Source organism: Spinacia oleracea, chromosome 1 (assembly GCF_020520425.1).
Source record: "Spinacia oleracea cultivar Varoflay chromosome 1, BTI_SOV_V1, whole genome shotgun sequence".
Taxonomy (NCBI): Eukaryota; Viridiplantae; Streptophyta; class Magnoliopsida; order Caryophyllales; family Amaranthaceae; genus Spinacia; species Spinacia oleracea.
In genome coordinates, this window is record NC_079487.1 from 12,456,119 (window position 1) to 12,528,207 (window position 72,089).

General features: G+C 36.7%; 4 protein-coding genes and 2 long non-coding RNA genes across 9 annotated transcripts; 4 read left to right on the forward strand and 2 right to left on the reverse strand.

Moving 5' to 3' along the window:
• Positions 1-9,419: 9,419 nt before the first annotated feature.
• Positions 9,420-10,853, forward strand: LOC110776249 (probable xyloglucan galactosyltransferase GT11). Its single transcript, XM_021980798.2, has one exon. It carries the CDS (start codon positions 9,420-9,422, stop codon positions 10,851-10,853), a length of 1,434 nt encoding a protein of 477 aa, XP_021836490.2.
• Positions 10,854-11,479: 626 nt separating this feature from the next.
• LOC110776250 (probable xyloglucan galactosyltransferase GT11) lies at positions 11,480-13,466 on the reverse strand. The gene has a single exon (XM_056834589.1). The coding sequence runs from the start codon at positions 13,131-13,133 to the stop codon at positions 11,724-11,726; it is 1,410 nt and encodes a 469-aa protein (XP_056690567.1). The 5' UTR covers positions 13,134-13,466; the 3' UTR covers positions 11,480-11,723.
• A 4,308-nt stretch (positions 13,467-17,774) lies between these two features.
• LOC130465733 (uncharacterized) lies at positions 17,775-21,523 on the forward strand. Of its 4 annotated transcripts, none has more exons than XR_008925744.1 (5): positions 17,775-18,344; positions 19,384-19,558; positions 20,068-20,414; positions 20,494-20,601; positions 21,270-21,523. It is a non-coding gene; the product is annotated as an uncharacterized lncRNA (long non-coding RNA). The 4 variants fall into 4 exon arrangements; XR_008925743.1 differs by having other exon boundaries at positions 17,776-19,217; XR_008925745.1 differs by having other exon boundaries at positions 17,776-19,558; positions 21,172-21,523.
• An 8,100-nt stretch (positions 21,524-29,623) lies between these two features.
• Positions 29,624-34,130, reverse strand: LOC130466268 (uncharacterized). The gene is made up of 3 exons (XR_008926305.1): positions 34,007-34,130; positions 33,048-33,916; positions 29,624-29,839 (listed from the first exon to the last, which is right to left on the reverse strand). It is a non-coding gene; the product is annotated as an uncharacterized lncRNA (long non-coding RNA).
• Positions 34,131-46,215: 12,085 nt separating this feature from the next.
• On the forward strand, positions 46,216-59,285 carry LOC130462806 (uncharacterized). Its single transcript, XM_056831730.1, has 10 exons — positions 46,216-46,240; positions 47,730-47,837; positions 51,670-51,771; positions 55,994-56,312; positions 56,411-56,641; positions 56,767-57,062; positions 57,140-57,580; positions 57,698-57,973; positions 58,061-58,183; positions 58,950-59,285. Exons 7-10 carry the CDS (start codon positions 57,257-57,259, stop codon positions 59,283-59,285), a joined length of 1,059 nt encoding a protein of 352 aa, XP_056687708.1. The 5' UTR covers positions 46,216-46,240; positions 47,730-47,837; positions 51,670-51,771; positions 55,994-56,312; positions 56,411-56,641; positions 56,767-57,062; positions 57,140-57,256.
• A 390-nt stretch (positions 59,286-59,675) lies between these two features.
• Positions 59,676-60,520, forward strand: LOC110788801 (uncharacterized). The gene is made up of 4 exons (XM_056835035.1): positions 59,676-59,777; positions 59,869-59,950; positions 60,036-60,137; positions 60,273-60,520. The coding sequence occupies exons 1-4, from the start codon at positions 59,692-59,694 to the stop codon at positions 60,372-60,374; spliced, it is 372 nt and encodes a 123-aa protein (XP_056691013.1). The 5' UTR covers positions 59,676-59,691; the 3' UTR covers positions 60,375-60,520.
• Positions 60,521-72,089: the final 11,569 nt, after the last annotated feature.

The following is a 72,089-nucleotide window of genomic DNA, read 5'->3' on the forward strand; positions in this document are numbered from 1 at the left end:
TAACAAACCCTAAGCTCCCACTGAGTTTAGCAACTCTTTAGATATATATTATTGAAAAGATATTCTGAAATTATTTTTCAATAGCTTTGACGAATTTGGTTTAGTTTGGTGGTAGTTGAGCATTTTGTTTTTACTCAAAGTTTTTATGATTGATCATTGATCGAATCAAGTACTAATTGACTTCGATCATTCCAACTTAGATATGCCATATATTATGGAGCTAGATCGTGAAAGTACAAACAATCATTGATGATCATTTTTGGTCTCAAGTAATCATTAACATGATCTATCCTAGATCTTTATGATTTCTTACCAAGTGGACGTTTTTATACTTTTCTATGAATCTTTGAACTAGCCAAACAGATTCAAATTTATATCACTTTGAGTAAATAAATCCATATTAACTCAAAACCATGTGAAATAATAAAGTCATAAAATCTTTTTTTAGCTTTGAACTCTATTGTCTAGGTGTTCTAACAATAGTTCATATCTTTTGTTACTTTCAACAAGTAAGACTTAGATTGTCTTGAATGATCTAGAAATCAATCAACTTTCAAAAGTCCATCAAAATAGAGCTTTAGAATGTTAACTTGTTGATATGGTCTAAGCAACAATACCAAAGATTAGTGGAACTCAAATCAAGGGGTTGATTTGAACCTAGTAAAGTTCTTATTGTTAAAGAATTGTTTGTTTTAATCAAGCATACATGACTCATCCCGTAAGTGAACATTTCATTCAAATAAACAAACAAACGTCGTTTTTGTTTTTCTTGAATGTGAGTCTTTCTGTGTTTGAAGCAGAAATTTAGGTATGCTGATTATGGAACAAAATAGCCATTAAGTTACAGCCTTTGAAAGGACTTAAAACAAACTAGATGACCCTACAACTAATGTAGCATTGCCATGCTTCATTTCCCACTTGTAGGTCATTAGTGTATCCTAGCTTCCATTGTTTGAGTTATTACCGAAGTAAGAATCTCAAGTGGTATATGATACCAAGGAAGTTTGATTGCTAGGTCACTTCTATTTAAACATAAACTTATAAAAATGGAATTGTAAATTACTTTCATTTGTTCCTTGTTATCCTATTTCTTGTACCTTTTCTTTTAGTCCTAAGAATTGACTTCTCTAGTGTTGAATTTTATACTTTTTTAGACATGTCCAATGTCACTCCAACAAAGTTCTTACCATTTTATTTATGTTGAATATTTTCTTCAACTAGATGATCTTACCAGAAGCTTCTAAAGTTCTCTAAGCATCGATCTATTCGAATGTCTAGGGACTAGACTCATTCGAGAATTAAATGGAAAAAGATATTAGGTTGTTAACCATTGGTAAAGCTGACCGTTTAAACTCAATGCTTTATGATCTCAAAACTACATTGTATTTTGAATTCACAAGCACCAATCGGTTTGCCATTCGACTTTGATACTCGAAAACAACCATAAAAGTCTCTAAAAGAAACGTACATTTTAAATTGCTCATTTTCTCTCATTTCCGTGAATCGTTCTTGGATTCACTACCAATCGAGGAAATTTACTGCTACTTTTCTAAAAGGATTTACTGCAGTGCAAGATATTTAATTATAAATAATAATTAAAACATACATTGAAGCATGCAAAGTCTAAACATTTATCATGAGTAATAACTTGAAAATTAAAGCAATCATGCAATTTAAACAAGTCATAAGCATTTTATTCGAATTTATTATTCCGGCAGGTGTGAATAAAATGAATCCAAGATCCTTAAATCATTGAAGAATTAAGCACATTATGTATTTAGACTCAATTCTAAAATATTTTAGGTAAGCAAAGCCTTTGCTAATAGTCCAGAAACTACTCTTGGTTGATAGGTACGTCTAAGAACTTATTAGGTAAACCTATCTCATTTGCCACGACATAAAAGGACTCCTTACTTATATCATTGAGTTTCACCAAAACTAACATGTACTCACAATTATTTGTGTACCTTACCCCTTTAGGATCAATAAGTAACACCTCGCTATGGCGGAAAACTATTACTAAGATTGATGTAAAGGTTATCCAAGTAAGTGTTATTTTGGCATGGCACCTTTTAACTCAATTTTTAAAGTTTGGAACTTAAGGCTCTTACTATGTTGGTTAGATTTTAAGTGAACTAAAATCCTTAATCATGCAACATAATCAAGCCACAATCTCATGTATAATTAAGACATATTTAAAGCAATAAATAACTTAAAGCATGCATAAGATATAAATGTGATCTAGAATGGCCCGACTTCATCTTGAAGCTTCAACTTCAAACTCCGTCTTGAAAATGGATTGGAAATCCGTCTTGAATTTCACCATGGGAGGCGCCATTTTCTTCAAATAGGATAAGCTATAATTGAAACTAATTACAACTATTTGATGGTACGCAGACGATATTTATAGCAATAAAAATATTACATTCAAATTAATGGTACGCAGACCATATTTTCTATCCTATTTGGGTCATACTAGTCAATTTCCATAACCTGCAAAACTGTACATTTACAATATACCATTCACCCATTAATTTATCAATGAATGACCCACATAGCTGGTTAGTAGAACATATTAGGCATCACATAAATATTTGTAGCAATTAATCAAGGCTTCCAATAATCTACAAATTATTCAATCCTAATTAATTCTAATCGATTTGTTTTAACCTTAAAGTAATGTAGACCTAATCAAGAGTTTATGACTAAAACGCTCCCACTAAAACCAAGAAATTTACATGCTTTACTAATTTTAAACATAAAATTGTATTTCCTAGTCCAACCGGAAACATACAAATTTAATTAAAATTTAAAGCTCATATAAATTATTATATGAATCCTTTAATTTATTTTCAGTTTATTAAATTAATTAATTTAAATTTAATCCAGGTTTTAATTTTAGTAAAATAATTAGTATAAATAAAATTTATAATAATTAAATTATTCAAAAGTAAAATCCGAGAAAAAATTAAATTACAAATTTTAAATTAAATTAAAATCGTTTTTCCAACTGAAAATCAAAATTAAATTAAAACGAACCAATCGGGTCAAGACGAGGCCATGGGCTCGCGCCCATGCCTCGTCGAGTGCATGTAGCAGCATCGCCCCATGGGCTGCCCACTAGACTGATCGCATAGCAAGGCACGAGAAGCCACGCGTAGACGCAGCAAGCGAGCCAGCAACACATACGCGCAGCAGCAGCTCGCTCGCTGTGGAGAGGCATCCCTCGCTGGGCGAGACAGCGCTCGCTGGTGCGGGGCAACGCTCGCTGCCCGCGCGCGCAGCCTCTGCTTGCTTGGTGCCTTGCTTCTCGCCCCACCCGCCCACTACTCGCAGCACTCGACGCAAGGCAGGGCTGCTGCCTTGCCCTCTCGTGCCACGCCCTTGCTCGCTGCATTGGTACCGCATGGGCGACGAGCTCCCTTGCTCGTCGTCGCATGCCCGCACTATACAACACCCCTTAAGGGTAACACTTAGCGTCCATTGCTTTGTGCGTGCAAGATTCGTGAACGGATTTTATAAAAATCAAAACTTTATTATTTAAATTTATATACGAATTAATAAATCATATTAATTTCATAAATTTAGGGCGAAAAATCGAAAATTTATTATTCAAATTAATTTCCGATCAAGTTTATTTTCATGGATTCAAATCTAGGTAATAAAATTTTAAAATTTTTCAAATTTAACAAATTTTATGGTGGTTTTTAATCATGGGTTCCTAATTAAATTGCTAATTAATTATGAAAATCAAATCAAATTCTAAATTATTCGAATTTCAACAAATTAATTACAATTACAAATTAGGTTTGTATAATTAACAAGCTTAGGCATTAAAATTTTTAAACATATACAGTAGGTCAATCATAGATTCAAGATTTACAAACAAGAATCGCAAATATTTAATATAACATCCTAAAAATTATAAATTTTGCGTTTGAAAAACTAAAACCTCCGAAAAGTCATAGTTAGGTTTCGAATTTGGGAATTCTGGGTTCGGCATGAAATCTTTGATTTTAGTCAAAATTTTAAAACGCCGTTTACATGCGAAATTCAATGTAACATTATACAATTCCAACCATTATTGACTAAACTGCCGAAAATCTTGCGAACATATAATTAAATAATCACACGAATTTGCAATTAATTACAAAAATCGAAATTAATCACCCCTTTAATTCATTGCAAATTTATAAAATTTAACCATGTTAACTATAATTGATTATGGAATTAATTAGAGGCTCGTGATACCACTTTTAGGTTATGACAAATATAAAAACATATATTTCATGCGGAAAAACCATAAAGCCAGGAATCCAAATTAATTTTCACATAACAATTAGCATAATTTAGGATGCACATTTGTAGCGTGCCCTCCCTAGCTGCTCCCGAACCGAACAAGAACAAGTTTAGTACTCCAAGTGTAGTCCCTCCGTAGATAATCCAAAGCACGTTAGGATCCGCCTTAGATTCAATTAACTAGAATTTAGCCTAAGGTATTATTTTATTCGGTTATAATTTTGTGGCAAATTATTAACTTTAGTTTTTAACTTAAAACTATATGAATACTTTTTGATGTGTTATAAATTGAGATTGCCATCACCTATCTATAGGGTAGGATTATCGGAACTAGAAACCTACTAGGATTCAACTTATCTAATCTTATTAGAATTAGATACTAATTAAATCTATTAATTTAGTGTTTAACTAAACAACTAATTCTAGTAGTTTTAGGAAAATAGTATAATCGGATAAATCCTAGAAGCTTAAGGATTCGTAACATGCACGAACACACTAACACGCACGAACAGCCCATGAAGGGCATGCCCGCGCGCAGTGGCCTGGCTCGGCCCAGCAGATGCAACGCAGCCCACAAGGGGCGCACCAACTTGCTGGCCTTGCCACACGCGGGGCCTGGCCTTGCGTGCTGCTTGGCTGGGCCTTGCGTGCCTTGGCGGCCTGCTGGCTCGCCTCGCTGTGCGCGGGCTTCGCTAGGCGCAGGCCTGGCTTCGTGTTGGGCCTTGCGTCTAGCAAGCTTGTCCGTTGTTTATTTCGTACGACGCGCTTCCGATTAATTTTCTGATTCCGGAATTCTTTTCCGATTCGAACATTAAATATTTCCGATTCCGGAATTAATTTCCGTTTCGAACAAATATTTAATATTTCCGATTTCGGAATTGTTTTGCGATTCCGATAATATTTCCGATTCCGACAATATTTCCGTTTCCGGCAATATTTCCGATTCCGGCAATATTTCCATTTCCGATAATATTTTCCGATACGTACCATGTTTCCGTTTCCGGCAACATCTACGACTTGGATAATATTTATATTTCCGATACGATCCATATTTCCGTTTCCGGCAATATCATCGTTTCGGAGTATTCATAATTTGCCTTTTGACGATTTCAGCTCCCACTGGAACCGAGATCCGTCGATTTCGAATATCCATAAATGGAGTATTTAATTCACTTAAATACTTGATCCGTTCACCTACTATTTGTGTGACCCTACGGGTTCAGTCAAGAGTAAGCTGTGGATTAATATTATTAATTCCACTTGAACTGAAGCGGCCTCTAGCTAGGCATACAGTTCACTTGATCTCACTGAATTATTAACTTGTATAATTAATTAATACTGAACCGCATTTATTAGACTTAGCATTGAATGCATACTTGGACCAAGGGCATTATTTCCTTCACAAATGTCATGCACGCTACCAAGTAGGGCATCATTAAGAAGTCACAAATCTTTAAAACCCGTTCCACCTATGCACTTCGGTTCACACATAGAACCCCAACTCTTCCAATGTATCTTCCTCTGCGCTCTTGTTTGTTCCCAAAATAAATCGTGCCATTGCCGAGCTAATATCGTGTATTACCGAGCAAGGAAATTTATAAACACCCATCAAATAGGTCGGAATGGCCTAAGTGAAGGATTTGAGAAGCACTTCTTTCCCAGCTCATGAGAATAATTTCTCCTTCTATCCCTGCAGTTTTTTCCATATTATGTCCATAAGTGCACTAAATACGACTTTCTTACATCTTCCCGCAACAGTAGGAATCCATACGTACTTGCCATGTTTGTCGACTTGTCACATCTTCAGAACTCTTATCAGTACTCATCCCTCTACTAAAAGAAACTTCCGACTTCTCATAGTTAATTTTTTGTCCGGATGCTACTTCATATTTGTTTAGGGTATTAATTGTACCTTTGCACTCCAGTCGGTTCGCTCTAACAAAGAGTAAATTGTCATCTGCAAACAAAAGATAAGTAAAGTTTATGAGTAAAAAGGCAACCCAAGTTCGATTTAAGATTAAAATAATTAAGTTCAACTAATCTTAAACTATTTGAGATAAAATAAATTCAATAAATAAAAGTTTAAATAAGTACTCCGCACAAATTTAAGAAAAATAAATCTATTACATTATAATAAAACAGACACCAGGAACGACACGTGTCACTTCCTGATGTAATTTTTTTTCGCCAAAATATTTTTACTCCTTTTACTTTAAAAAGGAAAATTTGTAAAAAATAAGACAACCTTTGACCGTTCTTCTAAAAACAGTCCCACCTTTGAGTTATTTATGAATAATGCAACGTTTGAGGGTTATCTTCCCAAAATAGGTGGTGACCGGATGGTAACCTGATTGACAAGTAAATATGGCACGTGTCTCACTCTAATTGGTCTGATTTAATTTAATTTCAACTTTAAGTTTTAATTTTTTTTTTTTCAAAAACCTTCTTCTTTTCTTCCTCCCATATCCAGGACTGTCATTAATCTCTCTCCTCCCATCTTCAATGAAGCCTCCATGGCTTCCCCGCCCCCATGTATTTCCCCCTTCCCCAACGCTTTCTCTCTCCTCTGGAATGATACCTTGTCTAACACCCTTCCCGAATCAGTACCAACTTCCTCAAATGACTGCCATTTATTTTGATTTATCTCCTCGACGCTTGGGGTTGGACGGTGATGAATGTGGTGGTTCGAGCGATGAAGATATAAAATAGGGTGGAGAACCAAGGAGAAAGAGCTAGTAAGTGATGGTCCGCTGTGGAGAGAGGGACTGCAGGGTGGAAGAGAGGGAGAGCAAGGGAGGTGAAGTAGGGGAGAGCTTTGGCATATCTGGATTTCGCCTCATCGGCAAAGATAAAGGTAGTTTGGGTGGGAAATGGTAGTGGAGCGACAACAGAGTTGCGACAGAGGAGGGAGGGAGGAAGCAGGGAAGCGCGAGGAAGAGAGGGAAATCAGGGAAGCTTTTAGGAGGTTTGTCGGCACGGTTCTGGGAGGAGAGAAGGTAACGGAGGAGGCAGTGGCCTTAGGCGGGGGTGGTGGTTGGTCGACTCATTTGTGTTAATAGTGGCCGACAATGGTGGTTTTCAATTTTGAGATTTGATTGTTGTGGAAATTGAGAAAATGTAACAATCAATCAAAATTCAACTAAAAAATCGAAACAAGAGAGTAGAAAATGAAATGAAGAAACGTAAAATCGAGAGAATGAAGTAATTAAGGAGAAGCAGGGAGAAGAAGGGAGCATGAGGGCAGAGGCTAGATGAGATAGTGAGGCAGAATAAAGGAGAGACAAGGGGGAAGGAGAGATAAGGGAGAAGAGAGTTTTGTGTAAAAATAATAATTAAATATAAAATAATCTAAACCAATTACAAAGTAACATGTGGTATGCTTAATCTCTTTAAAAAAAAATTGACCAGCTATTAAGGTCGTAGGTAAAAAGGACTGTTTTTGGAAGATAACCCTCAAACGATGGATTATTCATAAATAACTCAAAAGCAGGATTGTTTTTAGAAGAACGGTCAAAGGTTCACAAATTATTAGGTACACCCGGTTGTATGTAGCTCTACATGCAACCAGATCGTTTTGTATTTTCTAATCTCTCAAAAAAAGCACATTTTTCAGTTTAAAAGCACATTTTCAGTTAAAAAGCACATTTTTCAGTTTAAAATCACATTTTTACAATTTTAATGCACATTTGTTTTTCAAATATTATGATATTGCATGCATATCTTCTTCCAATTGGGGAAAAAACCTAAACTTAAAAGGTGAGCAACCAACATCAGTTTACATATCCTCTCAAATTCTTCGCGCTCGTATGTTCTTTTGTACTAACAATGTGTTATTTTGAAATGTATCTGCTTTTAAGCTATAAAAAATGTACTTTAACCTGTAAAAATGTGCTTTAAACTATAAATGTGCTTTTTAAGGGGTTAAAAATCATAACTACCCGGTTGCATGTAGAGCTACATACAACCGGGTGTACCATTTACCAATTGGTCAAAGGTTGGCTTATTTTTTTACAAATTTTCCCTTTAAAAAAATACATTACCTAGCTACTTTAGGAAACTAAGATAAAAATGAAATAAAAACATAATTCCATTACCATAAATTATTACCATAATATATGGAAAAGTGAATCAATATTATTTTTTCCTTTATGATATAATTTTATTTCTGTATTATTATAACTTTTTAATTTGATAACAAATTTAAATAATATTGATGAATGGCCGGACTTCTAACGTTAGTCTACTGTTAATATTAATACATGGTGAGTACGAATGTTAATTAAAATAATAAGATATGGTAAATAGACTAACATTAGAAGTCCATTTATCAAAATTGTACTCAATTTCAACTATGTGGCATTTGACTAACTCAGTTATGCTCGGGTTTTTTCAAAAATTAGTCTTGGGTTAGTCATTCGGGTTTGATTAATTTTATTAGATCGATCTACGTACAAGTACACAAAAATAATCATTAAATTTGTATTGTAATATGCAAATTTAGTTCATTTGAATATTTTTTTCACAACTTTGAATTTATACTTTTTCATATATCATTTTTATTTTCACGTTTTCCTAATATCGCAAGTCTTTTTATTTAAAATAATAAATTATTTTAGTAGTAACCGTGCTTTGCACAGACACTGAACTGGTTTATACAAATTCAAAGAAGTGATTTTTCTTTTTTCGAAAAAATGTTAGTGAAAGTTAAATACAGAGTACGTAATAAAACACATCTTAAATAACAAGTGTATCTCAAAGAAATAATTCCTCAAGAAGATAACAATCCAAGAAAATCCTTGGATATTTTTATTTTAAAAAAAAATATTTTGACTTCTAAGGTAAAGAATCATTTTCCCGAGAGTAACAAATCAATTTTGATGACATTTATACAATAAAATCTTGAATTCTTGATTACTCTCCAAAAATATATGCCATTATTTTATTTTTCTTTTATTTTGTTATTCTTCATATTATTATTCAACATTGCCTAGCCTTTAGAGGGCTCGTTCAATTCATATAGGAGAAATTTGCATAATTTAAATCAAATTATGCTCTCCTTATTAATCCCAAAAAAACCAAGATTAGGCTTAATGCCATTCTTCATGCATTCTCCATTACAAATGGCTATTGCAACATTGTTAATGTTGTGCCTTACACTACCTGCCTTCTTCTACTACTACTCCTCAATCCTTTATGAAAATACAATGTTTGTTACAAATTGCAAAATTGGTTGGCGGTTTCCTGATATGAAGATATCACCAAGAGTTGATCAACTGCAAAAATCTGATTCAAAAGCAGTAGACAGCATTCATGTAAAGAAAGATCCTTGCACGGGCCGTTACATTTACATACATGATCTTCCTCCAAGGTTCAACCAAGACTTGCTTATAAACTGTAAAACTCTTTCAAAATGGATTGATTTCTGCCCTTATGTAAGTAATGACGGTTTAGGGCCTAGGATTATCAAGAAAAGTTGGTATAATACTAACCAGTTTATGTTATCTGTGATATTCCACAGTAGAATGAAGCAGTATGAGTGTTTAACTAAGAATTCTTCCTTAGCCTCAGCAGTTTATCTCCCATTTTACCCTGGTTTAGAGATCAGCCGGTTTCTTTGGAGCCAAGTAAACTGCTCTGTTAGGGATGCAGCAGCCTTGGATTTTGTGACTTGGGTAAGGGAAAAGCATGAGTGGACTCGAATGTCTGGTATGGATCACTTCTTTGTTGCAGGAAGAATCAGTTGGGATTTCAGTAGGATAGGTGGTGGTAATAGTACTGATAGTTGGGGTAGTAATTTACTGAGGTTGTCTGAAGTCATCAACATGACGGTATTAACAATTGAATCAAAAAAACCTTATGAAAACAATGAATTTGCGATCCCATATCCGACCTATTTCCATCCCTCGAGTATTAATGAAGTGCATGAGTGGCAGGAACGAGTGAGGAGATCATCGAAAGAAAGAAGAAGAAGATACCTCTTCTCGTTTGTTGGGGGCCCACGTCCCAATGCTACAAGATACATCAGAGGGGAGTTGATCAGTCAGTGTAAAAATGCGTTGAATCATCGTTGCAAGTTAGTTAACTGTGTGGAAAACAAAGAATTGTGTAAAACTCCAACACATATCATTGAGATGTTCATGAAGTCTGATTTCTGCCTGCAACCTCCTGGAGATTCATACACAAGAAGATCAACTTTTGATTCGATTTTAGCTGGTTGTATCCCTGTATTTTTCCACCCAGGATCAGCTTACATTCAATACTTGTGGCATTTTCCAAAGAATTACACAAAGTATTCTGTTTTCATACCAGAAGATGGGGTTATGAATGGTACTGTCAGAGTTGAAGAATTGCTGTCACAAATTTCAAAGGAAGATGTGTCTTCTATGAGGGAGGAAGTAATAAGAATGATACCAAGAATAATATATGCTCGAAAAAAATTGAACAAAATAGAAGACGCGTTTGATATTACTGTCACAAATGTCCTCGAAAGGATTGAAGATACCAGGAGACTAATTCGAGAAAGTAAAGACCTGAGCAGGACTGCAGGAGAGTAGGAGACTAATTTCTCAGAGAATTTATGCTGGAAGTATTTCGCAGCAGGTAATACTTGAGTGGGTTTCTTTGTTCTTATTAGCTTATACATATACACATAGATCCTTTGAGTGGTTCTTAGACACTTCACACAGTTACTTGAGATTTTGTTTGAAATTTTCGTTACAAAAATTTCAGTTCAAGAAGAATATATCGCTTACTAGAATCTTTGTATGTATCGATTTACTGTTAGTATTGTTACTGATAGACTACACTGTCATAGTTCCTTCTAATCTTTCGCGTTGATGAAATCAGTAAGAACTTATAAACTTGAGAACTACTTTTTACAGTGGCTCGGAAAGGGTTTTAGCTATAATACTCTTTTACAGAAAAAGCAGAGATTTCGTCATGCTTTCACCATAAGATTAATCCACACAGGTAGAACATTTTAGATTCTGAAGAATTTTTTCTTAGACAAAATGTGTAGGTAACAAATGTGAAGCAACATTTTTCTCTTTTAACCAAAAGACAAAGCTGTCAAGCTGAACAACTCGTCAGGTAAGAAACGTAAACAAAAATGGCTTTTTTGTCTCATCACTTTCGATTCATAATAAATGAAGATGATGACAATCATCATAAAATAGTTCAAACCAAAGTTACCTTGAATAAAATCATATTTTCTGATAATCATACAATTGATTCAAGACGAATTGTCTAGCTATAAAATCCTCCCTAAATCTGATGATTAGTTATCAGAATCCAACTCTAAAAAAGCTAAGCACTAAAAAACAATCATGAAGTCAGGAATTAAAATGTACCTAACTAAACCTTCCATTAGTGTTTTTCTCAAAAATTAGTCACCTCTTCTGCAAAATTTCCTGCACTTTTTTGTTTCAGAAGTAGGAATCCCATTCAGGCTTTCCATCTTTTCCATTGAAGTGATGCTTCCAGCTCGACTCCTCATTTCCCTCTTGAATTATCCTAGCATCCTTGATCCTCTCGAGAACTCTTTTAACAGCCACATCAAACGCGTCTTCAGATCTTTCCAGCTTATTTTGCGCGTAAATAACTCTTGGAATCAGACTTATTACCTCTTCTCTCAAAACAGAAACATAACTTTCAGGAATCTTTGACAGTAACTCCCCAACATTAACACTCCCATTTTTAATCCCATCAATTGGTATAAAAACAGAATACTTTGTGTAATTCTTAGGAAAATGCCACAAGTATTGAATATAAGCTGATCCAGGGTGGAAAAACACAGGGATACAACCTGCTAAAATCGAATCAAAAGTTGATCTTCTTGTATATGAATCTCCAGGAGGTTGCAGGCAGAAATCAGACTGCATATATACCTTGATAAGATTCCTTGGACTGTTACATAAATCATCCTTATGATAACAATTAATTAACCTGCAACGATTTCTTGACATGTTTATACACTGATTGATCAACTCTCCTCTGACTGAACCTGTCATATTTGGGCGTGGCGCCCCACCAAACGCAAAGAGGTATGTTCTGTTCCTCGATTTCCTCACTTGATCCTGCCACTCAAACACCTCTCTATCATCAGAGGGATGGAAATAGGTCGGATACGGGATTGCAAAATCATTGCTCCCATAAGGGCTTGATTCAATGGTTAACATTGTCATATTTTTAACTTCAGGCAAGTTTAAGAGTATACTTCCCCATGATCCAAAGTTTGTGTTTCTTGGCCTCCTGAAATCCCAATTGATTCTTCCAGCTACAAAGAAGTGATCTTTACCAAGCATCCGGGCCCATTCGGGCTTCTCCCTCAACCAAGAAGCAAAATCAAGGGCTGCTGCATCCTTCACAGAAGAGTTAAACCCGCCCCAAAGAAACCGGCCTATTTCTAAACCAGGGTAAAATGGGGCATAGATTGCTGATGCTATCAAGGAACTACTTGTTAAACACTCATAATTCTTCATCCTGTTATGAAATATTAGTGATAACATAAACTGGTTAGTAGCATACCAGCTTTTCTCGTTGAGTTCAGGGCCAAAACCTTCGTTTATCACGTACGGGCAGAAATCGAACCATTCACTAAGTTCATGGCATTTTGTTACCAAGTCATGGTTGAATCTTGTAGGAAGATCATGCATGTATATGTAACGCCCTGAACATGGATCTTCTTGTACTACATGGATTCGTGTCTTCTCTGTAGGAATTATTACAGAAGAAAACAGACTGATTGTTTTGTAGGATGATAAGTAATGAAAAGTATGCAGTGAAAGGAAGAATAACAGTAATAATGCACTAATCATACACCGGCAGAAAACCATTGATTCAGAGTACTATTTTTTATTTTTAAGTTTTGTTTTGTTAATATGGCTGTGATGGGGAGTAAAAGATTTTTTTTGTAAGTCTTATTCTAAAGATTTAAAACAATAACAGCTAAATGATTGGTGATTTACTTTTACCAAATCTAGCTTCTTATTCTCATTTCTGTTATGAAAATATATTATTTCCTTCTATATTTTATTTACTCCTACACTTGGGAGGATTTAATTTAATTTGTACCGGTTAGAGCTGAGAGAATTATATTATAATTATGACCCTAGTACATAAAATCATAAGTTTTTTATTTTTTTTTCTATTTGAAAATTATTTTTTGACAGAAGTATTTTACTCGATTTTATGATTTATGTCCAAATGTGAAAAATCATGATACTACATTACTATGACAAGAAAAAAAAAAAAAAAAAGCATGACGAAAAAACACCACATATTATAATCATCAACTAGTGTGTGGTCCGGGCGTTGCCCCGGATTTTGACATTTATTCGGGTTTATGTTTTGTAAATATGTGCCCATATAGATGGTATCTTCATCAAATTAGCGATGATGACACAAGATTAGTGACCGATCAACAACCGTCCTAATCTGAAACCCCACATCAGAAAATCAAAATAAAGCTGAATCCTTTTCTTCGTCATTAGTGGATTAATTACTTAATCTCCGTCAATGTTTCCCCTCTTACTCATTATTACACTCTATTACCCCCGAACTTTTTGTAATGTGAGGCCTAAGTTAGGAAAGTAATAATTTTACATTTATAAATCATTTCATTTTTTTTTCACTCACTTATATTAAATTTAGTATTTATTGTAAAAAAGAATATATATGTTTATATGGAAAAATACAACATAAATTTGTAGTTGGTTAAGATGGTAGAAAGTGTAACTTTTAACAAATGAGGTTTGGTGTTCGATCCTTGCTACATGTTTTTATGGTTGTAAATGACATGTCAATTAGTGGTAACGTGTCGTAATAAGGAGAGGCATACTTAACACGTATTATGTTCTTAAAAACGGCTTTGAATATATGATTATAGATATAATCTATTTCAATAGAATATACTTTTTGTATTTGATCAATATTATACAAACTAACTCTCTTGTACTTGGAATTTCTTTAGAAATTCTCATTATACTTAGAAGCGGAATTACGCTAAATGTTGGTGTCTAAATTTTTTATTTTTTCACCTTTTAGGACTCCAATTTTTTTTTCCACCTTTTGGGACCTCATTTCCATTTTATGGTTGTAAATGACACGTCATAATGTTGATTAATGGTAACGTGGCGTAATAAGGAGAGGCATACTTGACACGTATACGTTCTTAAAAACGCCTTTGAATATATGATTATAGATATAATCTATTTCAATTAAATAGAATATACTTTTTGTATTTAATCAATATTATACAAACTAACTCTCTTGTACTTGGAATTTCTTTAGAAATTCTTATTATACTTACAAGCGGAATTACGCTAAATGTTGGCAGCGCGTCTCCTGTGAGACCGGTCACACCATCAACTTGATGGTGTGACGAGCGCGAAACCAATAGCGACCTTCCCTAAAACTATATAAAAAAAGTAACAGATCTAAACTATAGAAGTAACATACCTAAACTAAAAAAGTACCTCCTCTAAAATTATATAAAAAAAAAACGTAACATGTCTAAACTATAGAAGTAACATACCTAAACTAAAAAAGTACCTCATCTAAAATTATAAAAAAAAAAGTAACATGTCTAAACTATAGAAGTAACATACCTAAACTAAAAAAAAAATACCTCCTCTAAAATTATTAAAAAAAAGTAACATGTCTAAACTATAGAAGTAACATACCTAAACTAAGAAGGTATCTCCCCTAAAACTACTCCGTATAAAAAAAGTAACATGTATATACCATAGAAGTAACATACCTAAACTAAAAAAAGTACTTCCTCTAAAATTATATAAAAAAAAGTAACATGTCTAAACTATAGAAGTAACATGCCTAAACTAAGAAGGTATCTCCCCTAAAACTACTCCGTATAAAAAAAGTAACATGTATAAACTATAGAAGTAACATACCTAAACAACAAAAAGCACCTCCTCTAAAATTATAAAAAAGTAACATGTCTAAACTATAGAAGTAACATACCTAAATTCGCAAGTGTGAAATGGTCTCACCATCAGTTGATGGTGAGGACAGTCTCATATAAGAATTTGGGAAATGTTGGTGTCTAAATTTTTGATTTTTTCACCTTTTAGGACTCCAATTTTTTTTTCACCTTTTGGGACCTCATTTCCATTTTCCGGTCATTTAATCATAGCTTAACTCACCGGTAACCATACCAACATTATATACCAAAAAAAATACAAAAATAAACAAAAAAACTAAATTTGAACACTTGAATAATGAGTTAAGCTAAAGTATGGGTCCAACCTTTTAATTTTTTCACCTTTTAGGACGCGGACTTTTTTTTCATCTTTTGGAGCCCCATTCTCATATTTTCATACCACATTATTTACAAAAAACAATAAAATGCAAAAAAGTAATTTTTAACACTCGAAACAACAACAACAACAACAACAACAACAACAACAACAACAACAACAACAACAACAACAACAACAACAACAACAACAACAACAACAATCCCGTCAAAAAAATAAAAATAATAATAACATGGTCTTAATTCATAGTTCATTTTCTTTAAGAATCCCCGTATAATTAAAACTCTACAAACTTTTATATACGGTGGTCTTACACAAAAGGCTGCATTGGTGTCATGTAAGTTAAGCAATTGAACCAACTAGTTTTTACCCCGCGCGATGCACGAGTTTCTTCATTTAAAAATTCGGGTACATCATTTATGTCATATAAAGTAGGATACGCAAATTTTGAAAAAATAAAATGTGAAACATTTGGCGTTTAATGATATTAAATTTAGAATATGAAATAAATAAAAGTATTTTTGAAATAAAATGAATATCTAAGTAATTAAGGAGGAGAATGGGAAAGGATGAATATAAATGCTGAATTAACAAAAAAATTTAAAAAATAAAAAAGAGATGACACGTGGCATCGTTACATGCAAACATTGTGTTTTAAAATATTAGAATATATTATTTAAGCACTAGAATTAATTATTTAAGTACATGAACTAATTATTTAAGCACTGGAACCAATTAGTTAAGCACTGAAACAAATTATTTAAGCAATCAAAGCGGTCTTTTCGTTAAAGCGGTCATACACAAAAGTTGTCGTTAAAACTCGATAGTAGTCTTTTCAAACTCTATAGATAATATTCTCACGTTTGTAAGACCTTCAATAGTTGAAGCTTAATTTATATAATCCAATAAGAATTGATTTTAGTATGTTGTGGAAATTTTGAAGTTGGGAATTGCTGATGAGTGTTGATCGGGTTATGCATAAATCATTTTGTACTTGATCAATTATTTATTCTCGAAAGACAACCAAGGACCAGAATGATCTATGCTTAACTCATGATAAAAAAAAAACCTATTTCACTTAAAATCAATCCATTTTCATTATTTTCACAAATTTCTAGAGACATTATTAATATTATTCAAACTTGTATAAAAATAGTCTAGTAATAAATGTGGCCGTAAATATGAATTATATATCATATAATTTTAAGCAAATCAAGTTACCTGCACAAAACTAAGGTATCGATAGGATCACTAAATCACTAATGGTCACCACATAATGTGCAAGGGATAAAAGCATAAATAATTTTGAGGATATAATATTACTAAATATATAGAATAAGATTAACATGTAAATAATTATTTACCTCTGTACTCTTTAGATTGTTTAATGCACAAATCAATTTGTTTATGGGCTAAAATTTATGAATTAAATTACATTATTTTTTCAATTTGATCTTATTATGTAAAATAATTATAATATAAATTTTAATAATTGACTTTGAATTACATGGAAACATAATGAGGTCTCAAGGGTGAAAAATAAAGTTCGGGTCCTGAAAGTTGAAAAAACGCAAAAGGGTAATCCTCAAAATTTGGTTTCACTTTAACTTTTTTAACCCAAGGACCTAACCTTTTAAAAGCACTCTAGTTAAGTTAGACCGGAAAAGTGAAATGAGGCCCAAACGGTGAAAAATAAAAATTATAGGTCATAAACGGTAAAAAAATCCAAAAGGTTGGACCCTAGATATTAGCTTAACTCCTTAGAAGCGCATATTATCTTAGTGGGACAATTGGGACGCGGACATGGTCTTTATCAGCCAAACTACTTGGGCATTAGGTCTCATGTGAGTAGGATTGGTTAGCCATGCTTCATAATTGGAAAAACGGGAACCGTGAAAATACATACCAGTTTTTTACTAACGTGTCAAATTTGTTTAAATTAATTTTTAAAAAAATCATCTATCTTTGTATACCGGTCATTTCAAATTAAAAAAATGTACTATATATATATAGAATCGGGATCCGGTGAGAACCACCCCTTAAGATGAGAACTGAGAACTAATCTCAGCCGTCAATCAAACCAATCAAACGGCTGAAGATTTGCCCGAAAAAACGAAAATAGTAAGGGTAAATTAGTAATTACCCGCGATGAATGACCTTCCCCCACTCCCCCAATTTTCAGATTTTTCTCTCTCTCTTCCTCCCTCCTCTCATGTGAACGCGCGCTCTCTCTCCCTCCTCCTCCTTTCTCATATTCCCTTCTTCTAATTTCCACGATATTTGTTCTACCTTCAATTCTGCGTTTTGTTTTTCAATTTCTTTGTAATTTTTATTTTCGAACATGTTAAATTAGGTTTTCTCGTTTGTTGATTTTGTGTTTACTTTTTCTGATTTTATGTTTACTTTTTGTTGATGCTGTGTTTACTTTTGATGATATTGTGTTTACTTTTGCTGATAATATCTTTACATTTTCGATTCCTCTAATTCCTTCACCTTCTTTGCAATTATCCTCTTTCAATTCGCCAGGTACATATTCAAATTTTCAATTTTGTGCCATGTATCGCTATTTTGATTCCTTCGCAATTGTTGAAGTTAGGGTTTCAAGAATTCTTTGTTTTAGCGTTTTAATTTGCGATTTGATTACTGAAATTAGGTATTTTCAAATTGTAGTAATCAAAATTTTGATAGAAAACGAGTATTAGGACCTACTGATCCATTATTCTTCCAGTCATGAGCTAGTGGAGTGGTTGGCTGGTTTTGTGCTACTAGGTAAGTTTGTGCAGACTGCTTTACATTTAATCAAAGAAGTGAATTAGAAGTCTCATTTTCTTTAGTTTTTTGACTGAACTAGTGTTGTTATATTTGTAGTTTATTAGTCGTGTTTCTTTTGTTTCCACGGTGTGATATTGTATGCTATTTATCACAAGTCATCTTTCCTGCAATTTGGAGTTGAAGATTGTGGGCTATGATCCGAGGCAAAACACGAGTTGTTGTGTTGTTGATGTATGTTATAGTCAGACAGTTGGTCATTGGCTAGGTCTGCACTGGTGAACATGGCCCTTAGTTGAATTTCGCCTTTGCTATGCTGCTGCGTTGTTGGTGCTGCAAATCTGCTGGGCATTTCAAGCAGGATGTTGCTTGATGCTTAGTGGTTTTATTTGGAGTTGTTTGTGTCATTTTGGCCTTTGTTGTCCAAAGTTTACTTTGTGGTTTTTGTTTGATTCTTGCCGAGCTTTTTGATGTATCATATCTTGAAGTATGTAGCGATTTCGACTATTTTTTCCTGATGCACCTGTAGTTCCTCTATCTTAGATATAAATTGCTCAACTTTTGTCAATTTACATAAAAGGCAGTAGTATATTGTGTTACGTCTTGTGAATGATTGGTTACTTGGGGTGGGTTCTATCCTAACAGTAGCTTACGGTAGCATTGATCAATGTTTTTGGCATTATGTGTTAGTAGTTCTGGTCAGAGTCGACTTATTATCAAAGTTGACTCATTGACTTATGCTTCTCAACGAATTTTGTTTTCTTGTGAATGTCTTGGCCAAGGGAGAAGAGAAACACAATGAATAACACTATCCTACTAGCTCAGTAGGGAAAGTATTGTGCGAATGCACAAATAAATGAGTTCGAATCCCATGTAGGTTCCTTTTTACTTTTTGTATTCTTTTATTTACTTTTAGTTTGAAAACCTTTACTTTAACCTTCATAGGAGTTTCTATGTTGTACGTATACTTTTTGAGATTTTTTGACTTGCTTTTGAGTTTTTTTAATTTACTTTTGAGTTTTTTTTTATGTTGCTGTAGCGCTCTTGTTTGCACGGTCAGTTTCAAATATGTTAGATGCAGCCTTTGTTCTAACCAGCTAGACACCCGCATTCCATTCTGCTGGTTGTGCAGGCCTGTGGGCAGTAGCTAGTTGTAGTCCTGATGCAGAATGTTTGGAGCTGGAGCGAACTGTTCAAAGTTGAATTTGTAGCAGGTCAGTTTAGATTTGTTTTTGCTTGTTGCTGATGTCTGCGTTTGTTCAGTTCATGGTCAATTTGAGCTGTTAGGTTTTAAGAAAATATTTAAGAAAAAAATAATTACAATCAAAGTTTCATTATTATTTGTTTACTTTTAGTCTACTTTTAGAGGGAGTTAATCTACTTTTAGAGGGATTTAGTCTACTTTTAGTGGGAGTTAATCTATTTGTAGAGGGATATAATCTACCAATTTTCCAGTGTCTTAAGTCTTAACCCACCAAACTACATAGACCACTTATTCCTACTAGATTTTTTCCCAACTGTTCTTAATTTTTTTTTTTACAATAGATGATTTGTGTAAATAATAGCTGGAAGAACTTGTAAGAAGATATAAGAATTTGAATTTTTCCATCTGATGCTTTTATCTAGAATTTGTTGTCCAAATCATTCTATACTTGTGTTTGACATATCATATAACAATATTAGCTACATAAGCCTTTAATCTCGTATTGTCCTCCTTTTGCAGTGAAGAAGAAGATGGGACTAGTCTCTATTTTGCTGAAATGGAATGAGTTAGACCCTCCATCTGAAGAGGAAAAGCTGAGAAACGAAAGAATATGTAGGCTTTACCATCATAATAGAAACCCATTTGTAGATCATCCAGAGTATGCTAATCTGATATGGACACAAGTCAGAAAAGTTCTTCTAACACCTTGAAGCCGAGGTCATCCATCCAGCAACTAGGACTCTGGAAAACATAACATTGATACCGTTGCATTGCACGCTTGTACGGGTACAGTAACTGTCATATCCAAGCTTGTAGAATAACCACCATCTGATGTCTCTACTGCAAAATAACCACTGCCCTTTGAGGTTATTTCTAGTGTGATGTTGTTATTTTTGCTTGACTTCTCAATTATATGGTCTGATTTGTTTTCGTTTGGTGCTGCAGGCCTGCTTAGTTATGTTAGGGATTATAGTATTGTTCAGATTCTCCTCTGTTGCTGCTGTTAAAGGTTTGATAGGCTTCAGGGTTATTGTTGATTAGTCTAGTAATAAGGTAAGTTTGCAACCCGTTTGCTATTGTTTTTTTGCTGCAGTCCTATATATTATCCTTTGGTGTTATTTACTTTTCGTTTAAAAACCTTTACTTTGAATTATTTCGATTTACTTTTTTTTTTGGTTTTTACTTTACTTTTATTTAACTAGCCTACTAGCTCAATTGGTAGAGCATCAAAAATGTGGGTTCGATTCCCACGTAGGTTCCTGTTTACTTTTTGTATTATTTATTAATTGAAAAACCTTTACTTTAACTTATAAACTCCAATAATCGGAGTTTTCTAGTTTTTTTTTTTATTTACTTTTTGTATTATTTTATTTACTTTATAGTTGAAAACCTTTACTTTGACATCCGACCATATTTCTTTCTTATAGTTTGTTTCATATTGTAGAGAGATGAAAGTCAATGACTCTTTGCTCGATCATTTGCCACTTTGAACTATTTGATTGTAATAAGTTTTTGAGATTTTCTGATTTACTTCTAAGATTTTTAGTTTACTTTTGAGTTTAAATTATTTACTTATGAGTTTAAATTGTTTACTTTTGAATTTAAATTATTTACTTTTTGAAGGTTTGTCAGAGATAAAACTTCCTCAGGGATATTTCCGTGTAAGAAGTTTGAACTTATATTAAGCATCTCAAGTGAACATAGATGTTCGATCTTTGCAGGTATCGAACCCCATAAACCTAGTGAAACCATAGTAAGAACCTTCAAGCTTGGTAATTGAAGAAGGGTTATGACCAAATAATCAAGTGAGAAATTATGATGCAAAAACTTATATGTTTATTGTCTTTACTTTTGTAATTTAAGCTTTCCGTTTGAAAAAAGTTTTATAATTCTTTCTTTTTAGTTTAACTTATGAAGTACTGATTGTACATGTTCTTCATAATATTTTGATTTACTTTTGATTTATTATGATTTACTTTTGAGTTTCTTTTATTTACTTTTTATTTTTTTACTTTACTTTTCGAGACAACCTATGTAGGAATCGAACCTACATCTACTATGCATATATGCATAGTGCTCTACCATTTGAGCTAATAGGTTTAAGCGCATCTACTAACCAAATACTCAGCCCTAGATAGTTCAACCAACATAATCTTCGCAATCAATTATTTATCACAATTCTATCAACTAAACAAATATTCCTTCCAAAATAACAATGATCATCACTCAATTAAACTCAGAAGACCAAAGAAATCACAGTAATAAAACTTTTATATAGACATCATCATCAGTCAAGATATCATTATCAGTGAATAAAACTCCACCAGGTTATACATTGATCAACCTCCAATTCCATTCATTCATTCATCAAATTACATTACATTACAACTAATAAAACGAAAACATGAAACAAATTCCATATTACCCCACATCAAGCAGACTCCTTCGCCGGGACAGGGACAACAATAGCAGCAGGGATAGAGTCCATAGCCCTAACAGGAGAAGCAGGAATGGCGACGTAACCGGTCTTCTGTTCAAGCAAGTGCCTCTCCAGCACAGCCAACAGTATTAGATTACATAGTGAAAGGCTGACAATTGCATTTGGGCTCCTAAGAACAACTGAACTAACCAGTAACAAGTAACGCGGTCTCGCAAAACTAGTTTACTCATAAGTCTAGAGAAACAGAACTACTGTATTGGTGCTACTGTATTTAATAGGTGTTGTCAAGTTGGAAAATCGGAAGGCTGCAACTGAAGGAAATAATGCCCTTGGTCCAAGTATGCATATAATATTAAGTCTAATAAATGCGGTTCAGTATTAATTAACAAGTTAATAATTCAGTGAGATCAAGTGAGCTGAATGCCTAGCTAGAGGCCGCTTCAGTTCAAGTGGAATTAATTATATTAATCCACAGCTTACTCTTGACTGAACCCGTAGGGTCACACAAATAGTACGTAAACGGATCAAGTATTTAATGGCATTAAATACTCCATCTGTGGATATTCGGAATCGACGGATCTTGGTTTCAGTGGGAGCTGAGATCGTCATAAGCAAGAAATGAATACTCCGGAAACGATGATATTGCCGGAAACGGAAATATGGATCGTATCGGAAATATAAATATTATCCAAGTCGTAGATGTTGCCGGAAACGGAAACATGGTACGTGTCGGAAAATATTAATGGAAATGGAAATATTGCCGGAACCGGAAATATTGTCTGAATCAGAAATATTATCGGAATCGAAAAATAATTCCGGAAACGGAAATATTAAATATTTGTTCGAAACGAAAATTAATTCCGGAATCGGAAATGTTAAATATTGTTCGTATCGGAAATGAATTCCGGAATCGGGAAATTAATCGGAAGCGCGTCGTACGAATTAGCATCGGACGAGACTTGCTAGACGAAGGCCCAGCACGAAGCCAGGCCCGCGTCCAGCAAGCCTGCGCGCCATACAAGGCAGCCAAGGCCACGCCAGGCCCAGCGCAAGGCCAGGCCAAGGCGCGCGCACGAGTGGGTTGCGAGCTGCGCTGCTCGCGTGGGCCGCAAGGCTTGCGTGGGCTGAGCGCTCGCGAGGGTCGTGCTCGTGGGTGTTTGTGTCCGATACAAATCCTAAATCTAAAGGGGTTTGTTCAAAGATTAAATTCCTAATCCTATTAGGATAAAATAGTTAATAAGAGTTTTAATATAATTCTAATTAAGCTAATTAGTATCCTAGTAGGATTCCAATTCTTTTCCATAAACTCTATAAATATAGGCCTAGGGTCACATATTTAATAGACGATATTGAAGTATTCAAGGTAAGATTTTTAAGCAAAAATCAGCCAAACACTTGCACCCAAAATAGCCGAAAATCTAAGGAACCTTAAGGGCGATTCTAGTTGGTCAAGCTTAAGGCGGATCCGGACGTGCTGTGGACTATCTACGGAGGGACGACACTTGGAGTCCTAAAGACTTGTTCTTGTTCGGTTCGGGCGCAGCTAGGGAGGGCGCACTACAAAGTGTATGCATCTAAATTATGCTAAATGATTATGTGTAAATAATATGTTTCCTGGCTTTATGGTTTTTCCGCATGATTTATGTTTATTCATATGTATCATAACCTAACAGTGGTATCACGAGCCTCTTATTATTTTCATAATCTAAATTGCATGAACATGGTTAAATTTTACAAATTTGCAAAGAATTAAAGGGGTGATTAATTTTCGTAATTAATTGCAAATTGCGTTTATTTAATTATATGTACGCAGTTTTTCGGCAGTTTCTTCGTTACTCATCCAAATCGAGTAATTTTTGTGTCAATTCCGCATGTAAAAGGCATTCTAAAATTTTGACAAAAATAATAATTTTCGGCCGAACCCAGAATTCCCAAATTCGAAGCCTAACTATGACTTTTCGGAGGTTTTAGTTTTTCGAACGCAAAAGTTTGTAAATTTAAGATGTTAAATTAAGTATTTGCGATTCTTGTTGATAAATCTTGAGTTTTTGACTGACCTACTGTATATGTTTAACAATTATGAATGCCTAGACTTGTTAATTATACAACCTAATTTGTAATTATGATTAATTTGTTGAAATTCGAATAATTTAGAATTGATTTGATTTTCATGATTAATTAATAATTTAATTAGGTACGAATGATTAAAATCCACCATAAAAATTGTTAATTTATGTTAAATTTTTAATATTTATGACCTAGATTTGAATCCATGTTAATCGGAAATTAATTGATTAATAAATTTTCGATTTTTCGCCCTAAAATTATGAAATTAATATGATTTATTAATTTGTCATTAATTTTAAATTAAAATTTTTTAGTTTTTATGCAATTCGCTCATAAAACTTGCACGCACAAAGCAATGGACGCTACGTGTTACCCTTAAGGGGTGTTGTATAGTGCGGGCATGCTATGACGAGCAAGGGAGCTCGTCGCCCATGCGGTACGATGCAACGAGCAAAAGCCATGGCACACGAGCACAAGGCAGCACGCTGCCCTGTGTCGAGTGCTGTGCGCATATGGGCGAGTGGGCAAGGGCGAAGGGCCAAGGCGCAAGCCATCGGGCAGACGCGTGTGGGCAACAAGCGTGCTGCGCCACAGCGCGCGCTGCCACGCCCAGCAAGCAGGCAGACGCGAGGCAAGCAAGCGTGACGAGCGAGCGGGCGCGCGAAGCGTGGCCTGCACTGCTGCGTTGCGTGTGGCCTGCTTGCGTATTGCTACACGAACACTCGAGGGGCGCTAAGCCTCGTGCACTCGACGGTGCTTGGGCGCAAGCCCAAGTGCTCGTCGTGTTACGATTGTCGAGCTTTAAATTTTAATTTGAGTTTTTCAGTTCAAGTAATTTTAATTAATTTTAAAAAAATAATTTAAATTGTTTTCTTGGATTTTGATTTTGAATATTATAATTATTATAAATTTTAATTTATTCTAACTATTTTACTAAAATTAAAAACCTTGAATTAATTTAAATTCGACTGAAAATAAATTAAATAAGTGGATTCAATTATCAATTTATATGAGCTTTAAATTTTAATTAAATTTGTATGTTTCCAGTTAGACTAGAAATACATTTTTATGTTTAAAATTAGTAAAGCATATGAATTTTTTGGTTTGAGTGGGAGAAATTTTAGTCATAAACTCTTGATTAGGTCTACAAATCCTTTAAGGTTAAACAACTTGATTAGAATTAATAAGGACTGAATAATTGGTAGATTATTGGTGCCCTTGATTAATTGCTGCAAATATTTATGTGATGCATACAATGTGTTTTTACTAACTAGCTATGTGGGCCATTCATGATAATGAATGGGTGAATGGTATATATTGTATATGTATTGTTTTGCAGGTTATGAAGTGACTAGTATGGCCCAAATAGGATAGAAAATATGGTTTGCGTACCATTAATTTGAATGTAATTGGTCTAAAGCACCAAATTTGTTTTTTAATTAAAATATGGTCTGCGTACCATCAAATAGTTGTAATTAGTTTAATTATAGCTTATCCTATTTGAAGAAAATGGCGCCTCCCACGGAGATTTTCAAGACGGACTTTGAAGTTGAAGCTTCAAGATGAAGTCGGGCCATACTAGATCACATTTATCTTATGCATGTTTTAAGTTATTTATTGCTTTTAAATATGTCTTATATATGCATGAGATTGTGGCTTGACTATGTTGCATGATTAAGGATTTTAGTTCACTTAAAATCTAACCAACATAGTAAGAGCCTTAAGTTCCAGACTTAAAAATTGAGTTAAAAGGTGCCATGCCAAAATAACACTTACTTGGATATCCTTTTTTCATCGATCTTAGTAATAGTTTTCCGCCATAGCGAGGTGTTGCTTATCAATACTAAAGGGGTAAGCTACACAAATAATTGTGAGTACATGTTAGTTTTGGTGAAACTCAACCATATAAGTAAGGAGTCCTTTTATGTCGTGGAAAAATCGATAGGTTTACCTAATAAGTTCTTAGACGTACCTATCAACCAAGAGTAGTTTCTAGACTATTAGCAAAAGGCTTTTGCTTACCTAGAATATTTTAGAATTGAGTCAAAATACTTAATGTGCTTAATTCTTCAATGATTTTAGGGTCTTGGAATCATTTTATTCACACCTGCCAGAACAATAAATTGGAATAAAATGCCAATAACTTGTTTAAAATTGCATGATTGCTTTAACTTTCAAGTTATTACTCATGATAAATGTTTAGACTTTGCATGTTTCAATTTATGTTTTAATTATTGTTTATAATTAAATATCTTGTACTGCAATAAACCCTTTTAGAAAGGTAACAGTAAATTTCCTCGATTGGTAGTGAATCCAAGAACGATTCACGGAAATGAGAGAAAATGAGCAATTTAAAATGTATGTTTCTTTTAGCGACTTTTATGGTTGTTTTCGAGTATCAAAGTCGAATGGCGAACCGATTGGTGCTTGTGAATTCAAAATACAATGTAGTTTTGAGATCATAAAGCATTGAGTTTAAACGCTCAGCTTTACCAATGGTTAAGAACCTAAAATCTTTTTTCCATTTAATTCTCGAATGAGTCTGGTCCCTAGACATTCGAATAGATCGATGCTTAGAGAACTTTAGAAGCTTCTGGAAAGATCATCTAGTTGAAACAGAATATTCAACATAAATTAAATGGTAAGAACCTTGTTGGAGTGACATTGGACATGTCTAACAAAGTATAAAAGTCAACACTAAAGAATTCAATTCTTAAGACTATAAGAAAGGGTACAAGAAATAGGAAAACAAGGAACAAATGAAAGGAATTTACGATTTCGTTTCTACCTATAAGTTTATGTTTAAAGAGAAGTGACCTAGAAATCAAACTTCCTTGGTACCATATACCGCTTGAGGTTCTTACTTCGGTAATAACTCAAACAATGGAAGCTAGGATACACTAATGACCTACAAGTGGGAAATGAAGCATGGCAATGCTACATTAGTTGTAGGGTCATCTGGTTTGTTTTAAGTCCTTTCAAGGCTGGAACTTAATGGCTATTTTTTTCCATAATCAGCATACCTAAATTTCTGCTTCAAACACAGAAAGACTCACATTCAAGAAAAACAAAAACAATGTTTGTTTGTTTATTTGAATGAAATGGTCATTTACGGGTTGAGTCAATATGCTTGATTAAAACAAACAACTCTTTAACAATAAGAACTTTACTAGGTTCAAATCAATCTCCTGATTTGAGTTCCACAAATCTTTGGCATTGTTACTTAGACCATATCAACAAGTTAACATTCAAAAGCTCTATTTTAATGGACTTTTGAAAGTTGGTTGATTTCTAGATCAATTTAAGACAAGCAAGTCTTACTTGTTGAAAGTAACAAAAGATATGAACTATTGTTAGAACACCTAGACAATAGAGTTCAAAGCTAAAGAAAGATTTTATGACTTTATTATTTCACATAGATTTGAGTGAATATAGGTTTATTTACTCAAAGTGATATAAATTTGAATCTGTTTGGCTAGTACAAAGATTCAGAAGTATAAAATCCACATGGCAAGAAATCATAAAAGATCTAGGATAGATCATGTTAATGATTACTTGAGACCAAAAATGATCATCAATGATTGTGTGTTGTAAATTTCACGATCTAGCTCCATAAGATATGGCATATCTAAGTTGGAATGATCGAAGTCAATTAGTACTTGATTCGATCAATGATGAATCATAAAGACTTTTCCTATGATTTCTAAACAAAATGCTCAACTACCACCAAACTAAACCAAATTCGTCAAAGCTATTGAAAAGTAATTTCAGAATATCTTTTCATAAATATATATCTAAAGAGTTGCTAAACTCAGTGGGAGCTTAGTGTTTGTTATTCAACAAACTAAGGCCCAAGTCTAGATATATATGCTTCAATGTGAGACACAAGGGTATTGTTTCTACCACGAATTTTTGAGAACATAATGTTTGTTTGCTCGAAATAATGTCCTTTTGGAGGTTCGTTTCCAAAATGACAAGTGGGAGAAAATAGAATTCGAAAGTCTTCGAAGCGAACAACAAACATAAACGGACATTCCGGAGGCTTTTCGAAGTTCTTCAGAAAATCCGAACACATATTCTTTAAGGACTTTAGAAGTGGCTTTAAAGAATAGACATCTCTTAGAAGACTTCACACGTGCTTCAAGGAGAACAGAATATTCAAAGGACTTTCAAGTGGCTATTGATATTCTATTTGTTTGATGTTCTATACCCAAGTAGGCATGGAGTTCGGGTCATTGAAGCTATGCGATTCTTCTATTAGATAGTAAAGAAACCTACAACTTGCAGTCAAACTATTATCATATAGATTAATGAGTTTGTGACTTGTAAGAAAGCTATGACGAAATATAGATTCCCTAAAATGGTTAGAGGCCATATATAGACTCAAATGTTTTAGATGGTTAAAGGCCATAAAACATACTCAATGTTTTGATGACAAAATTGAAATTTTGTTGATTTGCAAGAATAGTTTCACACCTATTGGTTGCAAGTTTGTTTTAAGGATAAAAACCATCAAACATGAGATTATGTTCACACACAAAGCTAGATTTGTTGCTAAAGGTTATAAGCAAATTCACGACGTGGATTGTGTTGAAACCTCATGAATAATCGTAATGCTCAAGTCTATAATTCAAGCAATGATTGCATATTTGTACATATGGCAATTGGATGACAAAACGTATTCCTCAATCAAATGTTGGAATAAACTATGTACATGACATGTCATAGGATTTGTGGATCCAAATAAATACTTGAAAAGGAAAGCTAGCTTATGAAATCTAAGTACAGATTTAAGCAAGCAATTGGGAATTAGAAATATATTTTAGTGAAGCTAGTAAGTATTTTAGTTTCATAAAATGTACATGACTCTTATAGATATATAAGAAGTTTAGTGGGAGTACATAAAACTTAATTGGTCCTATGTGTAACACACACGTATCTCTCTATTGTGAAATAACATTGAAATGCTAATGACTTAGGTTTGAAATTATTCATCAATAATGGACCAAGGCGAAACTTAGTGCATACTGGGTATTAAGATCTATTTACAAAGATCTTATGATATTGTTTTGGATTAAGCACTAGAGGAAAAAACCTCAAGTGCGGGCTCATTTTAAGGGGTTTAGTGCGGGCTTTTACATGTGCAGCACATGGCCTGCCCGCACTTGATGTTTCTCAAGTGCTGCCAAAATATTGGCAGCACTTGATGTTTCAAGTGCTGCCAATTTGGAAAATGAGCCCGCACTTGACATATTTTGTGCTGCCAATTTTAGAATATGAGCCCGCACTTGATATATTTGGTGCTGCCAATTTTGAAAATGAGCCCGCACTTGACATATTTGGTGCTGCCAATATTGAAAATGAGCCCGCACTTGACATATTTGGTGCTGCCAAATATGAAAATGAGCCCGCACTTGACATAGAAATGGCCAGCACAAGCATAAAAATGAGCCGCACTTGGCCTATAAATGAGCCGCACTTGATCTAGATTTGTTGTATAACCGATTTCCCTACTACATATTACAAATGGACCACGCCACTAATTAACCTCCATACGTCATATAAAAAGTATCAAATTATATAGATAATTAAATAGTATATAATTGTAAATATAAAAGTCGATTACATTACAATCATATGAAAAACTAGCATCCACAATTTAAGATTAAGTACAAGAAAAAATATCAAAGACAATCACTTGTAATGAAGTTTGCCAACATTATTTCTCGAACTTCATCTATCTCCTCAGAGGTGAAAGGCCGCTCCTTCGAATTATTGAATACCCTAAAAAGATCGACCATCAAAAAATATATATACACTTTAGTCATATTATAAATATTGAATCGTACAATAAATTAAGACTTAATTTGTTCATAACAAAGAAATAATAACCGAATAATAATAAAATTGGTTAATTTCGGTCTCAACTTTCATCTAATGAACTTAAATAAATATTTTAAAGTCCTTCCATGTTTAATAAACTTAGTTTTATGTTTCAAAGACTCATTCTCACCCATTTTGATGAAGTTATGCACATTTAAGCCTCGTTAGTTCATTATCGGTCAAATTTTGACTAAAATGGCTAATTTCGGTCCCAACTTTCAACTAATGAACTTAAATGAGTATTTTAAAGTGTTTACATGTTTAATACACTTAGTTTTATGTTTCAAAGACTCCTTATCACCCATTTTAATGAAGATATGCACATTTAAACCTCGTTAGTTCATTATCGGTCACGTTTTGACTAAAATGGCTAATTTTGGCCCTAACTTTCAACTAATGAACTTAAATAAGTATTTTAAAGTCTTTCCATGTTTAAAACACTTAGTTTTATGTTTCAAAGACTCAATCTCACCCATTTCGGTGAAGTTATGCTTATTTAAGCCTCGTTAGTTCATTATCGGTCACATTTTGACTAAAATGGCTAATTTCGGTCCCAACTTTCAACTAATGAACATAAATAAGTATTTTTAAGTCTTTAAATGCTTGATACAGTTAATTTATGTTTCAAATACTAATTCTCACCCATTTTGGTGAAGTTATGCACATTTAAGACTCGTTTGATCATTATCGGCCACATTTTGACTAAAATGGCTAATTTCGGTCCCAACTTTCAACTAATGAACTTAAATAAGTGTTTTAAAGTCTTTTCATGTGTAATACACTTACTTTTATGTTTCAAATACTCATTCTCACCCTTTTGGTGAAGTTATGCACATTAAGTCTCGTTAGTTCATCATCGGTCACATTTTGACTAAAATGGCTAATTTCGGTCACAACTTTCAACTAATGAACTTAAATGAGTATTTTAAAGTCTTTCCATGTTTGTTAAATTTAGTTTTATGTTCCAAAGACTCATTCGCACCCATTTTGGTGAAGTTATGCACAATTAAGCCTCGTTAGTTCATTATCGGTCACATTTTGACTAAAATGACTAATTTCGGTCCCAACTTTCAACTAATGAACTTAAATAAGTATTTTAAAGTTTTTACATGTTTGATACAGTTATTTTATCTTTCAAATACTAATTCTCACCCATTTTGGTGAAGTTATGCACATTTAAGACTCGTTTGATCATTATCGGCCACATTTTGACTAAAATGGCTAATTTCGGTCACAACTTTCAACTAATGAACTTAAATGAATATTTTAAAGTATTTCCATGTTTAATACACTTAGTTTTATGTTTTAAAGACGCATTCTCACCTATTTTGGTGAAGTTATGCACATTTAAGCCTCGTTAGTTCATTATCGGTCACATTTTTTACTAAAATGGTTAATTTAGGTCCCAACTTTCAGCTAATGAACTTAAATAAGTATTTTAAAGTCTTTCCATGCTTTATAGACTTAGTTTTATGTTTCAAAGACTCATTCTCACCCATTTTGGTGATGTTATGCACATTTAAGCCTCGTTAGTTCATTATCGGTCACATTTTGACTAAAATGGCTAATTTTGGCCCCAACTTTCAACTAATGAACTTAAATAAGTATTTTAAAGTCTTTCCATGTTTAAAACACTTAGTTTTATATTTCAAAGACTCAATCTCACCCATTTTGGTGAAGTTATGCTTATTTAAGCCTCGTTAGTTCATTATCTGTCACATTTTGATTAAAATGGCTAATTTCGGTCCCAACTTTCAACTAATGAACTTAAATAAGTATTTTTAAGTCTTTACATGTTTGATACAGTTAGTTTATGTTTCAAATACTAATTCTCACCCATTTTGGTGAAGTTATGCACATTTAAGACTCGTTTGATCATTATCGGCCACATTTTGACTAAAATGGCTAATTTCGGTCCCAACTTTCAACTAATGAACTTAAATGAGTATTTTAAAGTCTTTCTATGTTTAATAAACTTAGTTTTATGTTTCAAAGACTCATTCTCACCATTTTGGTGAAGTTATGCACGTTTAAGCTTCGTTAGTTCATTATCGATCACGTTTTGACTAAAATGGCTAATTTCGGTCCTAACTTTCAACTACTGAACTTAAATGAGTATTTTAAACCCCTTACATGTTCATTAGACTTATTTTAATGTTTCAAAGACGCATTCTCACCTACTTTGGTCAAGTTATACACATTTAAAGCTCGTTAGATCATTATAGGTCACATTTAGACTAAAATGGCTTATTTCGGTCCCAAATTTCAACTAATGAACCTAATGAGTATTTTAAACCCTTTACATGTTTTATATACTTATTTTAATATTTCTAAGACTCATTATCACCTACTTTGGTCAAGTTATACACATTTAAGTCTCGTTTGTTCATTATAGTTCATATTTTGACTACAATGACTTATTTTGCTCCTAACTTTCAACTAAAGAACCTAAATAAGTATTTGAAACCCCTACATGTTTATTATACTTAAATTAATGTTTCAAGATCCATTCTCACGTATGGTCAAGTTATGCATATTAGCTCGTTTGATCATTATATGTAACATTTTGACTAAACTGAATTATTTCGGTCCCAACTTTCATTTAATGAACTTAAATAATTATTTTAAACACGTTAGATGTTTATTATTCTTAGTTTTATTATTTTAATACTCAATCTCACCTAGTTTTGTCTAGTTATGCACATTTGGGTTCTTGTCTATTTGAGTTTCTTTAACACATTTTCTTCCTATTTTTGGTCATTTTGGCAAACATGTTACTTGTGCAATACCAAAGTTCACTTTGAGAAACATTATGTAAGAAACTCCTATCTAACAACAAGTTCCTGTTTCAAGAATTCCTCCAATCATGAAATAATTATAATATAAAAACACTAGTTATGAGTTAAAATGTTCCTTTTAACACTTCAGAGTTGATCAAAGGTTTAAGGTCTATGCACACTATTTAAGAACAATTTACACATTGGATTTTATTGCTGATAGGTATGTTACAATGGTTCAGACTGTTAAGTTATACGAAAGTGATGCCCCATCTTCACGTGCAGAAGAAATAAACATAAGTTAAAAACGAGAAAATGCTCAAATAACTAACCTCATAAATCTAGCTTTAAAGACCTTTTTTCTGGTAGCATTGCAAACTTGCAACTGAGTGTAAAACTTGCCATAACTAGCACTCAATGTAGTGCTTTTGGAATAGACCCCCTACAACTCTACTTGATGTAGTTGCGGTAGACGATATCTGGATTCTAGGACACTGTCATCTTTAGAGCTACCTTAAGAAGTTAATGTACATCTGAGCTTGAACATTCTCTCTATTTATGCATCAAGAAGTTGGCATAGAAACACAAAATTAGGCATATTTACTTTTGACAGGATGAGATACTCCCTCTAGTCATGTCATTTGAACATCACTAATAGAAGACTTCATCTAAAATATATAGTTGTAGAATGCAGAGTGTTTCACTCCATATATACTAATAAAATATTTTCACAAATCATAGAGATCCCAAAGCATTATCCTAGCAGATATTAGTAGTTATTAATGTATAGCTAGCAATTTCATTTTGACTAAACTGAAGGCTTATAGTGGCAGAGTTTGCAGAGTTTCACTCCATATACAAGCTGAACATAAAAACACAAACACCAAAAAGTAGGCATAGCAGAATAGCAGCAGGTATAGCAGAATAGCAGCACAAAGAATCCTCATCATGTCAATGATTTCAGCCTTATTGGCAGGATTATTGTTAAGTTGTTAACATCAGAAATAGATAATTAACGCAACTTAGTAATCCGTACTCATATTTTGATTCCTCATTAGTTTCCCTTCAATTTTTTTCAACTTAGCATAAAATAATGATCAAACTACTTTCAATGTAAAACAAAGGAACATCAAAAAAGAAAACTTACTGGGCCACTTTTGCCTCTTGCCTTGTTTATGATTAGCTCACAGAAACGAAGTTTCTGTATGAAGGAAATTAGAAATGTGAGGGACACAATCAGGGCGGAAAAAGGGGGAACTTGTAACATAAAAATGAGAACAAAATAACTTACATTTGGAATTATTAGATTCTCTTTTAAATATAGTAAATTTTCCATAGAAGCAGTCTGGGCATCTCGGAATTCTAGAGCAAGCTGCTGGTGAACAGCTCGTAGAAATATCACCTTTGTGCACCTGCAGAAGCCAATTTATATTCAGACTCTTCAGAGAATACAAAGGGAAGTACTGAACTACTGATGCTATAAATCATAAACTGGCTGAATTCTTTTTACTAGCCTGGATTACTCGTCGATGACTTGTTCCGTCCCAGTTAGCTACAAGTAATTTCCAGAGTTCTCACTACTTTCATCTTCTTCAGTCCATTGTTGCAAATGATACTCGAGCATTCACTAAACTCTTCCTTTTTAAACAATTTTCTAACTGAAGGTTTGCTTCCCTGCATGACAAGATAAAAGAGAACATAAGATGCACAACTAGAAGGAAGAGAAACCACAAAGAGTCCCTTTAAGCACACTATCTTTAATTCTACTCACTCTTCCAGTAGCTTCCGCCATTCCTTTTTCACTTCCTCCATAATTTTCTTCTTAATTTTTTACCTCAACAAATTCAAAACAAGATAAATGTCATGGTAAGACAACGCGAACTTCTAAAGCTTCAAGAGATGGAAAAGATTTTTAAAAGAGACCACAAAGCTCATATACCTTCTCAACATATTCCTCACTTGTAACAAGGCCTGCAATTTCTTTCTTGAATGCATCCTCTAACATCTACGACAATAACAAAAAAAATAATTAGGAACATCCACATATTCATCTTACTATAAGTAGATAGTTAGTCAATACAAAAGATTGTCATAGTTTTTTCAAACTCAATTTCGACATATTTATAAGTGAGGTCAATAGTTCACATTTGCATCCAAAAAATTTCCAATTCAAATTCAACAGATTAGCAGCAATAAAATGCAGTCAGTATAGACAACACTGAACATATAAATCATATTTCATCACTTCTCCAGAATCGCCAGAATCCATCATTCAAATTATAAAAAAATAAGTAAGAAACAATTATGTGTCTCTAACCAATATTATAGAATACAGAAAATTAGGTTCAACGAAACTTCAAAATCTAATAATCACAACAACAAAAAACCCCAAAATGATTCATTTTGATACACCACACCCTTCAGTCGATAAGAACCCTATAATAATACACAAACAAAGAAAAATTGAAATCACATGGACATTAATTGCAATACTACCTTGGCATTACTGGATATCCTCCTGAACTTCTTAGTGCATCTCTTAGTGCATCTCTTAGTGCATCTCCCATTCCCGCTGAACTTCTTCGAACAAATTTAACAAAGCTAATGATTGATGTACGGGGTGTCCTCCTGAAAATCCAATTCCAAAACAATCAACAGAAAGCCTAAATCAGAAATTACAACACATTTGATCTTAATAGTTCCAATTTATCGGGAAGTAGAGACCTAATTCACGTAATTTCTCATAAATCTAGTCCAAAAGTAACAAAAATAAAACCTAAATCTTTCAAATTAAACAAAAAACTAATTCATCATTACAGCAACAAGCTTATCGGAAACAAGTAATTAAATTTAAATTACGAACCTATAAGACACAAGGAGGAGCGACGCGGCGGTGTGGAACAGCAGAGACGCAGCGGTGGGGGAACATCTGCGGTGATGCAGCGGTGGGGGAACAACAGTGCGGTGTGTGCAGGAAGTTTGAATTTCGCGCCCAGAGAAGAAACAGAGAGGGGAAGGAGAGAAACCAGAGAGGGGAAGTGAGAGAACCGGGAAAATGAAGTTAGCTTGAACCAGAGGAGAGGAAGGAGAGAGAAGGGGAAATGAAAATTTTTAGGAAATATTTTGTGCGGGCTAGTTCGTAAAATAGCCCGCACTTGAACTCAAGTGCTGCTAATTTTCTAAAATGAGCCCGCACTTGTGAAAATATATTTTTTCTTTTTTTGTTTGTGCTCTCAAGTGCTGCCAATTTATCAAATGAGCCGCACATGAAGGGAAGCACATGACATTTTTTCCTCTAGTGAAGTAATGGCATTTACTAAATCAAAACACGAAAGACTCCATTGGAGACATTCGGCCCATATGAATAAATCTAAGTAATGAATGTTTGAACTATGTATAAGCATTTACTAAGTTAAACATCAAAGGATCTAAGTGAGATTCTTAACCTATATTATATGTCAAAGAATTTAGCTGGATTTAGTATCTACTGAAACTAGAATGAGCTAAAATTACATGAATAGAATTCAATTGGGAATTATTATGCAAAAGAATTTATCATGTATGATATAATATGAGGATCGCCAAAAACGTATCCTATGGCTTTAGGCATGACGAACATATACCAATCTCTATTGATCTAAGTGAAGATCAAGTAGATTGAGATCAAGAATACTTATGGTACTTGAAAAGGTACATAGGAATAGTTCTTGATTCAAGGAAATAAAGATATGCTAAATATTGATGCTACATGCATAAACACTGGTAAAGGATCAAGCAAGATCCCTTTGGAGTTAACCATTGGCAAGGACGAGCTATAGAGCATCGTGTTTTGAAATGGCAACATGGATTGGAGACCATGAGTTGTTGCGTGGGAAATTAAATATTAATTTCTATGTTCTAAGATATAGATGGAAAGTCTTCCACATATCCGTGAACTGCTTAGATAAGCAAATCCAACCAAAGCATCACTAGCAACCTAAACAGTTGAAGTAAAAGTAATTATTGCCTAAGAAGCAATAAAACAGGGTTGTTTATGTTAAAGAGTTCTTCACTGAACTTGGCTGGATCACATGTCTGCTGGCTTGATGGTTCTTCATTACAGAATGCGTAGAACCACTATTGTAGCAAGAAAGACTAGATCACAAAATAAACATACTCAAAAGATCTTATCATCTATCTCGAAGAACATTCGATGAAAAGGATATTAAGATTGGCAAAGCATGATAACTAAACCTATGCAACAAGTGAGAAGCAACACTCACATTGTAGCACTGGAAATCAAGCATAGCTTTGAATTCCATGAACTGTTTTAAAGATGGGTTTAAGGCCCATGGTTGTAAAACATTGGGGTTGAACATTTATCATATATGAAATGTATTTTCATATTCCCTTTAATCTTGGTTTAGTATTAAATGATGAGTCCCTTCAATTTGACAATATATTCAAGATAGACTGTCAGGACCAGTCCTGTGACTAAGAAATGTCTATCAAGTGAACTTGAATGTCAAAAGTTGAAAATGGTCTCTGGTCGGAGTTTTCTATAAAGATGGACGCATAGAAAACGTTAGACGACTAGAATGCAAGATGACTAGTAGTTCTGTTTCTTGAACTATGTGGACATGGAAATGTCATAATCATTTGCATAGATACTTACTTTGGGAAGACTAGTATCGGACAGACCTATGAAACTTTACTTTAAGAGATGAAAATCTGTCATAAGTAAATTTCATTAAAATTATTAGACACTAAATCCTCAATACCTGAGTGATTTGAGATTACTTGTTTGAGAACTGGTTACTTTGACGTTGACCAACCGTCGCACCGTAAAAGGAGGCTATAAAGGCAACGCTCAGGTAATCACCTATCAAACGAAGTCTAATCTCAAGATCGCAAGATTGGGATTGTCCTCCCATAAATCGGGACGAGATGCTTAAAAGTTGTACAAGGCCACTCGGAGAGCTAGAAACTATAAAATGCATGGCCGTGCTCAGATGAATCATAGGCTATGATTATCTGTTTATTTGATCAGTTGAACTCTGAAACCGAGAAACACCTCTGGACATAATAAGGATGACAACTCTTACCTTATGTACATGAGCAAGCATCAAGCGACAAAGGAATTAGGCAATGCACACTTGTCCCTAAAGACAAGTGGGAGACTGAAGGAAATAATGCCCTTGGTCCAAGTATGCATTCAAAGCTAAGTCTAATAAATGCGGTTCAGTATTAATTAATTATACAAGTTAATAATTCAGTGAGATCAAGTGAGCTGAATGCCTAGCTAGATGCCGCTTCAGTTCAAGTGGAATTAATAATATTAATCCACAACTTAATCTTAACTGAACCCGTAAGGTCACACAAATAGTACGTGAACGGATCAAGTATTTAAGTGAATTAAATACTCCATTTATGGATATTCGGAATCGACGGATCTCGGTTCCAGTGGGAGCTGAAATCGTCAAAAGCCAAATTATGAATACTCCGGAAACGATTATATTGCCGGAAACGAAAATATGGATCGTATCGGAAATATAAATATTATCCAAGTAGTAGATGTTGCCGGAAACAGAAACATGGTACGTATCGAAAAATATTATTGGAAATGGAAATATTGCCGGAATCGAAAATATTGCCGGAAACGGAAATATTGTCGGAATCGGAAATATTATCGGAATCAGAATATAATTCCGGAATCGGAAATATTAAATATTTGTTCGAAACGGAAAATAATTCCGGAATCGGAAATATTAAATATTGTTTGAATTGGAAATGAATTCCGTAATCGAAAAATTAATCGGAAGCGCGTCGTACGAAATAAACATCGGACGAGCTTGCTAGACGCAAGGCCCAACACGAAGCCAGGCCTGCGCCTAGCAAAGCCCGCGCGCAGCAAGGCAAGCAAGAAGCCCGCAAGCACCGCAAGGCCCAGCCTAGCAACACGCAAGGCCAGGCCCAGCGAGACCAGCAGGCTGGCATGCCCAAGCGTGGGCTGCAACGCTGCTGGGCCGAGCTCTCCGCGCGCGCGCGCCCAGCGCCCTTCGTGGGCTGTGCGTGTGTGTGCGTTGAGTTCGTGCATGCATCAAATCCTTAAGCGTTTAGGATTAGTTTGATTAATTATTATTTTCCTAAAACTACTAGAGTTAGTTGTTGAATTAAACACTAACTTAATAGATTTAATTGGTATCTAATTCTAATAAGATTAGGTTAATTAAATCCTAGTAGGTTTCTAGTTCCAATAATCCTACCCTATAAATAGGTGGTGGCAATCACAATTTATAATACATCAATTCAAGTATTCATATAGTTTTAAGCTAAAAACTAAAGTTAGTAATTTGCCACAAATTATAATCGAATAAACATAAAACCTTAGGCTAAATTCTAGTTAATTGAATCTAAGGCGGATCCGAACGTGCTGTGGACTATCTACGGAGGGACTACACTTGGAGTCCTAAACTTGTTTTTATTCGGTTCGGGAGAAGCTAGGGAGGGCACGCTACAAATGTATGCATCCTAAATTATGCTAATTGTTATGTGGCAATTAATTTGGATTCCTGACTTTATGGTTTTTCCGCATGAAATATATGTTTTATATTTGTCATAACCTAACAGTTAAGTCATCAGAAACAGCACTACAATAGGTTATGGAGACAGGGTAACGGGTGTTAAAGAGGAAATACCAAGCATTTTCCTACTGCCTTACAGCCAATATACAAATAATGTAAGGTGCAATTCTGACTTTATTCACTAATTAGACTGCGGAAGGATCAGTCAGAAACTTTGATTACTAGTGATAAGTTCTCAAACTAATTAATAGATTCCTAAAGATATACAAACAATCAGTATGTCTACCAAGGCGCTTTTGCATCTGTAAATCCATCACATTAATACAAGTGAATAAAGAATAGCCTCTACGCAAACATAGCAAACAGAATAATTGACAACATAAGAACCAAAGAAAAATTTGTTAAGTATTTTTTTTCTTCTCATATTTGACTGGTGAACCTGAAAAGTCACCAATAACATTGACTTGCAGTTAAGGAACACTTTCCTCTCTTGACATGTTAACAAGATGATGCTCAGAAGCCTCAAATGTTGAGGGATCTGCTGTATCCTTCTTGTAAGTTGGATGCGTAATATAAACTCAAAAGTAAAGCCATGTAGACACCTACTTTTGTCCCCATTCCCGCAAGGGAAAGGTTCGATGATGAAAGCATAAAAACTCCACTTGACAACGCATCTCCTATAAAATAAACGAATCTCGATTCCCCGTTTCATTTCACCCGAAACCTGCTATTTATGGAAACCTGCTAAAAATAGTAACTGCCGTAACGGGTAGTTGTTAAAAGTGGCAAATCATAAAAGATAGAAACCTGTCAGAATTAGGTGTTGCATTCCAACATAAATCCTAAATGAGATAGAAAACTGCGAGAATCCTATTCCTAATAGGATTCGGAAATAAGAGTTACGTATTAATTAAAATCCTAACGAACCTAGAGTTCGTAACGGGCCCAGACGCATTCCGTCACAAAATTGATACGCGCTAAAAGACTCAAATTAATCTCAAACTCTACGGATTTTAGGAATTCGAATCTGACTAAACAAAACTGCCCAGACCCTATTTTCAACGCCTGGCTCTGGGCGCCGAAATCTTCGGCGCCCAGGCCTGGGCGCTGAAAATACCTGAGTACGTCTCTTTTCCTAATTCTTTGTGGATTAGAACTCTGCAATTCTATCTTTCCACGAACTCTTCCCTATAAATAGACCCCTAGTTTCGACGTGAAAGAACACACAACAACACATAATATACTCTGAGTATTGACTCTAAATCCCTTAGCCTAAGCCTCTCGCTGCGAAACTGTTCACGCGTTCTGTCGCAATCGATCCATAAATCGAACAGAACGTATCCTGTCCCATAATCGAGATTCGTTAAATAAAAAGGAGAAATAGCAAAGTCAAAGTGGTTAGTTTTCTGAGAACCGTGACGCACCTCTCAAGGGTGCGTCGTAATGTGTCCCTTTTCGATGATTTAACTGCTTTCTTCGCCCTTTTTATGAACTGTTAAACTAACCTAATATGATTTTTCTATCACGCCTAATAAATATAATATTTTTGGGAAATCGGATTATCATGCTAGGTCCCTTAATGCTATTTGAATCAGATAATCACGATCGAATTAGTATTATATGTTGCATATTGCTAAAATCAATTCAGATTAGTTTAATAGTTAACGCATGTCCCTTCAATTATTTATGCTGAGCTAGTAAGGATATCCTGCCTCTGGAGTTATCGACGAGCAAATTACTCCTCTCGGTAGTTACAGTCCCCCGAACCCTCAATCTCTACCTTACGGGTGTATATTAAGAGATCCCCACACCAGGGATCACAAGGGAACCTACGGCCGTCGTGGTCAAACATAATTGCACTCCCTTTATGTCACGATAACCGGGTTTTGTCAGTTTTTCTCATTGTTGTTAAAAACAGAATGACGACTCCTATATTACTAGTCAATTGGGTGTATACTCACAGGAAATCTAATTACACTTGATTAAATAAAAATAATCGTCACACCCACGAGGGACAAGGTCACGCATTAGCCTCGCGCTTTTTCGACCCCCTCACAGTGGCGACTCCACTGGGGATAGTGAAGGAAATACTCGTGCTTGTAGGTAATCAAAATAGCCGAAGAGTGAAACGATCCTACCCCGCGTTTATTTCCCCATCAAGTTGGGACGACCTGAAAATCAGCAAATTAATGTGAACGGGCAGAACATCATAACGAATCTCGGCTCCCTCGGGAGTTGGGACTAAGGATACCTTTTTCGCCAACAGGGGGGTGCATACGCCGCGCATGTTTCCCACTCGGCACTTGTGCAGGTAGTACACCTATCCCGAACCCAATCGCTCGCTCATTAGGTCCCTCTCGCCTGCATGCCGCCTTGGCTTGCACATGCGGGTTGGCCTCTTGAGCGAAATTCGTCTGTTGAAGACACTACCTCGACCGGGGCATGTGTTGGATCTACGATAGAAGCGGTACCAAGCCAGGCGTAAATAAACTACCCATAGAAGCCTATCATAAACTACGTGGCATATTTAATTTTCAAATTCATGTTTGTAATGTAGTTATGTGTAGCGAAATATGTGATTGTGTGTGACAAACTATCCTAGAAAACCAATGACCTTAAAAATTGCCCAAACATTCATAGACTAATTTGCCAAAGAGTTATACCGAAGCACGTGTTCCGCAAACCCGAATGATCACCACAAAATAAGCGACACTCGGGATGGCCTGTAACGAATCCCACAAACGCTGTCACGCGTAAAGGACGTTATTAGGAAAGCACGCAAATCGAAGTCGAATAAACAGAAAACAGAAAACGAGAACCAGCCAGGGACGCATTTTCAACGCCCCTGGCTGGGCGCCAAAATTTCTCACGCCCACTGCTGGGCGCTGAAGTTGCTGCTTGGCTTTCTGGTCAGGCGCAGCAGCTTCGGTGCCCAAGCAAAAAGAAAGTACGTAGCACAAAAATGTTCATCAAAAGAATTGCTACGAGGGTGTAAGAAAAGCACTCGATTTCAAAAGACGACTCGCGAAAAATTAATAACTCTTTGTGTCGTCGTTAGGCCTCCTACGACGGCAATGCTCGGCACCAAAACCGAACATGCTAATAACTATGAATGTCACACAGGCAAGTGTTTCGAAAATCCAAAGAATGACCAAAATAAAAAAAAACCCCCAAAAAAGTGTACCGACAGAAGAAAGAGCGAAAAAGTGAAAAACCAATTTAGAGAGTCGAAGTCTAGACTAAGTAATGCTTGAAACTTTGGGAACCTAAACTTTAGCTTATCTTATGCCTAGGACTGGTCCTGCCACTTGGTGCCGATCAGGGAATCAACGGCTAGTGCGTCTCGAAGATACATCACCAACATCAGGTTTAGTAGCTCCAAGCTCCGTCCGTCGTCCCTCATTTCAAGGATCTCCGCTTCCCCAACCTCGATTCGCACCTCCAAACATGTCCATCGAAGATTTGCGAGACCAGATGGTCCAAATGACCCAACTCATGGGCCAACTGAAAATGGAAAACGAAGCCTTAGCGGCTGCGCAAGCCAAAAATGACCTCGAAAACGAGAAGAGGATCGAAAAAATGGTCCTACAGCAAACCATGGGGAGCAAATACTTCTCCCTCGAGCCTGAACCTTTTTCTGGCAAATTACCAGAAAAGTTCAGTTCATCTGACTTACCAAAGTTCAAGGCCACGGACAACCCCCGTGATCATCTACTGAGATTTGTGAATACCATGAACTTGAAAGGCGTGGACAAGTCCATGTACCTACCTGCCTTTCCTTTGTCCTTGGAACCTGTGCCGCTCAAATGGTACTATCACCAGGACCCTAAGCTCTTCCCCACCTGGGAAGACTTTGTCAATGTCTTCATCAAGCAATACTCGTCAAACATGGATTTCCAAGTCACCATGCGCGAGCTGGAAGTTCTCTTCCAAAAGAAAAATGAGGGTTTCACAACCTACTTTGCTAGATGGAGGGACCAGGCGGCCCAGCTAATCAATAGGCCTCCCGAAATAGAATTGGTCCCAAAATTCATTGACAACTTGGACCCGGCTTACAGACAACACCTTAGGTACCTGGGACTCGACACTTTCAAAAGGGTTTATGATGTGGGAATAAAAATCGAGGACGACCTCGCCAAAACCATACAGAGAAAACCTGCATATAAGACCAACACCTATAATCGGGGTAACACACCCCAAGCCCAAGAAGTCCATGCTGTAGAAGAGGCTCCCGCCCGAAGATACCCTATAAGATGGGTCCGAGACCGAAAGTTTGCCGCACTCGGGTCAACTTTGGCACAAGCCTTTGAAAGACTAACCAATCAAGGAAAGTTGAGACCTATAGGCCCCACCCGTGACCCTCCTGTCAAAAACAAATATTGGGTCGAAGGTACTTACTGCAAATTCCATCAAGGAAATGGGCATGACACTGAAAACTGCTGGCATCTAAAACATACGATCCAGGACATGATAGAGGATGAAGTAATACCTCTCCCTAACGTTGGCAAACCCAACAACAACAAGAGCCCACTCGGCTCTTGTCACATCTCTCTCGACCAACCAGAGAATTTCGACCCCACGGTGTATATTACACCTCAAGGTGCACCACTCGCTGTGGTACCTATGGATCGAATCGAGGGGGAAGTGTGCGGTGTGTGGAACGATGATGCTGAAGATATTTACCTATCTCAATTCTCGGGCCAGGACCTCTTTACTGAAACTTGGCCCGGGTATGCTCTCATTGACACCACCTCTCAGGAGCCCGAGGTCGACCACCTCACCCGATCCGGAAGGATATACCAACCGGATATTCACCCACCTCCTATGGACGACATCCCGGTTAGGCAAACTCCTGAGAACGGGCGGCACACCACCGTCGCGAAAGTCATTGAAAATCCTCTCCTGAAACAACTGAAAAGAACCAAGGCTGAGATTACCATATGGGATCTTATGTGTACTTCAAAGGAACATCGCGAAAAGCTTATTCGCTCACTTGACCTCATCTCATACCCACAGATATCACACCTAACTCATTGGTTAGCCATGTCACGAGAGATGCCGGGGAAAAGGCCATAGTTTTCACTGATAAAGACTTACCCAAAGAGGGGGGTGCTCACAATAAAGCCCTTTACTTAGTGGTTGGATGCAAAGGACAAAACATCCCCATAGCGCTCGTAGATAATGGTTCGGCGGTTAATGTCTGCCCATTGCGAACCGCCCATTGCTTGGGGCTAGGAAGCGATGACTTCCAAACCTCCTCACAAGGGGTACGAGCTTATGATAACTCCCGAAGGCCTGTGTTGGGAAAAATCAACCTTACCATACAAACTGGGCCTGTGGCACGCACCACGGAGTTTCAAATAATCGACATCAAGCCCACTTTCAACCTCCTCTTGGGGCGACCTTGGCTCCATGACTTAGGAGGTGTGGCTTCAACCTTGCACCAAATGGTTAAACTTAACCATAACGGGGTAATACTAGAAATCCGCGCCCCTTCTCTCGACGTCAGTTGTACCATGGTTGGAACGGCCGAAACTGCAGATGACCTTTATGGGTTTCAAATGGAAGAAGCAATCCAGTTCATCGAAGATTATGATCTAGCATTCCTAGACCCGCATGCATCCCGAGTCATCCCTAGAATGCTGTTGGCTCAAGGTTATTTCCCAGGAACCCCGTTGGGCATAAGGAAGAAGGAATGCACATTCCATCCTTTTCCTGACAAATCTACTCCCTTTGGCTTAGGTTATGAACAACAGAGGAAGATATTGCTGACCGCCTATCTAGGCTACGCCTTAACAAAGACAAACAAACCACCCTCCTTCCCCCATATCAAAGGAACCTTAACGGGATGTTTGTTCGGGAAGGAGAAGAACACCCATGATGTGATTTCCCTGAACCCTTCGTTCAGGATGGCTTGCTAAAGCCCGGATTTGAAATTTTCCATGATTGCCACACCTTGGATGAGGCACCCCACCTCACCAAGACTAAAACAGCTGAAATATTGGACAACCAGGCTCTATGGACATTGTTTATCGAATCGAGGCCTATGGAGAACGAGACTATGATGACTACCCTAGCTTTACAAGATGAAGGTTTCGATCCAACCCGGTTAATCTCTCCTGCATCAACACTAGAAGAGGTCGAGAACGGATGGGTGAAGACATATCAGTGGGTCAATGCAAAAGGAATGGAATTCAAGATGAGTACCGGTGAAGGACCGAAGTTTTATGAGACTAAACCCCAGGCTTGAGCCACATAGAGCACCATTAGTAAAAAGCGCCTAGTAGTTATTTAGATTGATAGAAAAAATAATAGAGACTTTAGATGGTCCTAAGGCCCTTTAGAATATGGGTCAGTTTTATTTCAGTGTGTTTTCCTTACTTTCACTAGTAGAAAAAACCCCTGTTGCAGCCCCCTTGTTGCAGCGTACAAGTATAAATACGCTTCAACAACCAGTCGGTCAACGCGGGTCAAACCCTTTAAAGGGTTATCGCAGCGTACATTTTAGTTGTTCGCAACAAATGCGTTTGTTGCAGCGTACAAAATAAAAGCCCGCAGCAACAACCCGTAGTTATTGCAGCGTACATGTTAATGCCCGCTGCAACAAGTCCGCGTTTCAAATTAAAATTTTTACTTTCCTAGTTGCAACGTACAAACCGCGCTCAATCTCTGTTCCTTCTCTGCTATAGCTCCAAGCCTTTTCCCTTAAACAAATATCCAAGGTCGCCGTCGAACTCAGCTCGCGTCGCCGTCGAACCCAAGAGTTGCTCAGCCCTGCGTCGCTGTCTTGGTTCCGTTGGTTGCTCATCTCCCCGTCGCGTCGTGGTTCAGCCCTGCGTCGCTGTCTTGGTTCCGTGGTTCCGTGGTTCAGCCCTGCGTCGCTGTCTTGGTTCCGTGGTTCAGCATCTCCCCGTCGCGTCGTGGTTCCGGTGGTTGCTCGGCGTCGTGGTTCCGGTGGTATGGTGTGTTCAATTTTTATTTTCGTTTTTTATTTTCGTTTTCAGATTAGGGTTCAATTTTAGTTTTTGATTTTCGTTTTGATTATTGTTTTTGATTTTCGTTTTTGATTTTCGTTTTGATTTTCGTTTTGATTTTCGTTTTTGAAACTTAACGACCCAACGAAGTAAATGGGGATTGCTATGTTTCCGAGTATAGATCTATTTCTTTAAAAAGCACACAGCCACTATTTAAGCTTGCTCATAACAAGTAATGGGGAATGGCCTAAGGCTGTTGCTGACTGCTACTCACCCCTTCAGACTGTTGTTTGGATGTTATTTTGCTGATTTCCAAGAGGCTTTTGGATTACCTTTTTTTTTTTTAATTTTTTTAATTTCCAAGTATGCTCAAAGTGTTGAATACATCACTTAGATCAGTAGTATCAGGCCCTTCAAAAACATCAGTATTCACCCGTCTTCTTGGTAGAGTTGGGAAGGGGAACTCTTCATTTGCAGGACCTTACAAAATAATCTCTGTTATCCAACCATCTGGGTTAAAATTCTGTTTTAAGATCTCAAACCTTTGTGTACAGACGATATGGGATGGCTGCTTGACTCAAGTTTACCTCAAGTCAGTTGTGAGTCAAAACCATTAAGTGGTCGTTGTAAACCCAAGACCTTCAGGAAATCACTGGCCTTTGTCCACACTGATTTAGACTATTTAGTATTTACACTGAAAAAGAAGAGTTGAACATTTTCAAGGCTCTCACATATGCGCATGAACTAGCTCTTGTACCTCTCAAAACCTTCCTCTAAGAAACTTTAGCATACGAGCCACACAAACATCATATATAAACTTGAAAGAAATAAGTAGTGTGATGCAGAACATCGTGCCCATTACCAACTGAACTCGTCAAATCTCAGCAATTAAAGATTATTTTTAACTGTAAGTCTGCTATCTTCTGAGCCCCACTTTTTATCAGCTTATTGGCTGCTGCTTTGTGGGTGCGACATTCCGGCCACCTGCCACTTTAGGATAGCTTTTAAATCCTGGAATACTAGAGCCTTGTTTGGAGTAAAGGAAGTTCCTAGAGTATTTTTCAACCTCCTCCATTATTAGGCAAAAGAGATATCTGATTCCAATAGGTTTAAAGGATAAATAACACCACATTTTTGCCGACTGAAGCCTATCAGCATATATGAAAGGCTTCTTACAGCCCAGGTTACAGGATTTTATTCTGGCATTACCCTTCTTCCTTCCCCGAGGTTACGTAAGCACTTAGTTCCGCACTTGAATGCTGCGTTAATGCCAATAACTTGAATAATGTGATTGCTACGTGGTGATGTGGTAGATAGTTAATTTCCTGTTACATGCATTCTATGAGAAATATCTGAATTTGGCCCTCGAACTATTTTCGTTTGATTTTCGTTTTGATTTTCGTTTTGATTTTCGTTTTGATTTTCGTTTTTATTTTGATTTTTTTGGCTGTTTTTCAATTATTTCTTTAATTTGCAGTTAATTGTGAAGATGGGTAGATACGCATATGGTTGAAGAGAGGGGCGATGATCGTACTGCCAGCATAATCTATCATCGTGCTTGTTCGAATTTCAACAATTGCATAAGGTATTGATATATCTAATTATCTTCATAAAATTTCTCTTTTCCTCTTTTGAAAGTTGAAATCAATAGTACAGTAAGTGCATATCATTTTTACGATAAATAAAATTTGGATAAGTATAGTAAGTGTAATAATAAAACGTGTACATTAGTATTCTATGCTTAAGTATCCATTCCGTTTTACTTATTAGGACTGTTTTTGGACTTCTAATATCACTTCAGTGAAGCATTGATAAACTTAAATGATGTAACCAAAGATTTGCGGAACTTCTTAATGATTTTGTGACTTCTTAATATATGTGTTTATGTGTGGAACCTTTTGTTGTTGTTATTAGTAATGAGTCGTCGTTGGATGTATGGTGACCATACTACGGCAGAATACTTGAGTGGGGTCGCAGAGTTCATTAGACGTGCTTTAGCACACCAACGGAGTACAAAAGCCGAAAAAATCTATTGTCCCTGCCGTGATTGTAACAATATCAAGCGGTTAGGTGACATTGATGAAATTGAGGATCATTTATTTCGCCGTGGGTTTAAGCAAGATTACCATGTTTGGTTTTGGCATGGTGAAACAATACCTGATCGTCCAAGTTCTAGTGTCCATGAATTTGATGTTCAGAGTAATGAGAGTGATGATGATATTTATGAGAATAATGAGACGGATGATGATGAGGAAGAAGATGATGAAATAAATGAGATGATGGATGGGCTGAAAGATCACTTGGACGAACGACCTCAGATGTTCGAACAAGTATCAAAGGCTGCTGAAACTCCATTGTATCCCGGTTGTACAAAATTCAGCAAGTTGGAATGTGTGTCAATACTTTACAACCTCAAATGTAAAGGTGGTTGGAGAGATGAACACTTTGACACCTTATTGGAGTGGGTAGGTGAATTTTTGCCGGAAGGGAATGATATCCCCACCTCTACCTATTATGCCAGGAAATTGATGTGTCCCTTAGGCTTAGAGGTCGACAAGATAGATGCTTGCCCAAATGATTGTATCCTTTACAGAAAAGAGCATGAACATTTGGATGAGTGTCCAACATGCGGCGCATCTCGTTACAAACGCAAAGGGGCAAATTCAGCTAAGAGGGGCCCGCCTGCTAAGTCTTTGTGGTATCTTCCAATCATACCTAGGTTTGAGCGTATGTTTTCATTGAAGAAACAAGCAAAAAACTTAAGGTGGCATGCGGAAGTGAGGAAGAAAGATGGACTCCTTCGACATCCTGCAGATTCTGTTCAATGGAGAAATATTGATAAGAAATATCCTGAATTTGGTAAGGAGGTTAGAAATCTAAGGCTTGCTTTATGTGCAGATGGTGTGAATCCATATGGAACTCTAAGAAGTCAACATAGCACATGGCCGGTTCTTCTAGCAATTTATAATCTTCCTCCATGGCTGTGTATGAAGCGGAAGCATATCATGTTATCACTCCTCATCTCGGGGCCTAAGCAACCTGGAAATGACATAGATGTGTACCTGGCTCCACTCATAGATGATTTGAAATTATTGTGGAATGAAGGTGTTTCAATGTTCGATGCACACACCAATTCAAGCTTTACATTGCGAGCTATGGTTTTTTGTACCATAAATGATTTTCCGGCATACGGAAACTTGTCTGGATACAAAACCAAAGGAGAACAAGCATGCCCTATATGTGAAGAGGACATGAAGCCCACATGGTTGCATAATTTCAAGAAAAATGTTTACCCAGATTTCAGGAAGCACCTCAGTCGATATCACCCTTATCGTAAGAAGAAGAAAGAATTCAATGGGTTCACCGAGGAAAGAGTAGCTCGTACGCCTTTGACAGGATCACAGGTTTATGAACGAATAAAAAATGTTGAAACCAAATACGGCAAGTGCTACAAGTCCAAGTCTAAAAAGGGTGTTTTGTGGAAGAAAGTATCTCCATTATGGGATCTTCCCTACTGGAGAGATTTGTCGGTTAGGCATTGTCTCGATGTAATGCACATTGAGAAAAATGTGTGCGATGCTATCATTGGGACTTTGCTAAACATGCCTGGAAAGACTAAGGACAATGAGAATGTGCGGAAAGATATGAAAAAGAGGAATATTCGACCAGATTTGTGGCCTGTTGAAAAATCTGGTGCGGGTGGTACTAAGACTTATCTGCCTCCAGCGTGTTACACAATGTCAAGAAAGGAGAAGAAGCAGTTTTGTGAGTGCTTACATGGAATTAAGGTTCCCTCGGGATATTCGTCGAATGTAAAGCGCCTAGTATCTCTCTCGGACCTTAGGTTGGTTGGTATGAAGTCTCATGATTGCCATGTAATGATTAATGTGTTTTTGCCAATTGCACTTCGTGGGATATTGCCGAAACACGTGAGACATGTTATAACAAAACTTTGTGTGTTTTTCAATTCTATATGTGCTAAAGTGATTGATCCGGAGAAATTAGATTCTTTGCACAATGATATTGTTGAAACTTTGTGTCGATTTGAAATGTACTTTCCACCATCTTTCTTTGATATTATGGTGCACTTAATTGTCCATTTAGTTCGAGAAATCAAGTTATGTGGTCCGGTGTTCTTAAGATGGATGTATCCTTTTGAGAGATTTTTTGGGCATTTAAAGGACAAAACAAAGAATCGGGCAAGGCCGGAGGGTAGTATCATTCGGGGAGTCCTTGAGGAAGAGATATCTCAATATGTAGCTGAATTCTTAACAAGGCTTGAGCAAATAGGTCTTCCAAAATCTCGTCATGCAGGGAGGCTTGAAGGGCATGGGGTAATTGGTAAAAATGTGATCTCGCCTCCATCTGAAAGGAAGAATAAGGCACATCTTTGTGTGTTGCAGCATCTTACCGAGGTCAATCCTTACATAGATAAGCATTTGCTAGAATTGCAACAAAAGAATCCTAAGTTGAAGGAAAGAGCGTTGATGCAAGAACATAATCGCACATTTGTTGATTGGTTTAAGAAGGAAGTAGCCGAGGAAATGAAAAAAAATCTAGATGTTTCTGAAATGGTCCAGTGGTTAGCTCGAGGTCCTCGACTATGTGTTCTGTCTTATGAAGGGTATGATATCAATGGGTTCACATTCTACACTAGAAGACAAGATGAAAAGAGTGTGGTGCAGAATAGTGGAGTGAAGCATGTTGCAGCATCTAGGGTCTATGCAAGCGCCAAGGATAGAAGACCGGTTGATGCGACACAATCATATTATGGTGTTATCGAAGAAATATGGGAGCTTGATTACAACAAATTTACGATCCCTGTATTCCGGTGCAAGTGGGCCAACAACCATAATGGGGTGAAACAAGATGAAATTTTTCCTGGTTTAACATTGGTTAACTTTGATCGATTAAGTGATAGTGACGAGCCATTCATTCTAGCATCACAAGCTAAGCAAATTTTCTATGTGGTAGACAATGTTGATCCTATATGGCGTGCAGTTGCCCAAGGCAAGAGAAATATTCTGGGTATTGATGTAGTTGTGGATGAAGATGAGTATGACAAGTACGATGAAACACCCCTGTTACCAACGGCTGTTCAACCGTTACCGGAGGAGGAAGATGCAAATAATACTAATCATATGCGTACAGATCATAGGGAAGGAATTTGGGTTGTAAACCGTAAATGAATAAGATGAGTTGGCTTCTGGGAATAGGTAATTCTAGCTAACTGAATATCAGATTAAATGTATCTTTTCTAGCATTTAGGAAGGTGTAGTTTGTACTTCCACATCTTTAATTCTTATTTTATACTTCCATTGTGTTCATGATTATACTTTTCTAGCTTTCTTTAATTCTTACTGTACTTCCACATCTTACTTTTGTTCCTGACCAAAGTTTTCTAACTTTCTGTGCAGATGACTTGAGATCCCCGAGTCAGAAATTTTCAGAAGCTTTCGGTGATTTGTGTCTTTTCAGAAGTTCTCAGAATCGGAAAATAAAGCACGTATTTACTTTTGGTGAGTTGTGCGTTTTCTCCTAGTGTTGCGCTAATTAACATGTCTCCTAATCTTGAGCTAGAATGACCTAAATCAAAACGAGCGGGCTTAAATTGACCTTAGTTGAATAAATTGACCTAAATTGACCTTAGTTGACTAAATTAGCATAAATATGAACCATAACTACCAAACAAGTCTCAAATGGCATAAATTGATTGAATTGAGTCTAGGTAAGTTAAAACTAATCATATTAATCATTTAAAAGGATTAAAATGAGTGTTTAGGTTCTTTAGTTCAAAGTTGGGAGCGGAAATGTCATTTTAGCTCTATATATGACATATAACGACCCAACGAGCCATAAATGTGCATGAATAGGTTCGAATGAGTTTTAGAAACTTAAAACTATGCATATTAGTCATGTAATAAGAATAAAATGAGTCATTAGGTTCTTTAGTTCAAAGTTGGGAGCGAAAATGTCATTTTAGCTCTATATATGACCTATAACGACCCAACGAGCCATAAATGTGCATAAATAGGTTGGAATGAGTTTTAGAAACTTAAAACTATGCATATTAGTCATGTAATAGGATTAAAATGAGTGTTTAGGTTCTTTAGTTCAAAGTTGGGAGCGAAAATGTCATTTTAGCTCTATATATGACCTTTAACGACCCAACGAGCCTTAAATGTGCATAAATAGGTTGGAATGAGTTTTAGAAACTTAAAACTATGCATATTAGTCATGTAATAGGATTAAAATGAGTGTTTAGGTTCTTTAGTTCAAAGTTGGGAGCGGAAATGTCATTTTAGCTCTATATATGACCTTTAACGACCCAACGAGCCTTAAATGTGCATAAATAGGTTGGAATGAGTTTTAGAAACTTAAAACTATGCATATTAGTCATGTAATAGGATTAAAATGAGTGTTTAGGTTCTTTAGTTCAAAGTTGGGAGCGGAAATGTCATTTTAGCTCTATATATGACCTTTAACGACCCAACGAGCCTTAAATGTGCATAAATAGGTTGGAATGAGTTTTAGAAACTTAAAACTATGCATATTAGTCATTTAATAGGATTAAAATGAGTGTTTAGGTTCTTTAGTTCAAAGTTGGTAGCGGAAATGTCATTTTAGCTCTATATATGACCTATAACGACCCAACGAGCCTTAAATGTGCATAAATAGGTTGGAATGAGTTTTAGAAACTTAAAACTATGCATATTAGTCATGTAATAGGATTAAAATGAGTGTTTAGGTTCTTTAGTTCAAAGTTGGGAGCGAAAATGTCATTTTAGCTCTATATATGACCTTTAACGACCCAACGAGCCTTAAATGTGCATAAATAGGTTGGAATGAGTTTTAGAAACTTAAAACTATGCATATTAGTCATGTAATAGGATTAAAATGAGTGTTTAGGTTCTTTAGTTCAAAGTTGGGAGCGGAAATGTCATTTTAGCTCTATATATGACCTATAACGACCCAACGAGCCTTAAATGTGCATAAATAGGTTGAAATGAGTTTTAGAAACTTAAAACTATGCATATTAGTCATGTAATAGGATTAAAATGAGTGTTTAGGTTCTTTAGTTCAAAGTTGGGAGCGAAAATGTCATTTTAGCTCTATATATGACCTTTAACGACCCAACGAGCCTTAAATGTGCATAAATAGGTTGGAATGAGTTTTAGAAACTTAAAACTATGCATATTAGTCATGTAATAGGATTAAAATGAGTGTTTAGGTTCTTTAGTTCAAAGTTGGGAGCGGAAATGTCATTTTAGCTCTATATATGACCTACAACGACCCAACGAGCCTTAAATGTGCATAAATAGGTTGGAATGAGTTTTAGAAACTTAAAACTATGCATATTAGTCATGTAATAGGATTAAAATGAGTGTTTAGGTTTGTTAGTTCAAAGTTGGGAGCGAAAATGTCTTATTTTAGCATAAATATGAACCATAACGACCAAACAAGTCTCAAATGGCATAAATTGATTGGACTGAGTCTAGGAAAGTTAAAACTAATCATATTAATCATTTAAAAGGATTAAAATGAGTGTTTAGGTTTGTTAGTTCAAAGTTGGGAGCGAAAGTGTCATATTAGCCTAAAAATGAGTTCTTAGGTTCTTTAGTTCATAGTTGGGAGCAAAAATGCCTCATTTTATCATAAATATGAACCACAACGACCAAACAAGTCTCTAATGTGAATAAATAGATCGGATCGATTCTTGGAAAGTTAAAATTAATCATATTAATCATTTAAAAGGTTAAAATGAGTCCTTATGTTCGTTAGTTCATAGCTGGGAGCGAAAATGCCTCATTTTAGCATAAGTGGTGTTTTCTAGACTTATCTCATATGAGTATATGATTTCATGATATAAGAGAAGTGAGATTGTCAGATTTCCTCATTAAGTTTCTTAATCATTGTTGCTTGAGTTTAAGTGAAACTCAATTACATAATTTCATTTTACGATCTAACTTACATACTACTCCGTACTATACTAGATTAATAGAACTTGTTTATAGAATGAGTTAGCTGCCCTGCATTCTCATATTGCCTCAACAAACACACCAAGAATGACAAAGAACATTGCAGATCAGATCAGCACAGATCAATGCAGATCAGATGAGGGTAGCACTGATCTGTGTTGATCTGTTCTGCACTGATCTGTGCTGATCTGATCTGCACAGATCAGTGCAGATCAGATCAGCACTGATCTGTGCTGATCTGTTCTGCAGATCTGATCAGTGCAGAACAGATCAGCAGAGATCAGTGCTGATCTGATCTGCACTGATTTGTGCAGATCAGATCAGCACAGATCAGTGCAGAACAGATCAGCACAGATCAGTGCTGATCTGATCAGCACTGATCTATGCTGATCAGATCTGCACAGATCAGTGCATTCCACATATATAATTTTTCATGCTTGTTGGCTTGTTGCTGCTATAGAGTTCAAATTCTTTGATATGATTTGATTCTTTGAAGGCCGGAGCATGTGTCAACTTAGTATTCTATCAATTGTTCAATTACATTGTAAAGCGATGTTTTGGTCCCTAACAAAAAGCGGAGAGGAATAAAAAGAGGGAAAAGGGGTGAAATGGATCAAGGAAGGGATGTGAAGGTTGGTTTTTCTGGTGATGTATCCATGGTGGGTGGAAGTGAGAGTTGCTTTAGTGGTGACTAGTGAGGTGACGGTGATAGTGGTGGTGAGGTGATGGTGGGGTGGGGTGGATTGATTTGGGATGATGGTGGTGACCATTGAGTCATTGACCAATGAGAGACTGATAGAAATTTGGGGGAATCCAAGTCCAGGGGGAAGTCTGGGGAACCAAACAGCCCCTAAATTTCTTTCTCTCTATGCTGTTCTTATTGATTTTCCATTATGTTGAGCTTTGACATATTTACACTTAAATTTCTCGTTCATTCTTCAATTAGTGCCATCTCTTTTGCATGATCCCCTTTGCACAAACTAGAGACTTAAAATTGGTGGGGAGTGGTACTGTTAGTTGCTGTTGTTTCAAAATTGACCTTGATTTATCTCTTCTGACTGCCATAAAACTAGCATCTGCAAATCCTTGATGAAATTTTATTAACCAAATATTTGGTTAAAATAGTGTCAATTGTTCCTCTATGGTTTCACTTTAAAAAAATGGACTTACCTGACTACCTGTCTCAAGCTGCAGATGCAACAGTCATATTGTTATAATTCGAACAAAATCAACAAGGGGGGAACATTGCAGATCAGGTCAGCACAGATCAGTGCAGATCAGATCAGCACTGATCTGTGCTGATCTGTTCTGCACTGATCTGTGCTGATCTGTTCTGCACTGATCTGTGCAGATCAGATCAGCACTGATCTGTGCTGATCTGTTCTGCACTGATTTGTGCTGATCTGTTCTGCACTGATCTGTGCTGATCTGATCAGCACTGATCTGTGCTGATCTGATCTGCACTGATCAGTGCAGATCAGATCAGCACAGATCAGTGCTAATCAGATCAGTGCAGAACAGATCAGTGCAGATATCACAGATCAGATCAGCACTGATCAGTGCAGATCTGATCAGCACTGATCTGTGCTGATCTGTGCTGATCTGATCAGTGCAGATCAGTGCTGATCTGATCTGCACTGATCAGTGCTGATCTGATCTGTGATATCTGCACTGATCTGATATCCTTCTGTATGCTAGAGCACTGATTTGCTGCTGCGCGCACATTTTGTAACCACTCTTCTGTATGTTTTACTTGATGCAGGAACAACATAGGTACGATGAATGAAAACCAAATTGTTGTTAGGCATGAATCAGAAGGTGGCAAGACTCCCACAACGCGTGACGAATCACAAGATGTTAGTACGATTACAAAGACCATTAAAGGCCGTGGTCCGTCAAAAGGTGTTAAAGTCGCTAAGCCTATGTTCCTTGAGTATAATGTATATAATGTCCCCGATGGACAATGGTCTCATGAATACGGGAAGCAAGTTGGGAGTTGTGCTACTAGAATTAATATTAACGTCCCATTATATCCAAAGGTAGATGAGCAAATCAAGAAGGGGTTTTGGGAGGAGACTAAGGTAAGCATTGGATATTAACTTGATTTGTATATTTTAGGGATTATTTAATTTGATTTAAATACTATTTTTATAATCTAACTTTTTTTAATTATTAACAGCTTATGTTCCACATTACTGATGATTCTAATCATTCGAGGGAGAAATATTTTCATTCTTGTGTGGCGAAACGATTTAGTTGTTTCAAGAGCAAGTTGGTGCGCCGATGGATAACTATGAAGGAAAAGAAGCCAAAAAATCAAACAAACAAGATGCCTTGGGATGTCTACAACCATATCACAGAGGATGATTGGAAGACTTTTGTTAAACATTATTTCCTGCCAGAGTCATTGGTAATGATAATATTTCTTTAACTTGTCCTTAAAGAGTTTTTCATGTAGCAAACTGACATTGGTTCTAGGACAAAAAGTTATCAGAAAAAACATTTATTTCCATCTTTTTATGTTGTCTTTGACAGCTTCGTAGTGAAAAGGCGAGGAAAAGTGCATCATGCAACAAGAACCCACATCGCACCGGCCAAAAGGGTTATAATAGAAAGCGACTAGATTGGATAAAGGATGGACGACTTCCACCAGATGCAGCTTTACCTATCTCGAGTAGCTCCTCGGTGAACTCATCAGTGACTCAAATGTTAATAGAGTTAGAAAATACAGATCAAAGGAGTGGATTTTGGCCCATCAAGTACAAAATAAAGAGGGAAAGTGGGAAATTGACCCGAACGATACAGAAGTTGTTGAAATCGCAACAAAAGCTGTAAGTAGCGATAATTAATTAATATTTACTTGCTTTGATTAGAGAATATAAAGTAATTTTACTTTCCTAATTGGCAGTTAGAGTACATCGCAGAAGAGGAAAAAGGAAATCTTTCTTTCGAACAGGGTGAGGATGCCCTCACTAAAGCTATAGGGAAAAAAGATCATCGTGGGCGTGTCAAGGGAACAGGTGGCATGGTTGGTATCAAAAAGGCTTTCGGTCCGTGTATTCGACATAGTAGAAGTGACCATGGTGAAGCTTCATCAGAAAATTACGAATCAATCAGAGCTTCTGTGAAAAAGGAGTTTGAAGGTGAATTAGAGAAAAGGGTAGAGAAGAGGGTGGCAGAGGCCCTCCAAAAGCAACTAAGCACCTTGTTAAAAACAGGACAACTAAACTCCATTTCTACCCCGATACCTGATGACCTCCACTTAAATGATTCTGCCAGAGTTGACCTTGATGTTAGTGCTACAAGAACCACTCGTCACATCTTAGTGCCGCAACCACGCGAGCTAAAGGTACGACGTAGTCACTCTTTTTTAACATAGTTGCTTGATCCTTTTATGTTTTTAGTTGACATTTACTTAATAATCTGTATCACTTACAAAGTTGCATTGAAACCTTTGTTTATGAAGGAAAGGACTCCATGTCGTCTTGCCCTTGAGGAGAAAGTTTCAGGCAACAACATTGTCGTGGCGGATGGTATGGTACAACCCTCAGATGGTGCATTGCCCCAACATTTTACATCGATGAAGCCTGGTCACTATAAAGTCCAAGTTGATTTTGTTTACGACGGACATGTTGATGATATTCTTCCGGTACCTACGGGAGATGGTTTCACTAACTTAGGCGGTGCTCTGGGTAGTTTTGTGCAATGGCCCATACACTTAGTGATTTTCGAAGACGGCGAGGTATATATGTTTTATTGTTTAGAATGTATATGTTCACGCAAGCACATTCGACATCTTACCTACTCTTGTTTTTGTTAAATTTTAAAGGATTGTATTTCACCTCCTAAAAAGAAGTCCAAGTCTAATGTTTCTAAAGAGAGGGATGGTAGCTCCAAGAAAAAGACAACGGTGTTAGCAGCCCAAAAGAAGACAACAGACTTACCATCCAAGGTAAACCCTCTAAAACTCATTCGAACCTAAAATGACATTTTCGCTCCCAACTTTGAACTAAAGAACCTAAGGACTCATTTGATTCTTATTACATGACTTATATGCATAGTTTTAAGTTTCTAAAACTCATTCGAACCTATTTATGCACATTTAAGGCTCGTTGGGTCGTTATAGGTCATATATTGAGCTAAAATGACATTTTCGCTCCCAAATTTGAACTAAAGAACCTAATGAATCATTTTATTCTTATTACATGACTAATATGCATAGTTTTAAGTTTCTAAAACTCATTCGAACCTATTCATGCACATTTATGGCTCGTTGGGTCGTTATATGTCATATATAGAGCTAAAATGACATTTCCGCTCCCAACTTTGAACTAAAGAACCTAAACACTCATTTTAATCCTATTACATGACTAATATGCATAGTTTTAAATTTCTAAAACTCATTTGAACCTAATTATGCACATTTATGGCTCGTTGGGTCGTTATAGGTCATATATAGACCTAAAATGACATTTTCGCTCCCAACTTTGAACTAAAGAACCTAAGGACTCATTTGATTCTTATTACACGACTAATATGCATAGTTTTAAGTTTCTAAAACTCATTCGAACCTATTTATGCACATTTAAGGCTCGTTGGGTCGTTATAGGTCATATATTGAGCTAAAATGACATTTTCGCTCCCAAATTTGAACTAAAGAACCTAAGGACTCATTTGATTCTTATTATATGACTAATGTTAATTGACTATTGTTATAGGAATTTTCGCATCCAAAGAAGTCGAATTCTAAGCCTAAGTCCAACTTAGAGGTCGTGGGTAGTTGTGATCGTAAAACACAAGAATCAACCACCAAAAGCAAGAAAGCGGGACTTGTACACGATGCAATTCAAGGTCTTGGCCTGTCATGCAAATACTTGCAGTTTATCATGACTTCGGCGCCTGATGATATATATGATAATACTACCATCCCATTGGCGGCCTCAGTTTGGCACTCGGATTTTGATCAAGAAACATACATAACTGCGTCTGATATAGGAGAGTTCCTTCGCGGGGCGTGCTTAAACATTTCAGCGATCCAAGTCAACATATTGTAATTAAATGTTTTATTGTTGTTAATAAAACTATTATTTCTTTGAAGTTTTTTCTCTTTATCGATCTTAATAGTGTAATCTTGTTTATTTTGTAGGTGTTTATTGCACGATCATGCCAAATCATTTGAAATGTCTCGGATTTCGTTCATTTGTCCCGAGATTATGTCAAGCACTAGAATTAAGGCCGACCCTGGAGCGCCAACAATGTATTTGAAAAACATTTTCCAAGCTGAAATTGAAAAGGAGAAGATGGGTAATCCTAACCTAACTAATTGGTTTTTAATCCCATATAATCAAGAGTAAGTGTGTTATATTATATAAGTTTCATATAAAATATTAATTATTATTGTTATTAAATATTTAATATATCATTTATAAATTATACAGAAATCATTGGAATTTATACGTGATGGACCTACGTAGAGGTTATGTATATATTTTCGATTCTGCTAGAGATCCACGTCGAACAGATTATGCATGGGGAATCTTGAGTTTGTAAGTTCTTTTGCTTACAAATTACATTAGTCTTTAAGAAACCTAAGCCAAAATCATATTCATGAGTACCCATGTTTCGTTAATTTTCTAGGGCATACCAAGTGTACAAGTGCAATGGTGGGCATTGTCCGAATAAAACGAGTTTTAAGTCGTGTAAACCCATTCATATAGAGGTATAACATGTTTCTTAATTAGCTTTTTGCTTTGTTTTTATTAATTATTGGCCTTGCAAGATAAAGTATTATGTTTCTTAATCAGTGTGCTCAACAAATCGGCGGAACTGAGTGTGGCTATTACGTTATGAAGTTCATGTTAGAGATAGTCACGTTACAACATGACTATGAAGGCCGGCTAGATGAGGTAATTAAGTAACTAATTGATTCGTATTCTAGACTATTAATACATTGTCATTAGTTGCTTGAATGTTAAAATGTGACATTTCATTTGCATTTAATCGATCTAATATATGCTCCATCAATTTTTTGTTTTTGTAAGGTCTATACTCCGAGGACTGCGCCTTATGCTAGTGAGGAAATTGATGTGGTTCGTGAGCAATGGGCGAAGTTTTTTACCACCAAGTATTTATTATTGACCTGATGGCGCTTGATCGTGTTGGTTTAGATGTTATAGAACAATCTTTTATGTTAAAATGTATGCGTACGTTGAAATTGGAACGTAAATGTATTTAAATGTATCGGTATGTGCACTTTTGGTTTTGGGATATATACAAAACTCCAGTTGTTGTTTTTATATTTGTTATACAGGTTGCGTTATTCTATTATTGTTTTGACAGGTTTCTATATTTGGTGCAAGGCACTCTAGGTATCCCTAAACAAAATTAGAATTTTCCCGCCAAAAGTGCTTTTTTGCAGCGTACATATATGTTGTACGCTGCAACAAGGGAAAAAAATTTCGCAAAAATTCAGACTTGTTGCAGCGTACAAATAAATGTACGCTGCAAAAAATTGAGTAATTCAGACTTGTTGCAGCGTACAAATAAATGTACGCTGCAAAAAGTTGGGTCTGTTGCAGCGGGCTTTTATATGTACGCTGCAACAAGTCCAAAATTTTGCCAATTTTTTGGCACTTGTTGCAGCGTACATCTAAAAGCCCGCTGCAACAAATCACTTTTTGCAGCGAACATGTACGCTGCAACAAGTCCAGACTTGTTGCAGGCCCCCCAGTTGCAGCATACAATGTACGCTGCAACAGGGGTCTAAAAGCCCGCTGCAATAAGGGTTTTTTCTACTAGTGTTTCCAAATCAATAAAGGCGTAATATTTTTCCTAAAAATTTTATTCTAACACTAAATAAACACCAAATGTACTTGCAAAATAAAAAAAAATAATAATAAAGAAGCGGCCCACTATAGGCCCAACAAACAAAGCCCACTCGGTTTTAAAATAATGCCATGTGAACCAGTTCCCGAAACCCACAAAATAAACCACACTATCCCATCCTCAAAACCTAAAAAGCCAACCAATGTCATCATAAGAGCCAATCCATGCAACCCAAAATCAAAAAGAAATCAAAAATTTAAAACAAATGCAAATGTTACCAAAAAAATAAATTCATAAAACATAGAATCCACCAACAGCGGTTTCACATAGATTCCATCATACCCTCCACAAAGATCTTCATAAGTTCCGCACCCTAACTCCATTTTCAAAACTGTTTTGAGTCACCAATAGAAAAAATTAATCTGGACAAAAATGCGTTTCACGCTAACAGTCAAAAACTCCAAAACAGCCTCAAAATTAACTTTAACTACGAAGAAAAATATCAAGGCACAAAAAACGAAATAGAAATAAACGCAAGAACATGTGAAGCAAAAACGTCAAAATTGACCGCCCAAGTTATTTTCAGCGCCCAGGGCTGGGCGCCGAAATTTCTGACGCCCCATCCTGGGCGTTGAAACTCTCTGCCTGCCAAAAATTTTCCTTTTTTCAAGAAGTGCCTGTCATTTTATCCGCACACAACGGAAAAATAACGAACACTTGGGGGGTACAGTACGTATCCAAATAGGTTTACCAACAAATTGGTCGAATTTTACGCAACCTATGGAAAACGGCAGATGAAAATAATGGCAAATACTTCACTCATTTGACCGATTAAGTAATATGTTTCCACTTCAGGACATATCTACCGAAATCCGGCATACTAGAACTTATTCTAAAGCTAAGAACTACGCGCGACCTGATTCTGACAAGATACGTAGGCAATCCTTACCAAGGATTCGGTCCAAATAATAATAAAAAATTATATTCTTTGTGTAAAAAAGTGTTAGACATATAAACAAAATTGAATGGGAACTAAAAAATACGCCTTTATTAAAATATAATAAGAAGGAAAACAAAGTGCTAGGAATAAAAACAAACACAACTGAAATAAATAGAGGGCACCTACACCCTAGCAAAGAACTACACTACTCTAGTTCTTCCGGATCATCAAATAAAGTCTTGAAGAGAGCAATGTTCGCAGGATCCACCCCCATAGTCTTCTGCGCTGCCCCAATATCAATCTCCATAAGAACTAGCTCCTGGACACTAACTTCCAAAGATGCCAAAGCTTTAGAAACATTCTCAGTTATAGCCCGCTCAGCCTCAAGGGCACAAACAGTGGTGGGGGAAGGATTACTATCATCAACTGGACTAGCCACTGTTTCTACAGGCGGCTGAGCCTTCCTAACCCATACATTGTTCCGGCGACGATCTCCGCGAGAGCTTGCATTTCTTTTAACAACAGCAGGCCCCTTCATGTTAGGCACCTTTTTAGGCCTGACACTGGAACGGGGAAGAACTTCCTTTCGCTTTCGATCAGGACGAGCTTTCACAGTATTAAAACTATAGGTACGAGGTCTGGCAGAATCAGGACCCTCATACTTAACACGAATACGAGGTATCAAAAGCTCAGCCGGCTCCCCATTACGAGCCTCGGTCCTCACATCCTTGTCATCAGAACTCATCCACAGCTTATAGTTTTCAGAAAGACCCACAAACCCATTTGTAGCTACAGCCCAACGCGGGAGACCATCATAATACCTAGCCCACGCTAAGACCCGTGTTTGTGCAAAGGTCGCTACCTTAGTTGGTACCGTATCAGAAAAGGGGATAGTCTGCCTTAAACCATATTGACGCATGACTCGGTAAGGGAAAATATAAATGGGACAAGATAGCCCCAACAAAGAAATATAAACCGATACATCAGACCCCCCTGTCATAGTAGTCAAACCCCACCATGGTACCACCCACTTAATAGAACAAATGCCATAAGTAAAAAAGGAGGTCCATTCGGCCTCGTCCTGGCCTGGGTGCAAGTATTTTCGGTTACCCAAAGCTATAGGGCGATAATGTTTAGGATCGGCAGGAGCTTCCAAAAGTCTAAGCCGTTCCGCAAGCCAAATCTGCAAAAACAGGTACGATCGAATCAAAAGAATGAAAAGAAAGAAAAAAGGTTCCTGGGGCGCAGTTTCAACGCCCAGGACCAGGCGCCGAATATTCCAGCGCCCAGCCCTGGGCGCTAAAACTCGGCCCCAGGAAAAAAGAAATATATAAAAGTGGCGTACGTGTGCGCAAAGAAAAAATAGATTACCTGCAGTAATAGGGGGCTTCCCTTAAAAATTTCGGATTTGGCATCCTTCTTCAGCTCATCCGCACTCAGCAAAGTCTCAGCAACAACCAACGGCATAATAGAATAGCAACTTTCCATCTGGCTAATCAAGGGGATCAGCCTTATGTCACCGAACTCACCATTATTATTCGACAACAAATAATGATTCAACAAGCAAAATACAAGGGCTCGAATGTTCAATTTTTGTTCGGTCATATTCTTACTAGGCCTAAAATGATGTTTTACGAGTTTTGCCAAGTTAACCTTATCATCTACAACAAGTTCAGCAAACATGTTATCATCTAGCCCTAGGAAAGCCCTTATGGTTGTTTTACCCTCTTCAATAGTGCCAGGGGTAACAGGAGTAGCATTAGTAGGATAACCAAGGATCGCAGCAAATTCATCAGGCAAAGGACATATTTCATTGCCCCGAAAGGAAAAAAAACATGATGATCGGAGTCCCAAAAGTTTAGGGCAGCATGCAGAAAATTATAATCAATATTAATTTGTTGTAAGCCTAAAAGTGCCTCTAAGTGGTATTCTTTTAACAAAGCTTTTTCTGTGGGAGTAAGGGCTCGTAGCCAACGCCTAACAGTCCGTTGGAGTGAGAAAGTAGGGGTCGACATGGCAAAAGCAGTAAATAAATTAGAGCATAGCAAAAAGAGAGAAAGAATTTGAGAGTGGTGGAAAATAAGGACGTATCTAGCCCCCATATATAGCTGAACGCACCCAATAAACATCCTGATCCCATTCGGAAACGTGTTTAGAAATCCGAAAATCAAATATTACCAAGAAAGAACTTTCAGCGCCCACCTCTGGGCGCCGGAATTTTTAACGCCTGAGCTGGGGCGCTGAAAATGCAGCCCAAGGCCCAGATTTCACAAAAACACGGAATAGGAAAGGACTTAAGACCGTGTTGCTAAACACGAGGCCCTATTGCAAGTAAGATCAAGCCCAAAGCACCTTTAGCTCCCAAATAAGCAAAAAAATAATAATAGCACTGAAACTTGGTCGAAACTTTGACTCATCTCAGAAAACGCTCATGTACACTTTTCAAAAAAAAAAAGAGCAAGTTAAATATCATGGTCATTCTTCGAAACACCAAAAATATGTGTCGTCAAGTCATTGGTTTTCCAAATAGAAAATGTCTATCTGTCAAAGGGATAATCCGGGCCAAGCCAAAACCGGATGTCGCCTGAAAGCTAAAGTCGCACTCCACGGCTTCACTAAAAATAGCACACTACTATAGGAGGTCGCTCGCACATACGAGCGTGACCCCAAACATGATTACAAGACGCGAAAAACAACCGACGAGCCCCAACACTTGGGGGCTCGCGAAAAGTGGACTCCAACAGGGAGCGCCAATCAAAATCACATTCCCAGACTGCGCCACGCACCATAACATGTTTGGATATCTCAAAAAAATATTGTTAAACAAAAATACACAATGTGGACCCACTTATAGGACACATCTAATCAGGAAATATTACGACCCACCAACAGGTTGTAATCACCAAAAACCCTTCTACATAAGCAAAATAAGAAATTCAAAATGGGTTCGCCCACCCTCAGCGGGCGGGGTCTGCGTCACTAGCCACGCAGGTCCTCAGTTTTTCGAAGAATAAAAGTCTTCAAATTTAAAATAGGCTCGCCATCTTCAGCCGGCGGGGTCTACGGCGCAAACCACGTAGGTCCTTATTTTCAAAAAAAAAAAAAAAACAACAAAAAAACAACAAAATAAAATTTCAAACAGATTCGTCCACTTCTATCGGACGGGGGGTCAACCCTCAGCGGACAGGCTCGCCATCTTCAGCCGGCGGGGTCTACGTCACAAACCGCGTAGGTCCTTATTTTCAAAAAACAGATTCGTCCACTTCTATCGGACGGGGGGTCCACCCTCAGCGGACAGGCTCGCCATCTTCAGCCAGCGGGGTCTACGTCACAAACCGCGTAGGTCCTTATTTTCAAAAACATCAAACAGATTCGTCCACTTCTATCGGACGGGGGGTTCACCCTCAGAGGACAGGCTCGCCATCTTCAGCCGGCGGGGTCTACGTCACAAACCGCGTAGGTCCTTATTTTCAAAAAAAACATCAAACAGATTCGTCCACTTCTATCGGACGGGGGGTCCACCCTCAGAGGACAGGCTCGCCCACCTTCAGCGGGAGGGGTCTGCGTCACTAACAGCGCAGGTCCTTAGTCGCTACAGCGATAACTTTTATTGGTTTTCCCTTTTTCCAAAAATTAAAGGATTGGTTTGTTGGATTTTCCTTCGTTTTACATCCTATAAAAACAAGGGGGTTTTCTCGTTTAGCTAGCCCTGAAAATGAGAATCTTTAAAAAACGTTTTACCTCGTGATTGGGCTTGGCCAGGCCCAATTACACTTTGCAGCTTTAATTTCGAAAACATCTGTAGTTACTCCCAATGACAAAGTGAGGGAGTTTCTACGCATCTTTAGATCCTTCCAATGACAAAGTGAGGAAGTTTCTATACTATCAGTTGACAAATCCCAATGACACGTGAGGGATATGTCGACACTTCAAGTGATGACCCTTAAGTCAAATGTTATCACTCGGGGGCTCGTGAGACCCTCGCAAAATAGGTCACATACACCATGGCTTGTGTGACGCACTCCGTCTAATACTTTGACCATCGTCTTACTCCAAGACTCAGTCAAAGTGGGGGCTAACTGTAGACACCTACTTTTGTCCCCATTCCCGGAAGGGAAAGGTTCGATGATGAAAGCATAAAAACTCCACTTGACAACGCATCTCCTATAAAATAAACGAATCTCGATTCCCCGTTTCATTTCACCCGAAACCTGCTATTTATGGAAACCTGCTAAAAATAGTAACTGCCGTAACTTGTAGTTGTTAAAAGTGGCAAATCATAAAAGATAGAAACCTGTCAGAATTAGGTGTTGCATTCCAACATAAATCTTAAATGAGATAGAAAACTGCGAGAATCCTATTCCTAATAGGATTCGGAAATAAGAGTTACGTATTAATTAAAATCCTAACGAACCTAGAGTTCGTAACGGGCCCAGACGCATTCCGTCACAAAATTGATACGCGCTAAAAGACTCAAATTAATCTCAAACTCTACGGATTTTAGGAATCCGAATCTGACTAAACAAAACTGCCCAGACCCTATTTTCAACGCCTGGCTCTGGGCGCCGAAATCTTCGGCGCCCAGGCCTGGGCGCTGAAAATACCTGGGTACGTCTCTTTTCCTAATTCTTTGTGGATTAGAACTCTGCAATTCTATCTTTCCACGAACTCTTCCCTATAAATAGACCCCTAGTTTCGACGTGAAAGAACACACAACAACACATAATATACTCTGAGTATTGACTCTAAACCCCTTAGCCTAAGCCTCTCGCTGCGAAACTGTTCACGCGTTCTGTCGCAATCGATCCATAAATCGAACAGAACGTATCCTGTCCCATAATCGAGATTCGTTAAATAAAAAGGAGAAATAGCAAAGTCAAAGTGGTTAGTTTTCTGAGAACCGTGACGCACCTCTCAAGGGTGCGTCGTAATGTGTCCCTTTTCGATGATTTAACTGCTTTCCTCGCCCTTTTTATGAACTGTTAAACTAACCTAATATGATTGTTCTATCACGCCTAATAAATATAATATTTTTGGGAAATCGGATTATCATGCTAGGTCCCTTAATGCTATTTAAATCAGATAATCACGATCGAATTAGTATTATATGTTGCATATTGCTAAAATCAATTCAGATTAGTTTAATAGTTAACGCATGTCCCTTCAATTATTTATGCTGAGCTAGTAAGGATATCCTGCCTCTGGAGTTATCGACGAGCGAATTACTCCTCTCGGTAGTTACAGTCCCCCGATCCCTCAATCTCTACCTTACAGGTGTATATTGAGAGATCCCCACACCAGGGATCACAAGGGAACCTACGGCCATCGTGGTCAAACATAATTGCACTCCCTTTATGTCACGATAACCGGGTTTTGTCAGTTTTTCTCATTGTTGTTAAAAACTGAATGGCGACTCCTATATTACTAGTCAATTGGGTGTATACTCACAGGAAATCCAATTACACTTGATTGAATAAAAATAATCGTCACACCCACGAGGGACAAGGTCACGCATTAGCCTCGCGCTTTTTCGACCCCTCACAAGCCACCCTCACCACTTGGGTGGTTCTTATGGTTTATGTTGACCCTAAAGTTTTGATGATGACAAAGCAAACTCCTGACAATTGGTTAAGTTATGTTGCATAATAGGTTCCGAGATCCTTAGAGGGATAATGCTAAGTTAAGGAGATCCTGAGTTGGATAAACTAAGCAACGTGGAATATAAGCAAGTAATTGATCCATGTCAGACACTACATTGAAGAAATAATCATTAAGCAAGACGAGATCCTTAGGCGAGTTCCTAAGGCGAGATCCTCATATATTATGTGGATACTCGATGTTCCAGAGAAGGAACAAATTGGGAAGACTTCGAGTGAAGCTTCTAAAGGTGCAACATGAAGACTACAACATATGAGTTTATGTTTAGGATTTATGTAAGTATTTAATATTGTTTATACGTAATTTGGAACGAAAGGAACCTAAGTATTTTGGTACGTTTTAAATTGAAATATATTAACTGTAATTATAAAAGAGTTTTAAGTTGGAAAATCTTTGTTAATAAATAAAATGAATTTAATTAATAAATGTAAACATAGGATTCTGTTTTCATTCTCCTTGTTTCTCAAGCAAAAGATTTTCCATGATCCTTAAAACTCTCCCACGTATTTCTATTTAAACGTGCATTTAGTGTTTTGATTTGGTCTCCCTGTTTCTCTCCAACTATGCCCATGTTACTGAGCAGTAACTGTTAGTGGGAAGTTGAGGAGAACATGGGTACCCAACCTTAGGTAAAACTCTCCTATAAAAGGAGAAGAGTTTTGGCTTTTCAAAACACAACTGATTTCTACAAAATCTATCTTAAAGAGCTTAAACGTTTTAAAAGAATCAGTTGGCAAAATAGAGTGTTCCTTGAGTTCCTTATTATTATAAGCTTTATTACGTACTAGAATCTATCTATCATATTGTATTTTGGGTTTAAGGATTGAGTGATCCTTGAGTGACTTAAGTCAAAGAGAGAAAGATTGACTTAGAGTTAAGTCAAAGAGAAACAGAGCGACTTAGAGTTAAGTCAAAGAGAAAAGGAGCGACTTAGAGTTAAGTCAGAGAGAGAAAGAGGAGCACAGTAATCGAAGGGGATTGCTGTGGGGAACTCGTGTTCGAGAGGAACTCGAGTTAAAGAGTGTATTTGTAATAGAGTTATTGCATTAATACAAAAGAGTAGTGAGGTTCTTCTTGATTAGGGTCAAGAAGGTTCCTCCGTTTTATATCTTTCTTCGCTCATTGTTCTCAGTCTCTTTATTGTTTAAATTCCGCAAGAAACTTACTCAAGTTCCCAAGAAACAATTCACCCCCCCTCTTGTCAAGTGTTCCTACTGAACTATCAGTTGGTATCAGAGCAGGATCTCACAAAAATACAGGAAACCCTGTTGAGAAAAAGTTCCTGGAAAGTATGAACGCTTACGAGAAACTCGAGGAAGGTTATTCCACTCAAAGACCTCCAATGTTCAACGGGAAATTCTACACCTACTGGAAGAACAGGATGGAGATCTATATCAAGGCAGAGAACTATCAAGTCTGGCGAGTCATAGAAGTCGGTGATTTCAAGGTAACAATGACCAATGCTCAAAATGAGGTAGTTCCTAAACCCATGTCTGAATTTACTAAGGAAGATTTTGAGAAATTAGAAATCAATGCAATGGCTGTGAAAATCTTGCATTGCGGCCTTGGACCTCACGAACATAACAGAGTTATGGGGTGCAAGAGCGCAAAGCAAATCTGGGATCTCCTTCAAATAACTCATGAGGGAACTAATGAGGTCAAACGTTCTAAAATTGATTTATTAATGTCTAAGTATGAACGTTTTGAAATGCAACCAAGAGAAACAATCCAGGAAATGTTTACTCGTTTCACTAACATTACTAATGAGCTAGTTTCTCTTGGAAGAATTATTCCCTCTGATGAACAGGTTAGGAAGATCCTAAGGAGCATGCCACAGGATGATAGATGGAGAACCAAGGTCACTGCATTGTTTGAAACAAAGGACTTCACCAAATTCAACATTGAACAATTGGCGGGATCCTTGATGACTCATGAATTACATCTAGGAGCAGCTGTTCCTGAGAACCGAGGCCTTGCTCTCAAGGCTGAGGAACAGGAGGACTCAGAACCTGATGAAGATGAGGTTGCTACGTTGGTCAGAAGAATGAAAAGATTTTACAGGAACTCTAAACCTGGAAATCTAAGAGGAAGGAACTCAATGAGAAAACCAAGCGGTTCCAAGTCTGACCAAGGATGTTTCAAGTGCGGTGATTCTGACCATCAAATCAAAGACTGCCCTCAGTGGGAAAATGAAAAAGGGAAAGGCAAGGGAAAGGATCAATATAAGGAAAGATTCAACAAATCCACCTTTGCCAAGCCCAACTTCAAGAAGGCAATGATCGAAGCTTGGGAAGAAGCCACTGACTCGGAAGAAGATGAGGATCAACCAGAAGAAACAGCAAACCTTTGTCTTATGGCAAAGATCGATGAATCAACACAAGATCCATCAAGTGAAGTAAGTTCCTCAACTCTTCAATCTCTGTCTGTAAATAAATTAGTGGAATTATTGATAGAAACTCTAGACATTTTTAAAAAGCTTATAGTAATAAAGGCTCAAAGTGACAAGGCAATGGAACTTAGCAAAGAACACACAACCTACCTCGATAATGTTAAATCTGATGTACATGGTAGGTTCTTTCAGTTGCCTGACAGGAACACCTCTCTTAAAGACTCTTTTAAAAGTGTTGAAAATGTACATATTATGCTTGATGAAACTAATGAAGTTCAGGAACAGAAGGATTTCGAAAATGGTTTGATTCACTTCACAGATAACAATGAGGAAACTTCTCCAGCTAGACAACATAAAGAGACAGTTGAATCAGGAGTTCAAGAAATCAAAGTGAATCAGGGAGTTCCTACTCAAGAGGAACAAGATCTTAGAGTTCATGATCCAGAAGTTCCTGTTCCTGAGGATCACCCTATTATTAAACAGGAACAAGGAACTCGAGGATCTCAAGGAACTCAAGAAACAGAAGTAACTGAGGAAAGTTTGAATATTCTTGTGGCTCAATCTCAACCTAAGCCATGGAAACATCAGAGTTCCTCTCCAATGGATCTGATCGTCAGCGACATTGAAAGAGGAATTGTGACAAGATCTGAACTCAGGAACTTCTGTACTTTCCATGCGTTCCTCTCCATAATCAAGCCAAATAACCAGAAGGGGATAGAACTCAAATGGATGTACAGGATCAAGCTTGATAAACGTGGAACAATGGTCAGGAACAGAGCAAGGTTAGTTGTTAAAGGCTACAATCAACAGGAAGGTACTAATTTCGAAGAAACTTTTGTTCCTGTTGTTAGATTAGAAACTATAAAAACTTTAATTATTTTTGCAGCCCTTACAGAAATTAAGTTGTACCACATGGACGTCAAACGTGTCTCCATAAATGAATTTTTTAAAAAGGACGTATGTGTGGAACAACCTCCCCATTATAAAAATCATGAATTTTCAAATCACATCTATAAGCCTGACAAAGCTCTCCATGGGTTAAAGCAAGTTACAAGATCGTGGTGCAAAATATTATCTAAAATCCTTCTGAAAAATGATTTTAAACGAAGCAGATATGACAAAAATTTATTCTTAAAATCAAAAGGAACTGACTCACTAGTTGTACAATTTTACGTTGATAATATACTGTTTGGTACAACTAATGAAAATTTGTGCAAGGAACATGCAAAGTAAACAAGCAGAAAGAAGCACGGGAAAATGAGATTGGACCTCGGGATGATCAAGCTGAGATAAGTAAGCAGGAAAGTTCCTCACAAGGTATTACTTTTATAGATTTATGCATAACTACTATATACCATTATAAATACATGTGCGTAAAGCATAACTGAAGTTTACCATTGTTAAGGAACAACTAAAAATTTAGAATTAAAATATGTATTTAATTAGTCAGTAATATGAGATACGTGATTCAAACAGTTCCACTAAAATATGAGGATCATGGATATATATTTTTTCTTTTACAATTTTTTTCCCTTTTATTTATTTTATTTTTCCACCAATTATTTTTATTTTCTTTTATAAATATATCCAATTTCTTTTATTCCATTAAATTTTATTTTTTCCAAAATTAAAAGCTGATGGATCACACCTATGGATCTCTCATACCCAAGGCCACTACAAATTCAAATCTCACCAATTCAAAACACATGATCCTTTCCAAACACAAGGAACCCTAAAAATTAAAAATCCCCAAATTAAAACCCTAGCCATGAAAAACACCCAAACTGAAAACCACCACCACCACCATCACCGGCGGCCGGACCCAACAGACCACGACCACCGGCGACCTCGGTTCGGCGACCGGACTCGACCCGGCCAATCGACTGAGCCCACCCGCTAGCCTCGAGCCCAGCCGCGAACCACCACACATTCGTACTTCTCCCCAGCCACGAACCACCACCTCCTCACCCCACAACAACCCTCGGCGCCGGCCACCCACACTAACCCGTCGTCCGACTCCGACAAACCAAACACCGTTCCTGTTCC

Excerpts from the sequence above, each read along its gene's own strand:
- LOC110776249 (XM_021980798.2), top strand. The coding sequence starts at position 9,420 with ATGGCTATTGCAACATTGTTAATGTTGTGCCTTACACTACCTGCCTTC.
- LOC110776250 (XM_056834589.1), bottom strand. The coding sequence starts at position 13,133 with ATGGTTTTCTGCCGGTGTATGATTAGTGCATTATTACTGTTATTCTTC.
- LOC130462806 (XM_056831730.1), top strand. The coding sequence starts at position 57,257 with ATGGTTGGTATCAAAAAGGCTTTCGGTCCGTGTATTCGACATAGTAGA. Across the intron at positions 57,581-57,697 it reads CGCAACCACGCGAGCTAAAG|GAAAGGACTCCATGTCGTCT; the intron begins GTACGACGTAGT and ends TTGTTTATGAAG. Across the intron at positions 57,974-58,060 it reads TGATTTTCGAAGACGGCGAG|GATTGTATTTCACCTCCTAA; the intron begins GTATATATGTTT and ends TAAATTTTAAAG.
- LOC110788801 (XM_056835035.1), top strand. The coding sequence starts at position 59,692 with ATGGACCTACGTAGAGGTTATGTATATATTTTCGATTCTGCTAGAGAT. Across the intron at positions 59,778-59,868 it reads GCATGGGGAATCTTGAGTTT|GGCATACCAAGTGTACAAGT; the intron begins GTAAGTTCTTTT and ends TTAATTTTCTAG. Across the intron at positions 59,951-60,035 it reads GTAAACCCATTCATATAGAG|TGTGCTCAACAAATCGGCGG; the intron begins GTATAACATGTT and ends TTTCTTAATCAG.